This window comes from Xiphophorus hellerii, chromosome 1 (assembly GCF_003331165.1).
Source record: "Xiphophorus hellerii strain 12219 chromosome 1, Xiphophorus_hellerii-4.1, whole genome shotgun sequence".
In the NCBI taxonomy this organism is placed as follows: domain Eukaryota; kingdom Metazoa; phylum Chordata; class Actinopteri; order Cyprinodontiformes; family Poeciliidae; genus Xiphophorus; species Xiphophorus hellerii.
Genome location: NC_045672.1, coordinates 4951625 through 5012135, shown reverse-complemented (window position 1 = coordinate 5012135; position 60511 = coordinate 4951625). Strand labels below are relative to the sequence as shown.

General features: G+C 39.0%; 1 protein-coding gene across 2 annotated transcripts; it reads left to right on the top strand.

Moving 5' to 3' along the window:
• The first annotated feature begins 3307 nt into the window (after positions 1-3307).
• On the top strand, positions 3308-39391 carry slco4a1 (solute carrier organic anion transporter family, member 4A1). Of its 2 annotated transcripts, XM_032569320.1 has the most exons (13): positions 3308-3412; positions 4220-4471; positions 19902-21060; positions 22161-22251; positions 23485-23606; positions 23755-23866; positions 26148-26302; positions 27425-27695; positions 31794-31956; positions 32710-32885; positions 33569-33633; positions 33735-33883; positions 34890-39391. In XM_032569320.1, the coding sequence occupies exons 3-13, from the start codon at positions 20214-20216 to the stop codon at positions 35058-35060; spliced, it is 2322 nt and encodes a 773-aa protein (XP_032425211.1). In that variant the 5' UTR covers positions 3308-3412; positions 4220-4471; positions 19902-20213; the 3' UTR covers positions 35061-39391. The 2 variants fall into 2 exon arrangements, with proteins under 2 accessions (XP_032425211.1, XP_032425221.1); XM_032569330.1 differs by lacking the exons at positions 3308-3412; positions 4220-4471 and adding an exon at positions 17173-17940.
• The last annotated feature ends 21120 nt before the right edge of the window (positions 39392-60511 follow it).

Sequence of the window (60511 nt, the reverse complement as noted above, 5' to 3'; positions counted from 1 at the left end):
AATTATTTGAAACCTGTCGTGGAAAAAAATACTATTTCCAAGCACTGTTCAGGTGAAATCACTCAATCCGGTTTATTCATATATTGTGCACAGTACAGAGAGCTTGTAGGACAATCAGTAATGAAGCAGGTCTGGATGAAAAGCTCTGCCAGGCAGAGACAACACATGAGTTTTAAACAAAGGATAAAGAATTAACAACAAAGGGGTGAGACAGCCTGGTTCTGATGCAGCTGTAGAAAACAACTTCCAACCTTCTACATGTAACCCAAATAGTTATTTTGGTGAGAGTTCACAAGTATTCATATAACATGACTAGCAGATGTGACCTGAATGTAATTTTTCCATCACAAACCTCAAGTCTTTGGTAGGTTAAAAACAAATTCCAGCAGTTCTTAACCTAACTAAAAGCACTCTGATCTTCATAATTTTAATGCTAAGCCTAGAACTGATCCCTCCGCAGATCTGAATGCTGTGTTTTCTTTGTGGAAACGAGTCATTCAGAGAGGTAATGATTGCTTTTCCATTCTCCTAACTGTGTCAGATTAGCTGGACATGGGAGCCTTCTTAAATCTTGCTAGAACACACCTTAGAGAGTATGGAACCAACAAAATTAACAACCTGATCTGATGAAACCAAATTAAGCATGTTGGTCTGAACTATAAGCTTCTTGTCTGCAGCAGGAACTGGGTGAGTGTGACTGATCTGAGTAAGACTGGTCCTGGAGAGTGATTCATCTTTTTATTGGGCAAATATTCTACTCTTGTTTTGCTTCTGTTAACGTTTTACACATTTTAAATGTGTTGTTGTTGTGATTACGATAGGTATAATGCTTTTTAATGAGGCTGGGTTTCTTTTGGTGCCCTACGTGAAGCCCTGGGATCTGTGGGTGGACAATCTGCTTTTGCCTAAGTCGGTGGCAGAAAGCACCAGCAGCAGCGTCAGGGCCACAGTAATATGATAAGAACCTGAAAAGAAAAACAATTGTTGAGGGAATATAGCTCCCTCTAGTGACCAACATCCGGGAACTGCTCTAGGAAGTCCACCCATCCGTTTTCTTACACACTTGTACCTGGTGGGGTCAGCAGGGGTGCTGGTTATAGATATTGTCCACTTGGTGTCGCAGTAGAGGAAAGTAAGAACCATGGCTCCGTGGCGCCCTCTGATGGAAAGCTGCCAGAACTGTGAGGAGAGAAGTAGAACCCAGACAGACCCTTGACCCCAGCTTCTAAACAAGACCAAGTGTATTGAAATAAGCTTGCATGGGATATTAATGCTTAATTTATAAATCACCTGTGTTTGATAAACAAGTAATGTTCTATTTATGTATAAAATCAGTTATAATCTGTTACAAACATCTTCAGGGAATGTTTTATGAAAGGGAGGGTGGGTACAACTTAAGGAGGACACTGAATTTGAAAATATGTAGCATCAGAACAACTTTGACAAGATTTTTGTATCACTGTAACTGGGGTCAAACAGTGGAACGAACTGAATATGGAACTAAAACAATGTCCGAGCATCAACCAGTTTAAAAATAAATACAGAGCTATGTTACTCACGTTGTACAGGGAACCCTAGCTGGATGTCAGCTTGTTATTTACAATTGTCATTACTAGTATTATTATCCGTACATTTTCTTGCCTCATGTGAGTTAATTTGTAACTATCTTGTCAATGTAATATAGTCTATTGTTGGCTCTTTAGCACAGTATATTGAACAGGCACATGAATATTTTAACATGGTTTTGATTACACATTTTGATAATCATTGAGTCAGTAGGTAATATATTCCATTAATTTGAGATAAGGGGTAGGATCAAATACGTGTTCACTTCTTCCTACCCCTTTTCAAACATAACAGTAGCTAATTCACTCATTAGCTAAACAACAGCACATGATAAAACCAAATCGGCTATCGTTTTTATCAATATGCTCCAGTACCGTAATGATATGGTACAGTTTGAATGAAACTGCTGTTTCATTCAAAGGAAAAAAGGGCCCAACATTCAGTTTGTTGGGCCCTTTTTCTCCAACATCATTAAAAACACACACAGACAGTGAACAGGGCCAGTTCAAGCCTTTTGGGGGCCATAAGCATATTTTCATTTGGGCCCCACCATACCAACACGTCAAAGATGCTTTGTCATTCCTAAGCTAATCAATCTAAGTAATGTACCTACCATTACTAGCTTTGTTGGTAATAAGCTTACATCAGACTGGTGATGTCATGACTATTGATAACATCACCAAAAAAATGTGGATATTGAAATGCAGAGTAGTGTTTAAATGTGGCATTTTATTTTAAATATTTGAAAGTAACATCAGCTGATAAACAGTAAGTTTAGTAAACAGGTTAACAAGTTTAATATTTTATATTTCCAAAAGAGTGTCAGCAGCCAACAGCAGGAAGAGTTTAATCTATTACATGTGTAACGACTACAACGAATAAAGAGAATGGAGCTTCAGCTTCAAAAAAATGAGTTCATCTCTGATCTCATATTCTGAACAAGCTTCATGTTTGAATGAGGGAGTTTCCCATGGGAAAGCCATAGTTGCAGACCGCCTCGTTTCCACTGAGCGGTATGGGACGGGTCTGTGTGGTTTGGTTGGAGTCATAGGCAGAGTTAACCCCAGACTCCTAGCATAGCGTCACAGTAGCGCGATGGTAAAAGTAATGCACTAGTATGTCTTGTTCTTGTCGCAAGCAGTGATGATTTTCTGTCCCTCAACTGATGAGCTGTGTAGCTCCACCCTAACGGCACCATTGTCCCATGACCTACAGGTGAAGGAGGTCGAGGAATGTTGCAGCATGATGGTCTGTTGTATGGAAACAGACAAAAGGGTAAATCGAACCACACCGACCTGCGCCTTTCTGCTCATTGGAGTATCTACATTTTGACCTTGCACCCTTAAAGGCATTTTAAAAATGGATCAAAAAGTGTTCAATGAGACACTGGTGTTATGGAAACGGTCTAAACATGGCAGGAATCCTCTCTTATCTCCACTCTGACGAACTCAGCTCTGAAACTAATCTCGGTTTCTAAGAAAAACACATAAACAAAGAGGACTGTTTGTGAAATCTAAATTGCTTTTAACCTCTTAAAAAAATTACTCCTTGAACCTATTTTGTAGAATTATGTCCTTCATTATGAAACAAGCTGGTGAATAATTTAGCTTTATGACATTTTTTTTTATATGCTCCACATATTTTATGTGGAGCATTTTAACAATTAGCAGTAAAGATGTTGCAAGCTTGTTAACTATAAAACCAGGCAGGATGTTATCTGCTGGCTCTAAAGCACTGTGTGGGCTTTAGTGACATCGGGAGAAAAGACTGCAAAGGACCTCCAACTGAAAAATCAAGAAATCCTGAATCATTTTTAATATCATATATCATCTCCGACTCCTTGAAGGTAAGTTGAGAATTCACAACGATTCTCTTAAACATGTGGTTGGTGTTAACTGCACAACGAGCTCTCTAAGCCATAGCTTTTTCCTCTTTGTGGATACATAGATAAATGATCTCAGTCATTATTGTTACTTTCCCTTTGGGATGATGAATGAAGTATTTTCGAAGTGAATGTAGGGAACGTTCTTTCTTCTCAATACTTTTGCAAGGCGCTTAGTAAAATATTCTGACTCGTATAGTGTTCTTCAACATTATCAACAAAATGTTCCACTTTCGTATGAATGTATACACTTCAGTAATCTGTTTTTTTTTTTATTTTTGTTTTGTTTTGTTTTTTGCATTCCCAACCACTCGGACGGCCTGTTAGGATCATTGTAGATGGAAAAAATGAATACATTTCAGCCAAAAGAACTCAGACATTTTAGAACAAGGACATTTTTGAAAAGTCTTACATTTCCTAGAAAAAAGATTGTCTCAAAATTGCCGTCTTCAATTTTTCAAACTCAGAAAATTTCCAAAAGTCAGAAATGTTCTCCTTTTCAAACTCTGACATGATTTAATCTCAGAAATTGTTTGAGATTAATCTCAACGTTTCTGGGTCTTTTTCGAGCAATTTTTCGCCAAAGTCATTTTTCTTGTTTTTTTTTTTTGTTTGTTTGTGTGTTTGTTTGTTTTTTCTAGAGAATTTCTGAAATTAATCTACAAAAATTTTGATTTTTGTTGTTTTCGTGTTTTTTTTTTGTGGAAATTAAATTCACGCTTCCTTTTTAACCTTTCTACAACGGCCCTAACACACCGTCGTATATTACAGTCCGCTCGTCAAGCGACAGCAGCGCTGCTTCAGCTCGTCTCTCCTCTTCGCGCTCTGTGATTGGTCCAGAGCTGATAGCGCCACAGGACTGAACATCAGCCTCTTTACAAAGCGCTTACTCCGCTCCTCTCAGAGCGACGGGCGCTGAGCGGCGGCGTTGATGCAAACGGAGCAACATCTGTTGCGTTTCGTCTCCCTTCTGGACAGACCGTTCACTGAGAAGACGCGTGGCTGATGAAGGTCGATAACAAGGTATTGCTGCTGCTTTATTTCCGCCGTGTGAAAGGATGCGCTGTTTGGTGCATCAACTGCCTCAGCTGCTCTGATCCCAATGCGTTCAGTCTGAAATGTGCTTTTAAGAAAAAATATTGGTGATAATATGAGCATAAGTCTTACTTGGTCATGTAAGTAAATAAGTATTACAGATCATCCGTCAGCGTGATCCGGAATATGTAAAGCAGAACTCAGCGCTGGTCGGACAATAACCAGGCTTTTCTGTGTATTTGCCTTTATTGTGGCTGAAATCCGTTTCAAAATGTCATATTGTCTCCAATCCATGTTGCCTGTTTTAAAATCGCACATTTCTTCAAAACCGCTCCCTGCATGTGTGTCTGTGGAGGGTTCCCCTCCAAACGAGAACGTCTACCATGCAATCACGTGTTTTCTGTCCAGTTACATATTTTCATTTATTTATTTGTTTGAGGCCGTGCACCTGCAGTAGACATGCAATGCGTGTGATATTTGGAACCTGGAATAGAAAGAGATTATTTCCGAGCGTCCTACGTGTCATTTCGTCTGCGCCGTCTGCGCTTTGTTTCATTTGCGGTCTGCAGAACCTGAGCGCCAGACCTGACTGACTGAGCTTGCATCAGGCAGCCCATGCAGCAGAGTAATAGAAGGGATTTCCCCTTATGTGGCGATGCCGAGACAGCATTTCTGCTCTAATGGTTAAGGAGCCTGAAGCAGACGTGAAAAAAAGGGAACATTAAGTCGTCTAGTAAAACAGACATAAGCTGCGCATTTGATGAACTAGTTATTCAGAGATATGGAGATCTACTCTGTCTCAAACCTTTGCCAACTTCCCTGTTCGAGAATCATTATAAAAGTGCTTTGAAATTAGACTGGATGTGCTTTTTTTTTTTTTAAGAACCAGAATTTGTCTTAGATCTTACCTCGATAAACTTTTTGTTTATCGAGGTGAAACAGAGGCATCATAAGAGTATTTGAGGCCCTGAGCAGAATTTAACTGGGGGCCCAACTCCATGCAAAGCCCAACCTAGATGCTTCCTGCAAGGTCTCCCGGCTCACGTCAGCAGCAGAATTATTATAGCGGCTTCAGGTTTTGACATTTTAATGTAACTTAATGCCTGTAAATGTAATTTATTGTCTAAGTTAAATGGCCATCATAATTTTCTACAACTTTTCTTTTTTATTTGTATTTAGACTTGTAAGGTTATGATAGCTTCTGTAAACGGTGTTTATAGGAATGTTAGAAATCAAGAAAAAATGTGAAGAAGTGAAAATGGAAAGAAAGGAGCAAAAGCCGAAAGTTGATTCAATATTCAGAATGTTCATAGAATGTTGAAGTAAAAATCCAGATTAAAGAAATAATCTTCCGGAGCATAATGTTGACGCATGCTCACGTCATCACTCCCTTTTCTTAAATTAACTCTGTGGCCGGAATCATTTCTATGAATAAGCTCTGGAGTGACAGCAGCAGTAAATGGAAGCAGCTGAAAGTCACATGACCAGTCCACGTTTTACTTGGGAGGCTAAAAGACAACCTGAGTACATACAGAAAGCATTTTTAAGTTATAGTTGTATTTATTTAGGGCAAAAATAAATCCGGTCAATGGTTCCAACAGCAAAGCATACCCAGACTGTCATTCTACTACTGCCATTTTTGAATTGCTTGTATGATTTCCTTCCTCTAAGCTGTTGTGTTAGTTTTAGATGAGAAGTAATAGGATGCACAACTTCCCTCTTTTGCCCTGTCATTTCACAGAACGTATTGATGAAATGCTGTGGGACCATCAACATGTTTCTTGGCATGTTTGAGACGGGCCTTAGAGTTCCTTTTGGTCTGCAGTCGCCGTTTTCTTCGAACTCTGCCACAGATGACCGTTGCTGTTCATATTGTGGAATCATGAACCATTTGTAACTTTTCCAGGCTGATAGATGCCATTGATTTTGATTCTCATCAGCTCTAGAATTTCTCTAGACTGCAGCATAATGTGTTGCTTTTGATATCTTTTAGTCTTTTTCAAATGGTCAGGTGCACTGTGGCATAGTTGGTAGCACTGCGCCACTTAGAGCAGGAAGGCCCTGGGTTCAAATATCGGCCTGGGATTTGCATGGTCTCTCTGGGTACTCTGGTTTACTCCTACAGTCTAAAATCATGACTCGTACATGACAATTGGTCTCTTTAAATGACCCTTATGTGTGTGTGCGTTGTTTCCCCTGTGTGTCCGTTTGATAGAGTGGACAGGGTGTACTCTGCCTCTTGGCCAATAACCGATTGAGATAGTTGGCAGCCCCCCACCACTCCGCCACCCTGCAAGGACAAGTAGGTGTAGATGATGGATGGATGGTCAGGAAGGTTCTATTTTTGATTTCAGAGGTCTGGCAGTAATCAGGCCTGAGTAAGGTTAGTGAAATTGAAGCATAGAAATCACTGTGAACTCATGAATTAACAAAAGAGCTACTTACCGTTTCACATAGAACCAAGTTGGTTTAGATTGCGTTCTCCATCACTTTAGAGCTGCTTATTTTATTTCTTGTACTCAGATGCTTTTTTTTTTTGGAGCCCTGTGCTTTTTTATTTTCCTCCATTTTACCAACTCAGCTTTAAAAATTGCTGTGCAACCTTCCCATATGTAACACAGCTCTATTGCACGGTGGGGTTCTTTGCAATCTTTGAGGACGTGGTCAAGGTTTAGTTGAGGTAGTCACAACCCAAACAAAGAGACACCAAGGTGGAACCAGTGAGCAGACGGACAGAAAAGTGTCCCCCAGGTTCACTCTGACTGAAAACATGACTGTGGAAATAAGTCATGTTTGGACAGAGTGTCTGTTGTCACTTTGGACCGACAGGTTCTTAGAACAGTCTGTCAATGTTTTTCAAATGCTTCATTTGCATACTCTTATCTGATTTGGTGGTACTATCTTCTGAGAGAAAAATAACACGTTCTTTATGAGGTGACAGTAAAAAGTTTCATTTTGCAGGTTTATTCGTAAACTTATCATCTAACTGTCACTCCAGTCATACACAAGATCCACTCATTTGATCCGACCACTGCGGCAGTCAGCTGTAATCTTTCTGGAATATAATTCAACATTCAGCTGTTTGCTTAGAAACACGAAACAGCCGTCTGATCAGAATATGGAAAGTTGGTTGCAGGCATAAAGTGTTACAAACCTGTTGAGCAGGATATGAAATATTTGCTCAACTCATCTTTACATTGGTTAGCTGGATGTTTTCTGGTCTCACAACCAGGAATTAAAAGTCATGTTTGTTACCACCTTAAATACCTACATAGCTGTTGCTGTATGGACCTTCAGTGTGTCAATCAATACACTGAACTCGCGCTGTTACAGATTTGTTGCTTTGCAGAAAACAGAGAAGTGATGCTGAGTCGTTATCATGAACCCTAAATATGAAAGCGTGAGCTTGATGACAACCTGCCTCCATGTTTGAAACTCTTACTTTGATGTTAGACACTTGTTCATCAAAGCCTAGAAGAAGCCTTCCCCTACTTTTAATTTTATTGTCTGGGAGCATTTTTAGCATCTGGTAGAAAAAAAATAAACGGTGACAGAGTGAAAGTCAAGATACAAAGGATTTGTAGGATACTGTTTACAATAGCTGCATTTCGATTGACCATATTATTTCAAAATAATTTCACTTAATGGAAACATGCCAATTAAAAAACCCCAAAAAACTCTTCTTTTTTTTTAAATGTTGGTGCTAGGATGAGGTGGTTTTTTGGCCATATAAAAATTAGCATATTTTACAAAACTGCATCACACATAAAATCAACAACTGGATGTTACTGCTGGCACAAACCACAAAGAAGAAGACAACAGGAAGTAGTTGGAGGATCATGGAGTGGAATGTTTTAATGGCTTATCATGTGAACAAACTTATTCACATATGAGTTTCATTGCATTTCTTATTTATTGGAAACACCGCAATTGCAACATAGTGGTTTTTCTTTTTTTTTGACATTAGAGAAATATTGAGTTTTTTTTAGGTTTTGTCTTGGAAACACAGCTGTAGTTAAATTTAACTTCTGCTCTGATCTCATAACATTTTACTGTCACTGTGAGCAATCAGTGTGACTGAGCATAACATCTAATCCCACAGATCCTGTGTGGGCTTACACTCAGTTAGGTTTAGGTTGAACTGAGCATCAACCTATCGCCCTGCAATCATACAAAATCTAACCAAGTATTCTTGGTCTAGTTTCTAGTGCAAATATCTCAGTACACTTTAAAGAAGACAAAACTACCTTACAAGTAACCTTTCAGCAAGATATAGAGCTTGTTACATCAATAGTTATTTTTTCATCAGTAATATTGATTTAAAAAGTATTAGTTCCATTGGCAGATATTTTCACTTATAACAAGACATGCTCCCTGTGTCATTAATCCAATAATCTGCCAATCTGGAATATTATGGAATTATTGGTTTAAAACAAGCTCCTTGTTGAAGAGTTACTTGTAAGTTAGTTTTGTCTTATTTGAAGTGTACTAAGATATTTAGGGCACTAAATATCTTATCATTATCCAATTTGCAGATATAAGCAAATTGGATAATGTGTTGGCAAACTTAACACTTTAATTTCTCTTGCTCTGGGCAATATGCTCTTTTTACTTTCTGAAATGATGAAGAGCTGAACATTTGTTCTTGAAAGGGAGTAGCTGGGTGACATTTTTGCGAAAATCGTTAAACTAATGGAAGATCCTGTATGGGTCTTACCACCAGTGATGTCAGAGTGATTAATATCTGCGTGTGGACTGCTGGAGGTCTGACTCAGTGCTTCCTGCTGTACTCATACCTACTTATTTAGGATTGCACAATTATGTTAGACAGTTATTTTAACCAGAATGACGTGGTACAATAACAGGGTGTGTTTTCATGTGGAACCTTACATTTATTTTAACGATACCGCTGTGAACTCACATGGAGTTCTGCTTCTGGACTGATGAGCAGAGGTGATTCGGTTTAATGTGATGAGAGTCTCTGACCCAGTTCACATAAACACATGTTTCTGCAGATGCTCTGTGTGTAGTGAACCTGGACACAAACAAAACAACTTTCAAGCCTCAGCATGTGAGGTTTGAACATTACTGAAGATTCATTTGTTTCAAAAAATAGGTCATTTGTGGTAGGCTTCGTGAAATAACACAGATCTAGTTCCCGGAAGGTGGACAGTAACCAGATTTGTTTCTCTATGCAATAACCTTTAAGGTCAGGTAGCGACCTTAAAGGTTTAATGTATAGGAGGACTAGAAGTGCAATAGTAGAAGTAGTTTGCAGGTTTGCAGTCATGATTATACATTGTTTTTGGATTAAATCTCAGCGCATTGGTATTTAAAAGTTTTGTAGAGAGAAAATCATCTGTTAAAATGAAAGTAATTATTTTTAATAAAGGTGAAGTATTATGTAATTATGAGGCACATAGTATCATTTTATACCACAATTAAGCAACTGTTACTTTCAGTTGTTGTAAAAAATTCTGTATGTATCAAATATGACATAAACAAAATTTGACTTTGTAATTTAATGCCTTGAAAATAGGACTCTGTCTCTTTAAAAGCTCCTCTGAAACTTCTCCTTTAAGAAGTCAGCACAACATCGCTCCTCTATTAACCCTTTAACAGCGTTTTTACCAGCGTTGCACTGAGAAGTAGCTTGTATCAAGAGTGCAGTGCAGTTCCACCAGGTGTTTGCTAGTTGCTCCTTGCTAGTCTGAAGGAGCTGAGTGACGTTCATTTGAACAAGTCATCATACGAACTGCTCTTCAGTCTAATGCATCTAAAAATGGTTGCAAACGGCATCATGGAGAAGCATTGTTGTTATGATGTGCTATTGGGGAATGTCAGAACAATTCGGAGCTTTTTTAAAGAGACAGAGGCCAATTTCAAGATATCAGATGCAAAGTCAAATTTGTTTTAAGTCATGTTTGACATATACAGCATTTTGAAACAACTTATGGTAACATAGTTACTTGACTGTGTTATAAAATGGGCCAATGTGGTTGGAAGTACATAATACAATCCCTTTAGAATTCTCATCATCCATCCATTATCTTACACCCTTATCCCATTGGGTGTTGCTGGTACCTATCTCCAGTGGTCAACCTGACAGGCAACCTGACCCTGGATGGGTTGCCAGTCTATTGCAGAATTCTCATCATAGCTAAGCCATTTTCTTTTGTAATCATTATTATTATTTTTTTAAATTGCTGGTTTTTAATTTCAGATAAATGAACAGTTTCAAAGACCCATCTTTGACAGGTCACCTTTTTTTATTGTTCATCATCTAAATACTTTTCTGCTTAGTACTGTCGTTCTGTTGGGATGATAATCACATCTGTCGGATTTTTGAAGATCTTTCCTTACTTGAGATTCAGGTGTTTTGCAATTGTACACTTGTTATGATACAAGACCTTAATGTGAAAGAACTTAAAAAAGCAAAAAAAAGTACTTCCTTATTCTCTCTCAAAGCATCTTTACTTTTCTCAATTTCAACTAATAATATCGCCTTACATTTGCTCCTTTTGAAATAGTAGCCCTCTCTTCTACTTCTCCAACAGAGGGCAGTACTGTGCTGGAATGTCTAGAAGATGTAGGTCAGGGCGTTGATGCTTGCTCTGTGTCTGTGTGAGTCTGTAGCTACAGGCAGATTCATTTTTGTTTATCCTCAGTGTAGACGGCACCGCAGTAAAAATGGCTTCAAACAATTGGCTGTCCAGCCTTTCCTATGTCCATCTTAAGGATCTTCAAAGAAGACACTGAACCCGTACATATCCTGATGTTCCTCTGATGTGAGACGGTGAGCTTGGCAGAGAGGAAGAAGACTTCTACCTGTGAATATCTACATCAGGCATTCTAATTTCCCGAAACGACTTGCGCTGTTGTTTCCTAGAGCTCCAGAAGCCTCTGATCAGACGCGTTGTTACTAGGGACGGGGATTTATCACATTTCACATCGTCAAGCATTTATCCTAATAAAGTTCTTATCATGAGAAGAATTTAAATTTGTCGTTGTCATTCCAATTAATGACGTTTAAAACCCCTAGAACTGTCCGTATCGTTGGGATTGTTATTCTATGCTATTTTGACCTACTGTTTGTTCAATGAGAGCATTAATATATATCAAATATAATTAAATGCAGTGACTGTGGGCAGTTTAGTGATACAAATCACTTTTGTATGTAACTACTGGTGCCCTAAAATATTACAAATGAAATGTTTTTCAAGGGCAGAATGTGTGTGAGGGCTATGACCACTGTGCCATGCAGTTACCCAAAAAAAGGAGCATTGGATAGTTTTGATGGCCACTTTTATCATTATCACAATAAAACAATAAAAGTTTAAGCCCATATTCGCCCACTCCTAGTTGTTGCTAGTGTGCTGGTTTAGGTCTTCATCTTTGTACCTTTCCAATGCCGACACACTGAACAGACTAATTTTAACAGTAGAATGATCAAATTCTACTGCTGAAAAGTTCAAATGATTTCCATCTTACTCCAACACACGTTTTGCTGCAGTTCCAAAAGAGTTTGAACTTCTACAACATTTGTTTGGTTCTTGTCTTGTTTCGTTTCTGTTGTTTGTAGGCTCTGCAGCACAAAACGGTGACACAGAAAAGGGAACGTAGCGAATGTCAGAGGGAACAGTTGGAACGTTTTCATTTAGAGACAAGTGCTAAACGAGCCGGGCTGTCTGTTGCCTGTGGGGACGGTTGGCATTTACTCTCTGAGCTGCAGCCAAGCGGAAGAACATTACCGGGTCAGTGCCTTCTGAAATCCCACTGCCGCTGCGAACGCCACGGACTGACTGGAACGTGACTGTCTACTTTATAGTGGGAGTACTGTAGTTTTTGTAGTTTTTTTCCCCCCAAAAAAGGTAAAAAAATATATAACAAAAAAAACTACAATATGAGTCAAACTCTGAACTTCATATTTCGTTACACTGCAACCACAAACATTTATGTATGTTATAGTTATTTCATGCACAGATTAGTTCATGCAAGGCTCGGTGAGCAGTTTTCAGCTTTAATGAACAAACTTGATGGAGGCTTACTCCTTTAGTGTCGTCATAAATGCTAATTTATGACGAATTTAAGGAAAATTATACATAGGCTTTAAGGCTTGGTGTGAAAACAAAGCATGTTTGTGGAAAAGCACCTCTTGCCTGCTGCTAATTACGGTTGATAATTTATGATGCTCCGGGCCTTTTTTGTTTTCCAAAGCCACTGAGAACCATTTTAGAGTGTCTAACTTTATGAAACCTTGAAAATATTAGCAGATTTTCAAAGAAAGAAGTTGGCCTCTGTCAAAAAACTGAAAATAGACGTTCAGTTTCCAGACGGAAATCCTGCTGAAGAGAAGGAAGCATAAGAGAGGACATCAGACTCTGGAGAGATTGTTTAAGGAGGAACGTCACAGATTACTCTTTGTATGAACTATCTACGAATACACGATGTTAGAAAAACATGTAATTAAACATATGTGTGCAATAACTCAATCACTGTGTGGTGAATAAGAAGACAGCTAAATAAAGTTGTTATATTCTTTCTCCTCTCAAATTCTCTTTACCTTGGCCTGAGAACGAGTTCAGGGTCAACAGGGACAAATACATAACACATTTTGCCTCATTGGAGAATGGATGCTTTTCTAATTTTAGGATAAAAGAGCTGGTTCCTGGAATGAAGTAATCAAACACAGCAACTTGTTCCCAGAGTCAAACCTGCACTCCAGTTTTACCAGATTGATATTCCAGGACAATAAATATTCTGTTTTAGTGACATCTCACTGCAGCAGTGTCGATTAAAGTGATCTCTGAATCAGATGGACAGCTAAATCCTTACCTTGTCTTAATATATTTATGCATGGGAGTCTTTTTGGGCTCATACTTCAAAAGCCTTTGTGTACCACAGAGGAACAACTCCCAATTCCAAAGCAAATAACTTTCCTGTGAGTAGATAAAGGAGCTGGTGGGAAGGGCAAAACCCTGTGCTTATTAATATTACAACTCTCCACTCTGATCTCAGCAAGATGGAGATTTGGACCCCCAAAAAAAGCCTGAGACAACATTTCCATTGCTGGCCTCAGAACAACAAACAGTGAGGCAGGAAGGGGCTGCCTCATATTAGAGCATTGTTTTGGGCAATGGCCTGGTTCCCCTTTCAGGAAACTCCCACTTCTAATCATCCCATCATCAGCTGATATTAATCCACTCCCTGATGCCTTCCCATCCAATCACAGCTTGAGTTTAAAGTAAATTCAGTTTTTGAATTTACTTTTGGGGATCTTCTTCATATACAGGTAAAAGCCAGTAAATTAGAATATTTTGAAAAACTTGATTTATTTCAGTAATTGCATTCAAAAGGTGTAACTTGTACATCATATTTATTCATTGCACACAGACTGATGCATTCAAATGTTTATTTCATTTAATTTTGATGATTTGAAGTGGCAACAAATGAAAATCCAAAATTCCGTGTGTCACAAAATTAGAATATTGTGTAAGAGTTAAATTTTGAAGACACCTGGTGCCACAAACTAATCAGCTGATTAACTCAAAACACCTGCAAAGGGCTTTAAATGGTCTCTCAGTCCAGTTCTGAAGCCTACACAAACATGGGGAAGACTTCAGATTTGACAGCTGTCCAAAAGGCGACCATCGACACATTGCACAAGGAGGGAAAGACACAAAAGGTTATTGCTGAAGAGGCTGGCTGTTCTCAGAGCTCTGTGGTCAGAAAAAGTGTACAAGCGATAGGGATCACCGCGCCCTAGTCAAGATTGTGAAAAAAAACCCATTCAAAAATGTGGGGGAGATTCACAAGGAGTGGACAGCTGCTGGAGTCAGTGCTTCAAGATCCACCACCAAGAGACGCTTGAAAGACATGGGTTTCAACTGCCGCATACCTCGTGTCAAGCCACTGTTGACCAAGAAACAGCGCGAAAAGCGTCTCACCTGGGCTAAGGAAAAAAAGAGCTGGACTGCTGCTGAGTGGTCCAAAGTCATGTTTTCTGACGAAAGCAAATTTTGCATTTCCTTTGGAAATCGAGGTCCCAGAGTCTGGAGGAAGACAGGAGAGGCACAGGATCCACGTTGCCTGAAGTCTAGTGTAAAGTTTCCACCATCAGTGATGGTTTGGGGTGCCATGTCATCTGCTGGTGTCTGTCCACTCTGTTTCCTGAGATCCAGGGTCAACGCAGCCGTCTACCAGCAAGTTTTAGAGCACTTCATGCTTCCTGCTGCTGACCTGCTCTATGGAGATGGAGATTTCAGGTTCCAACAGGACTTGGCGCCTGCACACAGCGCAAAATCTACCCGTGCCTGGTTTACGGACCATGGTATTTCTGTTCTAAATTGACCAGCCAACTCCCCTGACCTTAGCCCCATAGAAAATCTGTGGGGTATTGTGAAAAGGAAGATGCAGAATGCCAGACCCAAAAACGCAGAAGAGTTGAAGGCCACTATCAGAGCAACCTGGGCTCTCATAACACCTGAGCAGTGCCAGAAACTCATCGACTCCATGCCACGCCGCATTAATGCAGTAATTGAGGCAAAAGGAGCTCCAACCAAGTATTGAGTATTGTACATGCTCATATTTTTCATTTTCATACTTTTCAGTTGGCCAACATTTCTAAAAAATCCCTTTTTTGTATTAGCCTTAAGTAATATTCTAATTTTGTGACACACGGAATTTTGGATTTTCATTTGTTGCCACTTCAAATCATCAAAATCAAATGAAATAAACATTTGAATGCATCAGTCTGTGTGCAATGAATAAATATAATGTACAAGTTACACCTTTTGAATGCAATTACTGTAATAAATCAAGTTTTTCAAAATATTCTAATTTACTGGCTTTTACCTGTATGCTGTCACAGAGTGGAGAACAAGACTTAATTTTATCTGTCAATGTGATTTTAATTGGATTGCAGAGATTGCTGACCGTTCTAAATCTTCTAAACCACCTGCTGATTACAGGAGATTGGCTGAACGCATAGTAGAAGTGCAGGCAACTCGTCCCATTCATTTGGCTCTGCTGTTGTTGGGAAGGCCTCTGCCAGTCATTTATAGAATGATTTTCCATTTTTTGTACTCAAAATCCTACACTCTAAAGGGCATTTCACTGAAATATTTATATATATTAATCCCAATAGTGCATATCTTACTCTGATCGTGGGCATTTCCAAAGGATGTACTTGTCAGTTGGCTCCAGTGACTTTTCTGATTTGTCTTACTGGCAGGGGCAGTGGCAATAAAAGACTGGTCAATCATTGCCACCCCTACCAAGTGATTGGTTGTTCCAATAGGGAAGTAACTCACTGGCAGAGTACACTTCTGGTACAAGCAGTTCCTCTTCAAAGCAGGTGGTGTCAGGGGTGAAAATTTTAAATACTCCTATAGGCCTTCAAGAAAATATTATGTCCGTAGTCAAATATTTTTAATATATGGATATTTTGCTGCAAAACAGACGATCCGTTCTTGGCCACCACTGAGTGAGCAGCAGTCCCAACCTGTACACCCCCTATGAAAATCTTCTGGCTCCGCCACAGCTGATTGGCCAGATTTTCATTACAAATCAGGTGACAAATCTGGGACAAGGCCTGTCAGAAGAAGAAAAAGAGGAAGACAAAGAAAAATAAGTAGGTAAGAATACAAAAAGGAAAGGAAAAATCAACAATCTTTTTTTTTTACCCTCTTATTCTCCTTTGTCATCTTCTTTTTCTTCTTCTATGCTTTCACTCCACACCAGGCCTTTGTGCACTACAGGGCCCAGCCAGGGTTCAAGTCCCGGTTCAGTGTTTTTGGATTAGCCCTTATGTCTTGGCCGCTCCTATTTGAAGTCAACCATGGAGTCGTTCATTGGCGGTGGGGTTGTGTAAAATGGCTTACTATCCTATGTTGTCTTGCCTTTGTGTCTTCAGTGTCCTGATGATGAACAGTGACACAAGCTCGATGTTGTCCATTATTGTGTTAGATTGGTGTACAGATTTGCACGTTTTTGATACGGTAATCCTCGCTGACTTTCAAGTCGGAAGACGACCTGGGTCAGGGTACAATGGGCTGACTGCAACCAGACCGGCCAGGTCTGTCAGGTCACCCCTATTCTTCACCTAGTGCCTTGCTTGCTGTCTGGATGTGAGCAGAAAATCCAGTCAATCAGATCAATCAGAAGAGTTGCTGCTCCCAAGTAACAAATGCATTCACAAAACAGAAACAGCAAGCACAGTTTTCTGGCTAGAGCCAACAGATGGGTGGAGGGGTGTGTTTTACCACTTGTCATGCTGTGTTCATGGACTCACAATCAGAGCTATCCACTTTACTGAATAATAAATGCCCCGTTGCAATTGCCTAACAAGCTCCTTTCCTCAATTAAATTTGAAGCCAATGCTTCCTTTATCCACATAGGTGTTGATATCTGGGTGATATATAATATCAATACCAAGTTGATATCAGGATCAGATTGATACTAACATTGTAAGACTGATACTTTAGTCTTGCATACTCTCTTGAAATGTTTTTTTATTTCTTTGATTTGCTCTCAAATGAAAACTTTTGCACTTTTTCAAATTTAAAACACAATGCTGAATTATTATATATATTTTTTGTATTCCCATTGTTTCTGTTTATCATGTTAACATGTCAATGAAGTATTTTGTAGGCAACTGAAAACTTTATCCAAATCCTGTCCTGGGTTTTAACAAGATACTTCAAAAGTTAAACAATGAAAAGCCTTAGACATCAGAAGATTGATGATATTTAACCTTAAATAAGTATCAGTATTTATATTGGTGACACTTGGTAACAGATACTCTAAGACCCTCGCCATGGAGTTATTCCCTAAAGTACAGGCAGACATTAGAAGTTGGTTATACTGCACCGCCTAAAATGATTTTTCATGCACCTCATTTTGAACTTTAGTTTTATGAATTTGCTCCCATGTTACTCACTTGTGACCCTACTATGTCCCTCTAAACAAGACAACACAGATTTCAGTGTGAATGTGTTTATTCATTCCTTTTTGGGTCATTAGTATCTACTTATCATGGCTCATTAGTTTCCTCATTTTGCGAGGAAAGAAAACAATAACCCTGTTTGCTGCTAACAACATGACATGGAGTTCATTTAGTACTTCCTACTTGTTTTTCTCTAACTCACGACAATAGCTGGTGTCATATTGCTGTAGCTACAAGTTCAAGCACAGGTGAGCAGTTTTGTTTTTTCCTCCAGAGGATTATGTAGACCAGAAGAACTCCTCCCACCCTGTGGGACTGCTCAGTCTGACGGACACTGAGGCCAATCTGCTGATGTGCTGCCTCAGCGTTAGACTTATAAGAGGCTTTCAGAGACAGGCTTAGCACTAGGCATGGATGCCTTTTGCAACTTTCCCTTTCTCCACCTCTCTCCTGCAATTTTTTTCTACTTATTAAACATCACAAGATCTATTTATCACAGAGAAACCTAAAGGTAGGAGACAGGATAAATATTTATGGATATTGTATTTGCACTTCAAGTTGTGAATCTTGGTAATTGTGATTAATATGACGGAAACAGTCACACTATTCCAACTTGTGTGTTTCTATTGCCTCACAGTAATTGTATGTAGTAAAAGTGAAAGAAACGACTATTATTGATAATTCTATTTTTCTAAAGCTATGAATGAACTTATCAAAACACTGCTTGAGAACATATTGTGGAATATACGTTGTTTTCTACTTAAAACCTTAAATGTGTAGGTTTATCATTGCACCAGATGTAGTGTAAGAAACACTTTTATATTTATCTTATTATTGATTTGTTATGCAAATATTGCAGTTCATTATTTCAGCTTCACAGTTTGTCAATGGAATTTGGGTAATGATGAAATTTGTTTCTATGTTTGCCCACAATGAACTTTTCAGTGGTCCAAGCGATGCATGTTTCAGGTCAATGTTCTACCTGGGGAATTTTCTGTGAGTTATTCTTTAACCTTCCAGTCAGTCATGTTGCGTATTTACATGTTTAAGTAAAAATATTTTTTAATTATTTGATTTTACTGTAGATTTGCATGTATTCATCAGGCTACATTTCACCTTTACTTAATAAATTGATGACAATTTTGACTGAGATGTATTGCTTGCTTCATGCTCTCCTTCTGCAGGGTCATCAAAAGTCTGAACAGAATAAGTGGTTATCTCGTACAAAATACTCTATTCCTGGAAGGCTTTGAATTCTGGTTTTGTCCAAGTCTAGCATTTCTGACACATGGTCTTTGAAAAATAACAACGGATCTTTTGTGGCAGACATAAATATAAAGCATATTTTACACTCAGACATTGTTTCCTGTGGTTGAACTAGTCATCCATAAATAAATTGGATTTTGTTGAGAAAAACTATGATTTTAAAAGTTACTTCCAACGTTTTCATCCAAAACTGTGCTCCACTCAACGTCTTCTACGCAATGCAAAAAATGATCAAAGAAAAGCGTAATGGGTATGTTTCAGGAGGAAACATGAGGATATTTTGACTTTAATTAGTTCTACTCTTAATTCTTGCATGCTTGTTTATAAATGTTATTGCAACCTGCTGGTGTGACATTAGTAATAGTTTTTGTTAAAAGAAGGTGTAGCAGTGGAGCTGGTAAAATCACTGAATATAGTTTTGCCCTTTTTAAAAATCCAAAGTTTAATCATGTTTTTGTAGTGCCCTTCTCAAAATTCAGTCCTACTTACCTGTGTATGGGTGGACCATCTAAAAAATAGTTTATTACCTGTTTTTGAATACATAATTTACATTGAATATGCCAAGTGACTTCTCTCTTCTAAGAGCAAAGCTTAATACTTTTGCTCAAATCTTTTTGATTCTGGTTCCACAAAGACCAAAAGACAAATCCTAAAAGGTGCAGTTGAGTTTGAGTTATGTGTTTAAGCTAGTTAATAACCAAAAGGTTCAGACTCATTGGCTAATATGAGTTTAACGCTGATCTTAAAATCTTTCAGAACTGATATTGAAATCATATTGCCCTGACAAGGAAACGACAAGAAGATAGTCTCAACTTCATGTATCCAGTTGTCCATTTTTGGTATAATCTTTGTCCAGGTGAGACTGGCCTAGTCCTGGAGCTGATCCCAGCACTCAGTAGTTAAAATGTTTCATTAGTCATTCAGGCTATAGATTATACTGGCTATACTTTAACTATAGTCAGTATAAGTCAGTCTTTGATCAGATCTTGTGATTATTGTAAATGTTTTTGCTATATGATCTTCAGTGGGCTACGATGTCTGTATCAGCCTCTTTGCACTTATTTGTCCTTGGTGAAAGATGATATTGAGTTAGTCCTCGAATTCTAGAAGAAGTTGCATGTCTGAGAAATAAACATGGTGTACGTTTATTTGTTTGTTTGCTAATTTGTTGATTTTGGCCTAACTTCCACTGTTTTCTCTTAACAGGATGCCATTCATTTGTCCGTTCACCTGGCTCTCTCTTCGTCTTCTACCACCTAACGTGGATAACGTGGACCTTTGAAGAGTCTTTGCAAGACTTTAGCCCTATAAAACATTGGCTTTGAGCACTGTGGATGCATGACCTGTGCAGCAAAGGAAATAAAGAGCAGGAGAAGAAAAAACCGAGATGAGCCCAACTGACGATTGGCAGGAGCTATATCCCCTCAACGTTTTGTCTCAGGGCCGCTAAACATAACATACATCTCTTGCCCATACCAAGACCCTCACAGGACTTCCAAAGTACCCCTCAGAGGGGTGATGCCAGTGTTGCTTAATGCCGACGCCTCTTTTAGTTCCAGGCAGGAGCTCCTGGACCTTCAGGACTGTCCCCTCAATGGGGGCCGCTCTTTGGACACCCCTAGTCCCGTGGACTCCCAGACAGGAAGCCCTCTAGGGTCTGGTCCTAGAAGCCCTGGCGGGTCAGGAGCTGATGACCTCGCTGGAGCCCTTATTTTCACAAGGGCTTCAATGCTGCCGGGGCAGTTATATGGAGAGAGCAGTCAGCCTGATACAGAGGCTCCTTTGGGGTTGACACTAAAGTCCAATGACTCTGATCAACTCTGCGGTTGGGGGGCTCTGAAGCCTAACATCATCCAAGTGTTCAACACCCCTCGTTGGGTGCTGTTCTTTCTTTGTGTGGCCTCTTTTCTCCAGGGAATGATAGTCAACGGCTTGATCAACACGGTGGTGACCTCCATCGAGCGACGTTTTGACCTGCCCAGCTACCAGGCCGGTCTCATTGCCAGCTCCTATGACATTGCTGCCTGTGTCTGTCTGGCCTTTGTCAGTTACTTTGGTGGTACTGGACACAAGCCCCGCTGGCTGGGATGGGGCGTACTCATTATGGCCCTGGGTTCCTTGGTGTTCACCTTGCCTCATTTCACTGCTCCTCCTTACTTGGTCAGTTTGCAGGAGCAAATAGGAATGTGTTCTGCCAACAGTACCAGCCCGTGCCAGAACAAGGAGAGAGGAGGACTGTCCAGTTATCGTTTTGTGTTCATGCTGGGACAGTTTTTGCACGGTATCGGCGCCACACCTCTGTACACGTTAGGGGTCACGTACCTGGATGAGAATGTCAGCTCCAACTATGGACCTGTTTACATGGGTGAGTGTCGTATACAACCCTGTGCTGTTGGTGTGCAACAAACACACAGCGTATGTTTATTAAAACTGATCATAAAAAACAAATACAGATTTGTGTAAATTGACAAACCAAAATAAATATGCTTTCATGATACTAGAACAGCTATGTCATAAAAAGGAAAGTTTTTTATGTCCATGTGTAAAAAAAAGTCCTTTTTATTCTACTACTTAAATGATACAAATTCAAATTTCTGAAACATTTGCATGTTTTTTACATTTATCTGTAGAGGAGACCTTTTCTACTTCACTGCATATTACTGATACTGATTTTGTGGTTATTAACAGTTGAGTACACATAATTTAAACATAATATAATGGAACTTTAATCCTTTTTGGCCTCTAAACCTTATTTATGGGCTCTACCACAAGGTTATTGAACTGGACTTAATATAACGAAAGCACTGATCCTTTTTTGAGTTTTTGAAATTTGTAAAGTAATTCTTTCGTTATGACTCAAACTTCTACAATTTCAGCAGTGTAATAAATTCATTCCAAAACACAGAATGCTCACTTTTATTTTAAAAGCAATTCCAGCGTTAGAACTCAGAGTCACTTGTATGTGTGCTTTTATAGCATCTCATTAGGTTCTCTGCAGCATTTGTACCTAAAATGATGCGCATCCATTTTTGTGTTTTCATTCATTCATTCATTCATTCATTCATTCATTCATTCATTCATTCATTCATTCATTCTGACAGAAGTGGTCTTACAGAAGGTGATCACTGATCTCAATGAATGAGCTTATTAGGTTCAAAGAATTTACACACAAACAAACTTACACAATATTTCCTCCCAGTATGCCAAGGGCCAAGTTGTCATAGTTTCCTAGATCAGTCTGCCATGAAATATACAGAACCTGTTCCCATCAAACACACACAATGCAGAACGCCTTATTCATCAAAATTGTTTTCTTTAATAAAAAAAACTACCCCTCCTTTGATTCAGAGCTCATAAAAAGAACAATGGGGGCCTTTTAACCTGCGGAACAGGGGGTGAGTAGGAAACAGGAAGTAGTTGTACTGGCACACCCTGACTATGTGACTTTGGTGTTTGTCTCGCCAGGGATCTTCTACACAGCAGCTATTGTGGGGCCTGCTGCAGGCTACCTGCTGGGAGGTTACTTCCTCACCATCTACACAGAGATTCATCTGGCGTGAGTCTACTCTGAGTGACTAACAATATAAGAGGATTAAAATGTTGAGGGGAGGGGAAAAAAAATATTTTACTGAGTATTTAATACTGGACTGTGTCTTCAGCTGATTGTATCTTATTACAACATGTAACATGACCTAACAAAGATTGAAAAAGAAATGGTCTATCATACAGTTTACTAGAAAATATTATAAAGAGCATAAACTACACATTTACACATTTTCAGTTGCATTTGGGCTTAATGCTCTCTACAGTTACACCTCTTTTAATTGCATGCCTTAACCTTCTGAAAATGACGATGTCTGAACTTGACTTACATTAACCAACCAAAGTGGACAACAAAGTCTTCAAATTGAATTTGAGTTGGTAAAACCAAGCTTGGTACAGCAGTTTGTTCAGTGACGGTAAAGAGTTCAGAACGAATGCCTGCAGGCAATAGCTTGGAGACCTAATAGACAAACACCCTATGCTTGTCTTTTAGGTCTTAAAAGCACTCACCGACAAACCCAGTCTCTACAGTGGTGAAAGTTTGCTTGTCAAAAAAAACTGTAGTTCAAAATGCTTAAACTCTGGCAGAGTTTAATAAATGTCTGTTATTCTATACACATTTGTGTTACCTGGTTACTTAATTCAAGTAAGTTGTGGTTGTGTAAAACCAGTGAAGGGAAGCAGCTAAAAATCCGTTTTCTATAAAAAAAAAATATAATAATCATTCCTCAACTTACCAGCAACTCTGCTTCAACTCTGTTGGCACAACAATGTAGCTGTCAAATTATCGTTGTGAGAACGCAGTCAGTCACGGAAATCAAACTCTAAGGATGATCCACATTTTTATTAAACTCACTTTAAGTAAATATTATGCTATATTTACATAAAGTGAAATGGCCAACTGTGATTGATTTATTTTACAAACTGTCAGTATCCATGGTTTTCTGGCTTCAAAATAGGATGGCATTTGCTCTTTAAATTAAATATAAATTCAATAAAAAATTATTTAAATAACATGTACTTAATATACATATTACAAAAAACAATAAAGAAATATGCTAATCCACTTATCTGAACTTACATAAATAAAGCTGACCAGAAATCAAAATGCTCCTGTAGATATTTGAAAAAAAAAAAACCTATAATTTTGTGTAAAACAATACTTATGTAAGAAAAACTAGAAGTTTGGCATGTAGCAGTTCATATGGTCAAAGTCAAATGGTAAGTAACATTTTATTTGCTACAGAACAGAAATGACTCCAGAAAACCCACACTGGGTTGGGGCTTGGTGGATCGGCTTCCTGGCAGGAGGAGCAGCTGCTTTACTGGTAGCTTTCCCCATCCTTGGATACCCACAACAACTGCCAGGTACTACTCATACCCACTGCTGCATCACACCTACTTTGGCTTAAGCATCCTAAACGGAAGCTCTACTTCTCACACCGTATTATGACACAGTTTGGGAAGACAAAAATATCAATCATAGCCTAATATGACTCGTTCTGGTTCCACGCAGGCTCCCAGGAGCATGTGGCGGGGCGCGTGTCTGAGGCCCACCAGCTGAAAGATGGAAGCCACAATACAGCCTCTGACCCTCAGTTTGGAAAATCAGTCAAAGACATGCCAAGGTAGGAGGTCTAATTAAAACAAGGGTCTGATTTGGATACAGCAGACTTTTTTGGAGTCATCTTCAAATCATGTGTGGGAACCTGCCAGCTTTTTAGCTTTTTTTTATCCTGCATTAGTTTTAAGTGAAATGAAAATGTATTGGTTTCAGGAAAGATGGCCACATGACACAATGAAGACACTCAACATAAATAATGACTGCTATAGGTAGATGTTATCTCACTTCCTAGTGTGCTAATATGACTTCTGAGCAATAAAAATGTTACATCTATTGTTCGAAAGGGACTCAAAAGTCTGAAGTTTACCTAAATAAGAGTAATATTTTTTGCTAGGCATTGTTTTTGGTGTTTGGTATTAATGTCCTGTTATTCTACCCGGTTTCAGAAATGTTTTGGCTGACAGGCAGACTTGCATAACATTTGACTCTATGATAAATGCTGGTATACAGAGGAATTCATGGTCAATTCAATAAAAAAAAGTGTGCAGGTAGTATGTAATAGGTATTTTCCTTTCGAACCTAAATAAAAGAAAGAACCACAGACAACGTATATGAATTTTACGTGGAGCTTTTGCAAAAGGGAAGGCTCTGCCAATTCTTCCTCCGAACAATCCACAGAGCGTTCTGATCTGCTCTGACAAAAACTCCTGTTTTTATTGTCAAAGAAGAACAGGCAAGGGGGCAGTCAGGAAAACAACAGAGGTCGTAAAGCTTCTAACCCAAACATCTAACAACCCTGTTCCAGATGTGATATCTGATCAAAGGTCTGAGCCCGGTTCAAATCTCGGTCAGTACTGACAAGAAAACAAAATACGACTGTTCACAGGTGGTTACTAAATTAGGAGGTGTTCTTGCAAAAGGGTTTAAGGTCTGAGAAACTTAGTGTTAACTATTTCTCGTAAAGTTGAACAGACAGTAGTGACCTCCAGGTCATTTAAAGAAGAGAACACTTTAAACAGAAAATCACAAAGATCTATAGACTTAATGTGAACTAAAGTAAGAATAAAATGATAATACCAAAAAATCTCTAACAGTATGAGTGCAAAACAAACCCAAATCCTGAAATCCCAACCAGACTTGACAATCAGCACAAAGTGTTTGTATTAATATGATGTTTGGTTTTGTCCAAACATGTCCACTTCCCAAACCTCATGTCCTGCTGCCATGTTCATTGTAGAGAGACAAACAAGCTTGTTTGGTCTTTTTTCTAAATGTCATGAACTTTAACCTCTCACATGCTAACTGGGGCCTGCAGTTTAAGGTGGAGCCATAGTTTTTTTTTTCTCAGCATTGCATTGCCTGAACTGGTGAATTGTAGATGACCCATCCATTCCTGTGGAGTCGACGGGCTTTCATATTCAAATCTAAAGATACTTTATTGATCCCACAGGGAAATTAAATAGATATGATAAAAATAAAATAAGTAAACTTTCTTAAAGTAATATTTTCCACTTGTGACTACTCTTTCTTTGGAAATGGCATTTTGGCCTACATATTATCTTCTAAGCCCATTGTTGCTTGGCGTTGTATGTTGTATGTTATATGTGAGCGTGTATGTCTTAATTTCTTTTGATCATGCTGTTACTTTCCCTCTGTTGCCAGGTTACGCTTTTTCTTCCCATGGCTTTTTTTTTCTTCTCATTTACGATATGCTTACTACATAGCAATTTTGAAATATGTTATGCATTTATGTACACTTGAGGTTCGAAATACTCCCAGCGCCTCCTAAAAACAAGATCTCTTTTGTTTAGTCCTGATGCATGAACCCCTGAGATAAAAGAGGTTGATGGTGACAGGTTCCTTTTTACTATAAGTGGAAACTGTTTGGATTATTACAGTTTGAAAGATGTACTTCACATTCAAATATTTTCTCAAGGAAATGACAAATCTGTGTGAAAGTTTATCGGTCCTGCATATAAGCCCCAAACATTTATGTAAGAATGAGTAGATTCTTTTCAAAATGTTGCAACTGGCAGAAACTTCTGCATAGCAGTCATTGGAGCAGAGCATCGCAGGTGAGTGACACCTCTGACCCTTTAGGTTACAACAGTGCTTACTATAAGCCCGTAGAATGACGTCGTCTCTTACTGAGTCTCTTTCAGGATTTGCGAGGATTACCCAAAACATTACGTAACGTGATTATTTATCTTTAGGTCCAGCGCAGTGGTTATCTGTCTACACATTGGGGAGATTACTGCGGACTGTATTAATTAAAAAATAAAGCTTAGGCTTATTTACCCACGGTGAGAACACACACACTGACGATCTTCTCCAACTTATTTCAGGTCTGTGCTGCTTCTCTTGAAGAACCCTACTTTCCTCTTCCTGTGTTTGGCGGGAGCCACTGAGGCCACGCTCATCGCAGGCATGTCCACCTTTGGTCCAAAGTTCTTGGAGTCCCAGTTCAGTCTCAGCGCGTCTGAAGCTGCCACCTTGTTCGGTAGGTGACCGGGCAACAAGGGTGGCAGACAGGACTGAAGATCTATTGCACCTTTTTCTATAGGGTCATGCAGAGAAAAAAAATATATGCTGAACATTTAATATATAGACAATTTAGAGCAACATTTTAAGAGACAACATGGTAATGTAATGCACAATGCAACTATTTCGAAGTGGTAGACTTTGGCCATGTATTACTGTTGTTGGAATTAATGCAATAAAGCAAAACAGCAATATCCTGGTTGCATAAGTGAACCTTCTGAAACTACCATTTGATCCTCAGGGAACAGGGGAACCTTTATGAGGTACAATCAAAATGTCGGACTCTGACAGGCATTGACCATAGAAAACTGAAAGCAATAGGTGCTTCAACATAGTATCAGTTTGAAGGTGTGCATACACAGGCAATCAGGTTATTGCATTTTTTTTTCCCTTCTAACACATTTGCTTGTTTATAAGCTGGATTTTATGGGATAAATGCCAGTTAATATGTGAAACAGATGTGGAAAGAGTTTTAAGTTATGTGCCACTATCTTAAAGCTCTCTCTCTCAGCCAGTGAGAAGTAGGAATCAGATTTCATATTGTATTTCTGTGCACTGTTCTTACCAAAAAGTGGACTTGAATGTATTCTTTCAGTTTTGTTTCTTTGTTGTACTACATCCTTTGTCTCTGTTCCCAGTCCTGGTGCCACTGTACACTCTAAGGAGGCTCTGTTCATTCTCTTCTTCTCTTTCTTTGTCTACATCTTCTCATCTTAGCTATCACTTTCCCCCTATCCAACTGTAACTAGGGCAAAAGCTGACTATCGTTACTGTAATACTCACCAGATATATTTTCAGCAATAATCAAAAATCCATTTAGCTTAAAATAGAAAACATGAAAAGGGAATTATTTTCATTCACCTGGTTGAGGTTGTATCATATCTTTCATAAAACCTTTAAAGGACCAGTCAAAATTTTCACCGCTCACTACTGACAATTAATATTTCTTATAACTTTAAAATCCGTTGATGCCACAGCTTACTGTGTTTTTTTTTTAATTCAAAAGTGAATGTAACTCGAAGCCGAACATTTTTTTTTTCTTACTTATTTCTGTCAATGCTTTTTTTCTGTGCCCCTTAAGGATACATGGTGGTACCAGCAGGGGGCGGTGGCACTTTTTTAGGCGGCTACATCGTGAAGAGGCTGAACTTGCGTTGTCGAGGCATCATACGCTTCTGCATGCTGTGCGCTCTGGTCAGTCTGCTCGCCATCTTCATCTTCCTCGTCCACTGCCCCAATGTGCCCATGGCTGGGGTCACGGCCCCTTATCAGCTGGGGCTGATGGGGAAGGACCAGCTGGACCACTACAAACATCTGTATGACAAACCCAAGAAACCGCGACTCAGAAACAGGTAAGCATTATTCTCTTAACACCTGGTAGGTAAAAAGCAACAGGACTGAAACTTTGATTTGTTCCAGTTGTCCATATTGGGCTGGAATCGGTTCTATATGTCCTTCAGCTTGGCTCTAGCTGAAAGTTTAGCATCCTTACACTTGTCCTCTGTTACCACTTTTTTATGTTATTACAAGATGGTTTTCATAAGCTACCATCCCTATTATTCTGAATAACCCTCCATCCTGAATTCATTTCATGTTTTGACATTAATAAATCCCTTAAATGATAATGACATATAGTATGCTTTGATGCAATGAAGTTCTTTTATAGGGTTAGGGTCACCTTCTTTTCTGAAATTTTGAGAAGTCCTCAAGAAGAAAATATTAAATCTGTCACAATCCTAATTTGCAGACCAATTAATCAAAAACTGTGAACTTTGCATAAGAGAACTAATAACATGTTAAAGCTACATAAATATGTTCATCAGTTGATCTAACTGCAGCCCTCCAGATACCTTATATAAAAGTTTGATCTGACTTCATTGTGTTTCAGTTTAAGAGGAATAATGCATTAAGCTTCGAGAACAGAGCCCACCATGTATGAAAGAACAAGCTGATAAGAAGCAACCAAGGACTTATAGCTTCATTCATTTCAAAGGAAAGCAAGGAAGGTCATAGGCAGTAAAGCAGCAAAAACATCTGTGTTGTGGTGCAACAACACAGATATATATATATATATATATATAAAAAAGGACCCACCGCGGGTGGTTCTTATCCTCTGAGCTCGGGTCCTCTACCAGAGGCCTGGTAGCTTGAGGGTTCTGCGCAGTATCTTGGCTGTGCCAAGGATTGCACATTTCTGGACTGAGATGTCTGATGTTGTTCCTGGGATCTGTTGTAGCCATTGGTCCAGTTTGGGGGTGACTGCCCCGAGGGCCCCGATGACCACAGGCACCACTGTGGTCTTCACCTTCCAGGCCCTCTCCAGTTCCTCCCTGAGGCCCTGGTATTTCTCTAGTTTCTCGTGCTCCTTTTTCCTGATGTTGTAGTCGCTTGGTATTGCTACATCTATCACAACGGCTTTCCTCTGTTGTTTATCCACTACGACAATGTCTGGTTGGTTCGCCATTACCATTTTGTCTGTCTGGATCTGGAAGTCCCACAGGATCTTAGCTCTGGCGTTCTCCGCCACCTTTGGGGGTGTTTCCCACTTTGATCTCGGGGTTTCCAGTCCATATTCTGCACAGATGTTTCTGTACACTATGCCTGTAACTTGGTTATGTCGTTCCATGTACGCTTTCCCTGCCAGTATCTTGCACCCTGCTGTTATGTGCTGGACTGTCTCAGGGGCCTCCTTGCACAACCTACACCTTGGGTCTTGTCTGGTGTGGTATGAGTCCAGCTTTTTCCAGCCATTGGTAGGATTTACTGATATCAGCCACTTGGGTTATTTGCTGGTGGTACATCCCATGTAGGGGCTTGTCCTGCCATGATGGTATCTCTGGCACCTCAACCTCCGTTCCCTGTTGTCTGAGATATTCACTGAGCACATTGTCTGTTGGGGCTTTGTCCCTGATGTATTTATGGATCTTAGTTGTTTCGTCCTGGACTGTGGTTCTCACACTCACTAGTCCTCTGCCTCCTTCCTTGCGGCTCGTGTACAGTCTCAGGGTGCTGGATTTGGGATGGAATCCTCCATGCATTGTTAGTAGTTTTCTAGCCTTAATATCAGTGGCTTTTATCTCCTCCTTTGGCCAGCTAATTATTCCAGCAGGGTATCTGATTACTGGCAGGGCATAGCTGTTTATTGCGCGGATTTTGTTCTTGCCATTGAGCTGGCTTCTCAGGACTTGCCTTATTCGTTGGAGGTATTTATCGAGGTTGCCATTTGCTTGTGGTATACCTAGGTACTTGTAACTGTCCTCTATGTCTGCTATTGTTCCTTCTGGGAGTGAGACCCCTTCTGTGCGGATGACCTTCCCCCTCTTTGTGATCAGCCGACCACACTTCTCTAGTCCGAATGACATCCCAATGTCCGTGCTGTAGATCCTGGTGGTGTGGATCAGTGAGTCGATGTCTCGCTCACTCTTGGCATACAGCTTGATGTCATCCATGTAGAGAAGGTGGCTGATGTTGGTTTTTGAGTCGGTATCCGTAGCCAGTCTTGTTGATAATTTGGCTGAGGGGGTTCAGCCAAATTAACCCCCCCCCTATGCAGAACAGTATAGGGACAGAGCATCTCCTTGGTATATGCCACATTTGATGGACACTTGTGCAAGTGGTTTGTGCACAGCTTCATCGAGTTTGCAATGAAGGCTCTCAGAGTCCTGTTGATGTTATACAATTCAATACATTCAATGATCCAAGTATGCGGCATTGAGTCATAGGCTTTCTTGTAATCAATCCAAGCCATGCACAGGTTGGTGTGTCGGGTTTTGCAGTCTCGGGCAACTGTGCGGTCTACGAGGAGTTGGTGTTTGGCTCCTCTGCTATTTACACCGATACCTTTCTGTGCCGTGCTCATGTATTTATCCATGTGTTTGCTTATCTTGGCCGCTATGATGCCTGACATGAGAGGCAGGTTATTGGTCGGTAGTTGGGTGGGACTGGACCCTTTGATGGATCCTTCTGGATTAGGATTGTCCGCCCTTCAGTTAACCATTCAGGGTGAGTCCCACTTTGTAGCAGCTGGTTCATTTGGTCTCCCAGTCGCTCATACTCGGACTCTTTCTTGGACATCTGTCACAGTGATGGTTACCAAGGCTTGCTCAGGGAGGAGGTTATTATGGTCCTCTCGTAGAGAGATCGCATTGCTGTTGTGGGACGCCTCCCTTTCCCATATGCCTTTCCAGTATTGTTCAGTCTCCAGCCTTGGTGGGTCTACTCTGTTGTTATTACCCTGCCATTGAAGTTGGTAGGGATTGTTCTCAATGCTGCATTCACATTCTCAATGATCTCTGATCATTACACTCAGCCGTTGTAATTGGCGCCGAGGAGGTCTGGTTGTCATGATTTTCTCTCTCAGGTCAGCAGCCGTCTCGTTCAGCTCTGATTCGCTCAATGGGGCCGTGTATCCCCTGACTGGGTGGGGACTTGTAGTTAAGTCCCCACAGTTCTGACATCCAGGTTCCTCCTTTTTGCCGTAGCATTTGTGTTGTATCTCGTCAATCTCAAGTTGTGATAGCAGTTGCCGTTTGCGGATGTTGGAACACTGAGCTACTAGTTGTTTAGCGCTTAGTGTTGACTGGGGATGTCGAAGTAACCATTCCTTCACCAGTCTTTGCATGTAACCTCTCTGATTAGGGTTACTTGAGTAGTAGCATTCCAACAGATCCACATTTTCATCTCTCGCCCATTTCCGTCTTGTTCCAGTAGCCCATTTGTCATCAAGGTGCTCTGGTTCCCCAACACCTGACGCAGACCTTGTTTGGCCGGGCGACGTCTGAGCCGGCATGTTATGCATTTTTGTGTCTCTCATGGTATGAGGTAGGCAGTAGCTTGAAGGGTCTTGCCTAAGGACCCAGACTGGATATATATATATATATATATATATATATATATATATATATATATATTGGCACAGCTCATGGAATAGACTAATTAATTTGATTTACACTACTACTTTTTTGCTATAGTTGTTTGTATTGTTTTCAATCTTTAATAAAATACCAGAATTTGCACATGCCTTATGTTTTGTCTGTCTTTTTTACTTGAGTAGCCTTTTAACCAAATACGTTTTTGCCCTTACTTGAGTAATTTCATTGACAAGTTGCTTTTTTACTTGCGTTTTACTTGTGTTTAAGCAAAAAGATGGTGAAGTAGTGCTACTCTTACTTGAGCAGAAGTACTTTAAGTGTGTACATGAAATCTCAGTACTGATACATTACGTTAGTCTAATGTCAGAGTGTGTTCAGAAAATCCAGTACACATCATTTTAAAATGCTATGCCACATTCATCCTCCTCCTATCCACTAGCTGATGGCTAAAAATAGATCACATAACAAAATGGTACTAGCCAAATTTAAACAGACTAAATTCTTTCTTTGGCCCCCTGCTCCCACCTGTTTCTCACCGTCTGTCTCTTCCTGTCTTTCTTCCTTTGACTCTCTCTGCAGGTCTGCTCTGGACATGAACCTCACAGTGAGTTGTAATGCAGCTTGTAACTGTGCCAGAGAAGTGTACAACCCAGTGTGTGGGGCGGACGGGGTGATGTATTACTCCCCGTGCCACGCCGGCTGCACCGCCATCAACCACACAGAACCGTCCACAGGCAGACAGGTACAGCACGCACTGCTTGTTTTATTTCTGTAAGACTGGAAGAACATGACCCCGGCGATAACTGAGGCAGTTCAGAATTACCTGCAGACACCTGAATGTCCATTGTGTTTAGACATTCAGGTGTGACAGAGTTGATAAGAAGACTAGAAAGTTTTCACTTGCCAAATGTGTGCAAGAGAGCTTTTCAGCACTTATATTTGGGGAAAGGTCAATGTTCATCTTTTAAATTATATGCTTTGCTCTGACTTTCTAACTTCAGAGAAATTGTACTCCACAGTGACATATTTCTGACAAAATTACCCATAACCCATTTTTGAACAAGGAACACGAAGAATAAGGATTCTGCTTATTTATTAAAGACATGTAGCAATCCTTGCAAGAGGAAGAGAGCTCTTTGAAACAGAACACGAAACTCTGTCACAGAATCTACATTTGGGGAAATTCAAATGTAAATGTTTTAGTTAAATGTTAGATCAACACATTTAACTTCACATTGTCATAGAACTTCTCAGTTTTCATATTTAGTTAGCAAAATGTTCCTCCACAATTACATGTTTCTAACAAAATTGCCCAAATTTGCATTAGTACACACAGAAGAAACCATCTTGCGCTTTTTTTTTTTTTTTTTACAAAAGACATGTAGCGAAACCTTGTTGAAAAATAAATATGTTCTCAAAATCCAAAGGAAAAAAGAAAAAAAAAAGAGGTCAGCGATAAACACTATAACCAAGCATACTTGTATCTGTGTTTCAGGTGTACTCTGGGTGTGCCTGTGTGATGGGGAACGTATCGTGGGGTGAGGAGGGCTTCGCTCTGACAGGGAAGTGCAGCAGCTCCTGCCACCACATGCCAGTCTTCCTCTCCTTGCTCTTCATCATCATTTGCTTCACCTTTCTCTGTAGCATCCCAGCTCTCACTGCCACTCTCAGGTATGTGTCATGGCAACAGAAGGATGTCTTTGTTAAGCAGATGCTAAATTCGGTAGAAATGGTTTACTTGATATATAGCGCGTCCAATAAATGCAAAGGTAGATCTCCTGAATGAAAATGAGAAAAAAAAGCAAATATAATCTGACACAATTTTGACCACTAGGTGGCAGCAAAGAGCTTCCGGTGTAAATCCTGGTTTGTGTAGTAAATGCATCAACCGACATTAGAGGGCTCTGTGTGGTTAAGCTGAACTGCTGAAATCAATTCTCATTGTTGCAGATTGAAATATGTTGAAAATCCTGTCATTTTGTCACCTGCCCTTGCTTGTCAAAACTCCCCTGGGCAACTTGTAATAGTCCACTCTCTAAACACATGGTGAAACATTTTCAGGAGCTTGATTCCTGTGAAACCCCTCCCGCTGCAGTGCACCGTGAAGGGTCTGTGCAAAAGCGTAACATCCGAAAATTATGTGACCGTCGTGTGAGCAGCAGTTCGGCCATGCTGAGCCCTTAAGGAAGCGAGTTAACTTAACTAAACTTAAGGCAATAGTCTACAAGTGTTTAAGGCTAGAAGTCACAACCTTGGATTTGAGTTTCCAAAAAGCAGACTTTTACTCAGGCAGCCATGGACTAAACTTTGAGTTGAAGTCTGTCTTTATATCTGTCCAACCCTGTTCTGTACAGGTGTGTACCAGATAGTCAGAGATCCTTTGCTCTCGGCATCCAGTGGATAGTGGTGCGCACACTTGGTAAGTCCAATTCTTTCTCTGAGTATGCCTTAAGTCTCAAAATTGTCTTACAAACAAAATTTTAATTCTTCCTTCCCCCTGTACCCCTGCTTTCCATACAGGCAGTATTCCAGGACCGATTGCATTTGGTTCAGTGATTGATATTTCCTGCTTATTGTGGCAAGACCAGTGTGGCAATCAAGGCTCCTGCTACATCTATCACAACTCAGCCATGAGTCAGTACACACTTGTCGCTGGAATCATCTTCAAGGTAATATTCATAGTCAGACACCATTTCACTTTGAAGATGTTAAAAATGAAAGAAAGTGGCACAGAACAAAGAATACTTCCTCACTGTGGTTCTGGAGGGATGCCTCCCGTTGTATAGTCCATTTAAATTTCCAGCACAATCTCTCTGTGCTGATTATCAGCCATCATAGTTCAGGTGAACGTCTACATGAGAGGACAGCAGCTGCAGACTCTCTGTGTCAAATTGTGTTCCCACTTGAGGAGATGAGGACAGTTCAGTTTTGACATGAGTGAACGTCTTTTCTCAAAAATAATCTTGCTTGTATTGATTACAGTGAAATATAGATTATTTCGGCAAATTTATAATTAAAAAAAGAATAATAATTTCAAGGATGATAACGATAGACATTACAGTGGACCCGTGCCTTTCCATGCGTCAGTATTCACAGATTCACCTATTTGATTTTTCAGTGGAAAGTAACTCAAAATTATTTGGTGGAAAATCCGCCCATCAGCACATTTCTTTACATAAACATTTGGAAGAAAATGCAGCTTGGGAATCTGAAATTCTGAGACATAAACCTACTCAATAAACCGTTGGCTAGCATTCGCAAACCAGCCAATCTTGAAGCACCATTTATTTTCCTTGCCACTCATTGGATGTAAACCCAAGAGCAAAGATAAGGAAGACTGAGGATGTTAGCTTCTGCTGTAGCGCAAGATGGTTTCTTCTGTGTGTATTAATGCAAATTAAGGAATGTTTGGTGTGTCAACTATTAAAACAGGCAGTTATAAGTATTTTTATAAGGTATGTCAAGTATTTGCTGATTTATAGGCGGTTGTGGTTTGTAACGCCTGCTGACAAAGAAGGTCCACTTCAATTTGTCATGATTTGGGAGAAAAAGAAAGTGGTGCTCTTAGATAGCACCCAGCAGATACACCTCCTAAATGCTACAGGTGCATTTTTTGTCATGTGTGTGATGTTGTTTGGCTGAAAGGCAGTAATTAACACTTGTATTCGGTTTCAGCTTTTGGGTACCATCTTTTTCCTCGTAGCCAGCGTTCTCTACCAGCCACCTCCAGAGTCTCCTCAGACCAGCTGCGAGAGCACAGACCAGGGAACGGAGCACGCAAGCGACCTGCCAGTCAAAGATCTGCCAGAAGATGGCGTCATTATCAACCTGCATGCCAGGTTATGACATCTTAGACCCTCCATTCCAAATACAGAGTCTCTGTTTGTGTATTTAAAAAAAAATACCCAGGATGCCTTCATGCACAAATGCACATACACCCAGACAGGGTGTGTAGCACTTCTAACATGCTGCTCTTTTAGAATGAAATCGTGCTTTGACTGCATGTGTTTCTGACATGTATGTTTGATTGACTCAACGAAAGCCTCACAAAGTTATTTCTCCTAACTTTTCATCTCTAAAAATAACTCAGATCTGATCAGTTAAGTGACTTCAAGTCGGTGGTGTGTGTATCATCTTGACTGTGTCCAGCTTAACACCATCTTTCAAAGATCGATTAGATTCCTCACAGAAACATTTTGCAGTTTTGAAAGAGTAAGAGTAGAAAAAAAAGGAATCTCCTATTTGTCCGTTGTTTTACAGTGACTGACTGGAAGATACGATCGGTTTTCTAAGAACAGATAAAGCCATGTTTTAAGATGCTGTAAGAAACCTCAAGGCCAGTGAAAATGTAGCCAAATATTCTCCTTCTCACAGGAAGTAAAGCAGAGTACTGAACGGCCCTTACATCAGAGAAAGTATGGAGGCTCTATCATGCTTTCAACACTTTAATGCAAAATTCATATTCTTACCATTTTCCTAGTTAGCTTACACAAAATGTCCCTTTTTGAAGGCTGTGAGGCAGTTTTTCCTAAAACAAACAAACAAAAAACACGTTAGCCTGTAGTGTGTGATCTTCGAAATGTCTCTAGAAACTGTTCACATTTGGATATTGACAACTGATTCCAGTCTTCCTGGCAGATTCTGCCACACTCTGATTGAGTTGGTTTGTAACATGAGATTCTGTTGATGATCTGTTATGTTTAACTCTGAACTTTTAATGGACTCTCACTACTCAGGGGCATTCTTGGACATGCCTTGTCTCCAGCTTTGTCTTGAGTGTACACTCTGTTGAGGGCTCGACACAAAGGAGATGACATCACTCCCTCTCCGTTCATCTCCTATGGAGCTTAGGGCACCATTGACTAGCCTTTCTCCTGGCAAGTTAATGGCAAGATTTGCTCATGGGACATTTTGAGCTCATACATGCATGTAAACCTGCACACATGGGTTTTTGACATGACACAAGAAAGATAATAATGTTCAACTTTTCATGCGGTCGTCGCTACTGTGTCCTGTGTGTTGGGTTTCGCCACAAGTGGTGAAAACTTTTGTCTTTCGCTGTTGTTTGTAACCCCTCGTGTGTCGAGCCATTACAGTGTCTCTTGTCCCTTTTTATATTCGTAGTCTGAAGTAGTTTAGCTTCAAGAATCTTAAATGATTATGACAATTCTGCCCTCTGCTATGAAGTCTGTGTCCCAAAGGAACCCAGAGCAAACGTCTACCGTTACCTTGCTTCATTCTTGGGATGATAATTGCAAGGGACATTTGTTGGATAGGATTCATCAGAAGAAATTGATGTGTTGTTGGTGCAAAGCAAGGAGAGAACAGAATCAGGGAGAACCAGAACATTTCAAGGATGTGAAACTTCAACTAGATTGTGGATGGTCTCTCTTAGCGAGACCATCCACAATCTCTAAAATGTATTAAAAACACAGTTTGCTCCCCGTTATGCATGGTAGAGTGTGCGTGTTTTCTAAAGGTATTGAGCATGCATAAAACATTTGAATCAAAGGAGCTTGTGGGTGGTGGAGTGTAAAGACAGCTGTGGGAGCGCTGCCATGGTGGTCTCATTCAGACTCCAACCTCATCACAATGGTAGTGTCACCACATTGTCTTGTAGCACTTAGCTTAATGCTAACAGCACAGTTCTACAAAGTCTCTGCTATTGTGAAGTGATACGGCTTTAACAGTGGCATGAATGACTTCACTTAAGGACATTTTTCAAATTTGCCTTGATCAAGCCACACTCTAATGGGTCATGTTGTTCTTGGAGAGCACAGCCGGGTCTTCCTCCAGTGTGAAGGTTTCTGGAAATCTCCAAACAGGCTGCCATGTGCCTTTTTTTTCTTTGTGGCTTCAGTCAAACGTTTGTACCAGTCAGTCTCTGACAAGAAATTCGGCTGGTGTACTTGTGAGCGTTTTTCTTTTTCAGTCTTTGCACTTACGCCTTTGGAAATATTGCTTGTGTTATTATGGAGAGAAGAGAATTTGGTAGTTTGGTATGTGACGGCTTGCTTTTTAGTCCTGATAGGGTTTCAGAAACCTTCCCTCCAAGTCAGGCTTCAAGTTTCTTTGCTTTAGTTAATCTGCGAAATCTGCTCAAGAGGTCTTTCTTTCAATAGCAAATATATGATGATGTGCACATCGATTATCATCACAGGTGAATAGCACAAACTAACAAACGCATTTTCACCTTGAGAAGCACATGAATACTTTTGAAAGCAACTGTACAAGAGATTTTAGATTCAAAGGTAGCGATATTTTGGCTTCTGCTGATGTGGAATTATGACGCCTGTCACACATCAATGACATAAAAGTGAACATGACTGTTCAGCCTGCAGATGCTTTGAAAACAATCGGGTTCGTATCCGATTTAGTTCCACATAGGAAAGAGGCACAAGTAGATTTTTTTCAAAAAGTTGGACGAAAGTCGAAACTGGGCAAAACAAGCGGATTCGATGACATTTGCCTGTCGTGTGAACGTAACCTATGTTGTTCTATTTATCAGCTGACAGTGGTCTTTAGTGCAATCTTATTTTAAAAAGATTGTACAACTGTGTGCTGAGAAATACCAACAGCAAAAAGGTGGATTTGAGCAAGAAATTCAACCAAATGCAAATCAAACTTCACTAGAAAGTCATGACTTAGTCTCAAACATCAAATTGATATTTTGTAACAATAGCTTATCACGATGAGGTAATAAACGTTACAATATATGTGATTTAGCAATGAACAGCATGCCTCAAAACATATGTGAATGGCTTTGCGAAGGCTGGATGGAAATATCCCTACGTTTTATTCTTCAAGCTACAAACATTTGGAATCACCCGCAGCCTGACTACCTTTGCATAATTCTTTGAATTTAAGCTCTCTGTATGTGTTTATGTTAGATATGGGATGTTAATCCCACGCCTCTGGATGAAAGGTGGGAACTTTCTGTGATTGATTTAATTTGACAATGTCCCACTAGATGGCACTCTTTACCCTATAATGTTTCTTTGATGGATCTGAATACAATGATGGATGAATGTCTGGGCTGAAGAGAATAAACCCAAAATCTAACAGGCATATTAACATGCTGGTCGATGTTATATAAAATAAAATGAAAACATGCATATATTTTTTAAAAACTGTTATCTACAACTGATTTACTCTCAGTAAACTGTATTTATTTAGACGTAGGAGCTAAAAGGTTATGGGGAAAAAATTACAGATTTTTTCAACTATCCTTAGCTTGTTGGTTCTGTAGCAATATAAAGATTTTTATGGGCAACAAATGAAAAAAAATAAAATATTTTTTGAACCCAAATTAGTAAAAAAAAATTCCGATTCCTATGACTTTCTATATAATTGTGTTTAGCCAAACATAAGACAATATCTGATAATAAAACATCTTCACAAAAACTCTAAACCCCAGCTTGGACATTCAGCACGGTAAAGTTGCAAGCGATTCTTTAAAAGTTATCCGCAGCAAACTGCTGACCTCATGTGAAACATTTGCACTTCAGTACCTGACCCCAAATGGAATGACGGGATTTTGCTTCAGTGTTTGGCTGTTCAGTTATTTAGTCTGACACAGCCTTGCTCATTTCAAAACTCAAAAGGATTGCTCTTCAGCAGTAGGTTAAGTGAAACCAAAGTCAATCAAATATAATACCCAAACGTAGGCAGATAGACACATGGAAATCCAGTTTGAGTAATCCCAAGATATCCATCTTTTAGTTCATGAGGGAAATTGTTTTGTTTGACTGAATGATGTGTTAGACCTGAAAGAGATGAGGCACATTGGTAACACACAGTAAATTCTACAGTGCATTTTACGTTTGGACCTAATTATTTCAGTACTGTAACTCTGCAATCGTGCCAAAGCAGCTTTGCAAATTAACTGTTGTTCTTTATTTTGTATCGACATATTTATGCAAATAATTTATGTATGATATCTTGCACTTAAATTTTTAAATCAGCGGTGTAATGTTAAAAGTACTGATACTCTATGCTGTCATTCTCCTGTTTGTGACGTAAGATCCCACCCGCCGTGCTGATCTGTATTCTTACTGTGTTCCATCCTCATGTTATGAGTGACCTTGACAACCTTCAGCTGATGGCGAACAATTATTTCCCCCTATATCTGTAAATCATTTTTACCTGTGCTTTTCTCTGTCTCCTAGCTCAGAATATTAAATGTATAAAACCCTTTTGTTAAACTGCATATTCATTTGTTTTTGTGGAGTATGTTTTTTTTTAATGGAAGCTGTGAACTTTTTTTTTTTTTTTTTATTGAATGACTCAAAAATGTGAAATGTTTTTATAATTACACAATTTGAACAGCACAACTTTGCGTCTGACATGTTTTTTTCTGTCAGTTTGTTTATTTGTTCATATTATTTATTGTGCTGCAATCACTGACCTTCTGAAGACTGGTGTGACCTTTTGGTGGCTAACGCAATACCGCTCTAAAGCAACTGCCCTTTTTAGTAGCGCAAACAAGGAATATATTTTAAAACGCATTAATACACGCAATGGAAAAACGTCTCACTACTACCGCAACACGTATCATTGAGGGTCTTGTTTGTCTTCGCTCTTGAGCCAATCAGGGCCGGAAAAATGAATCGCACTCCTGGCCTCGCTTTGCAAACACCAGCTAATAGTGCGTGAAGCAGAGTTGTGCTTATTTCAGCTTCCTAAGCTGCATTTTCTTTCGATATTTTTCTCATGCTCTGCAGAGAAGTCTGGTAGAGTTGCCGCTAAGAATTGGGAGGTACGTTCCACAGAATATCTGTAAATACTCCAAATATTACTACTAATAATAATACAAAATATGCAGGAGATCAATACTAAATATGCGAGAGTTGTTAGGGTCAATGTAAGTCAGGAAAAAAAAGTATTTTCAAGACTTTTACTTTACTAAAAAAAAGTCATGAAATGGTTTGAAGACAACAAGATGGATGTTCGGGATTGGTCCAGTCAAAGCCCAGAACACAGTCTCATAGGGAATTTGTGGCTGGGCTACACAATCCTCATCTAACCTGACAGAGTCTGAATATTTTAGCAGAAGGAATGACATAAGATGCAGTCCGGATGCACAGCCTGATTGAGAACGATCAACACAGACTTCCTGTTGTGACAGCAGCCAAATGCTGACTGGCAGTGATGTTAATATTTACTCAAGCACTTATTTTATGATTCACTGGTTTATTTCATTGTCATTATTTAGTAGAAATCAGTTTTCAATTTGACAATAGTTTTTTTTTGTACTTATTTCTTTTTTTTTATCCAAATGTTATTTATCTGGATAGATTTGGGAAAGCAATGAAGAGACTAGAACATCCAGAGATAAAGGTAAATACTCTTTATGTTCCATTGATGAATTTTGGTCCAGCTGGATAATAATAAACATCTGCTTTTATTTGCTGAAAAATACTGACAGAAGGACAAAATAAGTAAGAAAAAGCTCTAAAGAGTCCCTGTGACATCAGTTATGTACTTGGATCATTTGCTTGGAATCTTTTATTTCACCTACAGGAAACAGTCACAGTCCTGCTGTTATTTTGACCACCAGGTGGCAGTAAGTCACAGCTTATTTAGAAAGTGTTCAACGTTATTAAATACAGACTCGCGTCAGTCCTTATATTTCTGTGTCATAACATACAAATAATGTTTTTAATGTAAATACTCCTTTGCTAACATTGATCTGAAGTGACTCACACAGAAACACTTTCAACAAATCAACTCATTTAGCCTCGCGACCGGACTCTGAGCAACGTTTTCCTTCCTAAGAATGAAAAAGACGGAAGAACGATGTGTTGAAGGTTTTCTCTAAGACATCAGGGAACAAATTGGCCATCAGCTGCGTCTCTTGTTTCAACCGCTTCTCTCTGCTGCGCGCCTGCGATGTGGAAACTCGCTGCTCACCGATGACGCGCCGCTCATGACAACATCGAGCTGCAGCAGAAAACGTCGCCTTAAGATTGATTTATGCCTCCATGTATGACGGGTCCAGAGATTCTCAATCCTGACCAAGACGCATGTTTTTTTTTGTTTGTTTTTTTTTTAGTTTTCGGTTCCACGGCTCCGTCAGTTCGTGTATTGACAGAATCTGTCCACGTTCACGCACGCCGTGTCCTGTGCCTCATCTGAACGTCCGCTGTTTGTCAGAGCAGGAGATGGATTCGGTTTCTTTTGTTTTTGTTTTCCTTGTTTCAAATACACACGTGCAGGTTTCCTCCACTGGCTCGATAGAAATAAAAGAAGTTTTGTACAAGTGAACAGGGAAGACCATCCTAAGAGTAAAAAAACAAAAAAAACCCAGGATATTTCCCATGTTTTTCTTTTTCATTTGGTTCTAATTTACATTGACCCTTATTATCTCATGTTTCAACACATACATTTGAAACCAAAAGTTTATATAACCTGAATACAAAGGCACATAAAACTTTATTTTTTCTCAATAGCTGCATTTCCTTTGACCTTTGAATTAGACATTTTAAAAAAATGTTGCTGCTCATTGGAAGCAACAAGACAAAAATACATATACTTTTTAATAATCAGACCAAACTTAGAATTAATGAAATTATTTCTATTTGCTAAATGCCACAATAATAAGAGAACGAAGAATGTGCCAATAGCCAATAGCATTGAAAAAGGAGACTGGTTCTGTGTGCCGGAGATAAACGGGTTTTGATCCGAAATCTGCAAATAAAAATCAAGAACAAGTGTGAAGATGCTGATTGAAACTGATGAGACAGAGTCGTTATCCACAGTGAAATATGCCTGTACTTACATAGGAAGGCTACTCTGCAAGAGGAAGCCATTCCTCCACAAGAAGCATAAAGAAGCCAGATTGCAGTTTGGAAATGCAGGTTTTTCATCTGTGTGACGAAACTAAAGTGGAACTGTTTGGTCATGAGGATCATTGTTACATTTGGAGAAAAACAACAGGGAAGCTTGTTACCCTGAAAACACCGTCCCAACTGTGAATCCTGCACTCAATGCGACCGTCTCACCTCCTACCATCGAGTTGCATTGCTAATCTTGTTGTGCTATTTCAGTGCAAAGGCAATAAAGGTTTTCTATTTATAAAGACGTCTTGGGCAGATCTGAAATGGTGTCTGCAAACGATCCCAACTGTGAATTATGGTTTCTGTCAAAAGCTGTCAAGAAGTATTTGCCTATTGTTTTTTAGCTCAAAGAGTAGTTTTCAAATGATTATTCATTTACTCAAGGGTAAACAGCTACCCTAATCAAACAGGCCTTATATGAAATAATAATTATCCGCTCAGTTTAGAGTTAATTAAAAAGTTATATAGCTACCGGTGGTAGACTGACCTGTTCTGCAGCAGCCGTGAAGACTCTAGAAAATTCATTTACAGAGTCTTGTGCTTTTCGAACTTGTTTGGAATCCTGATGGTACTAATGTATCATGTCTGGTTGGAGTCAGAAAGTAAACAAGTCCCTCTTTGTCACTGCAGTGTTGATAAAGCCCTCTAGGAAGCTTTAGTTTCCAGGCATCAGGCGGCAACGCTAACGTGATAAAGGCTTTTCCAATTAGCTGAAGTTCATGAAGAGTATCTGCTGGAGCATTTCACTTTCCAATAAAAACGTGGTTCTGGGAAAGTCTAGTAAGTGCTTCACCTTAATCAACAGCCAAACAAGTTATCTAAATGAATCCCTGACATACACTGTATTGGATCAAGTTTTAGCTAATTAAAAACACCAAATCATTTTAAACCAATACTAAAAACCTAATTTATTTCATTCCGGTTGTACTGACTAGCAACACAACCTGGGATCTTGCAATCACACCAAAATTTTATAATATTAAAATTGGATGGCGTGATTTGGTTTATACTTAATTTTAAAATTGGTTTACTCGTGTGCAGGCGTGTGTGTTGTGTGTACATTTTGACACAGACAAAATGTACACGCACACACACCCACACACACACACCCCAACTTACTCAGGAGTAAGTTGTAAAGACTTACTCTTGAGAAACAACCAACATTGTGTGGACATTTGAAGTTGTGAGGCCATTTTCCATGTCCACACAACGTAAAAACATAATTTATATAACTATGCAAGTCAGTTTTAGAGGAATGGTATAAATTAAGTTTTGCATAAAATTATAGACTAGTAATGGTCAGGGAAAAATCTCTGTGTTAGGCAATTATGCAATGACTAAAATGAATGGAGGCCAACACAAAGTCCTCAGTTTGTATACAAGTACAAAGATTTCTGTCTGTGTGTCTTTTTTTAAATTCCTTTTACTTCACATTTCATTCTAATGAGCCAAAGGTACTTTTCTACCGGGGTGAACAATCAAGGTCTGTCCTATTCTATTCTATTCTATTCTATTCTATTCTATTCTATTCTATTCTATTCTATTCTATTCTATTCTATTCTATTCTATTCTATTCTATTCGCTGCAATCTGCTTCTTCTCAGCATTTGGTTCCAAAATCAAATAACGTTTTACATACCAACACAAACACACATATCAAGGTCAGCCAGTGTGAGTCTGTTGGCTCTGTCTTTTGTGTCATGTTGGACTTGTCCTTGCTCTAAATGTGGTTTCTTGCTGAAAAATAAACAAGTGCAGACATGACAAAGAGAGACAGGGGGAAAAAAGTAAATAAAACTCCCTTGGTGAGAATATGTGCCTGAATCCTGGACGTATCGTGTTCAGAATGTTGAAAATGAAACGCTCGCTCTTAAAATGTGTTTTTAATGCACAGCTTCAGACCCTAAAAGATCTTGGGATTAAAAAAAATAACTCAAGGATTACATGATTTATTCATTTCTAAATGGATTAGATTGCACATTCCTTACATGTAAATACAGTTATTTACAGTGGTACGTATTCTTCTGCGTACATTGTATTATTTTCAGTAAATAAGTAAAAAAGGGTGTATTATTTAAGGTGTTGACTCTCTCCTTGCAGCATCAGGTCTTCTGTTGCCCTCAGCATGACGGTTTAATGGGCTCGATATGAACTTTCTCACTTTTCTCTTATGGAATTTGTGCGATCAGGTGACCATTAGTTGTCCTCCTCCAGCCAATCGACCGGCGAAATGTGTTCATGTGAAATTTTGAGTTCCAGGGTTCATGTATATTTCTTTTCTAAAGATCTCCCCAGCAACTATACTTAGTACATATAACTGGAGAGAAGTCTGAGTTGCACGTTCAGTAAAGTGTTGAAAACCAGCAGTACAGCATCAATATTTCTGTTTTACTTCTTCTGTGAGAAAATATCTCAAACAGCACCGTTATTAGAGAAATGGAGACTTTCTACACTGGATGTCACTTACATGAATATGTATCAAAAGTGCCAGAGGTTTTGCAAGATGCTTTTGTAAGACCTCATTTCAGTGTGGACAAACTGGCGTAGACTCTAATTTGTAGTTAACGAAGCACTTTACAGAATTTTGCAGTGTTTACCAAATCTCTGGGCAAATGAACTGCTGATAAAATGGAGAATTATTATACAATTTAATACAGAATGTCAGAAATTTAGAAAAGAATTATGCATTTTACTAGGTATATGTATAATCACAATCAACACGTCTATTACAGTCAATGCCCATATTTTCTCTAATTACATAGAATTAGAGTTCAGTAAGGTAAACAAAGTCAAAGAAGAGAAAAAAGGAATATTGTTTAGAAAAAGGATTTGACTAAATTATGAATAACAGGTGAGTATGAATGTATGAATAGTTCCTCTGCTGCTAATGAAATTATTGGTTGGTATCGTTATTTGCTGCTTTATCTGCTTTTTAGTGCTGACAAGTGGATCCAAACTGAATCCCAAAAAAAAACTTATTTCCAATCATATTTTTATTTTTAGGTCATTAACAGCAAAAGCCTTGACTTTTTTTTTTTCTGTTAATATTGAGGCTGTGTAAGGAACTTTACCAAGACGAACAGTTGGCATACAATATCAACATACAGGAGATATCTTTACATGTGTTCTTTTGACAGAGTTTTCTGCAATCCAACAAGACATCAAGCATGAACATTTTGTAAAATGCAGACCTTCCAATTGCAGCTACTGACTTGATTTATTTTATTTTTTGCATCTACCTAGTTTTATCTTGATCATCTTTGATTTTCTCTAGTTTAGAAACTTTAATACTTAGACACTTCAAACATGTACTATAATTTTCTACTAGAATTCTTCTAGAACTTTTGAAACATATTTTGTGATCCGCGAAACCTTTGTTTGATTTGTGAACACACAAATATGGCCCTTTTATTGATATTATTTTGTTAAGTGCTTCAGGTTGACGTTTGGTGGGAATTTGTCACTGAACAATTAAACTTAACTGAATTGAAATTTTCTCCAGCATTCTAAATAATAATAATAATAAAAAAGACTTTTCCTGGAATTACCTGAATAGACAATTTCCACAATTAAAATTTTTGGTTTTTGTTTTACTTTTTCTTTAATGCTGACGTTTTTCACTGGTCAGCCCCTCTTGTTTTGGTAGCAGTAAATGAGTATATTTTCAGCTCCAGTGTCTACATGATCACACACAATTTCACTGTGTCTCTTTAAGTCTAACTTTTGGCAGCCCTGAAATGTTACGTCAGCCTGAGCCTTCTGTAAGCCGTTAGATACCGGCTTGCCCTCTACACAGCCTCAGCACATTTCAGCTGTTTTATTGTCCCCGTTGAGATGAACCGTCACAGTTTTGATTCAGTAAGTCTTTATTTCACATAGCAGGTGTCAGGATTGGTCAGCGCTGACAAGCAGGGCTAACTGGAGGACTGTCATTAGGAAAATGTTCATTTAGGGTGGTCCTAATGCCATTACAAACGAGTTTTTCTCTGAGATCAGGTGATCAGGTACAGTTTGATCATGTCGCTTCCAAAGCCAAATACTGAATCGCAGAATAAGAACTGTGTTAACCATGTTTGACTTACATTTCGGTAAACCAAATTTCCACTATGGCTTAAATAATATGATTTGTATAGATATATACTATCAGAAGTAGAAGTAAATAGTTTAACATGTTTTATACGTGGGGCAGCCGTGTTGGACTTCTAGATTTTGTCTTGCTGAGGAATGTCTGTCTTGGAAAGTCTGACATGGATTTTCTCTCAGTGTAACCATGTCTGTCGGGTGAAAGTAGTAGCCATCGTGCGTGGCTCCTGTTGTTTGCAAAAAACGTACCGCCTGAGCTCAGTCAGTGACTGACAGTAAAACTCAAAGTCGTACTCTCTGAATATGATGAACAGGAAGACAGTTAGTCCCATAGGCAAATATCAGATGCCAATTGAAACTGAGGGCTTTATCTATTTGAGAATCTCGCACCAGTTTTCAAAGCTGAGCACCTGCAACTCGGCTGTATCAGTAGTATAGCTCACACAGGCCGTCCTCAGAAGGTTGTGCAGAGTACATGCTGTAACCCGGTGCACTTGGCGGGTCCTTGCGAATCCTGGTGACATTCGAAGCTGTTAGAAATGAGTCACCTGTCCTAAAGGATCTACCAAAGCACCTGTCCGGCCACTAGCATGGAGTAATCTTCCTATTGATCTCAATGCTGCAAACTCAATGTGTTTTAGTGCAAAAAACTCATTTAGTGCACTAAAACACAAATTTTAAGTTTTAGTGCAAAAATGATTTTTCCTCGATGATCAAGGCCCATGGTCGCCATATTTAAATTTTCAGTGGCTAAATGTTTTATTTTTCTTTGTTTTTTCAAAAAAGAATTTGTCAGGAACATTAGTGACAAGTTAGGTTTCTGAGTCTGCATTTGAAAGATTTTTTTTTCCCTAAGCTATCTGCTCCACTATTTAAAGAACTGACCCAGTTGAATTCCAGCTTCACACTGAAGGAACACAAAGCTGGACTCATAGTTGATGAGGAAAAAGCAGGAGTTTCATAGAAACTAAGTCTTATGCAAATCCTTTAAATCCAACTGCGGCAGCACTTTGTCGGGTTTCTGTTTTTCAAAACTGCCATTATTGACTTTACATAAAACTGCTAGATTTGACAGATGTGATTGTTCTTGAGTTAAAAATGATCAAAATAGTTACCACTACAAATGCTATGCTAAATTGATTTTCCACAGCCCATCGTTTACATTTGTACCCTTTCCTAATCTGAACACCTGAATATGCTTCATGGAGAACAAATGAACAACTGTTTCATCTTTGTGTCATCATTTCTTCCAGGTCCTTATTCTTACCTCCAGTCCCTTTACGGGGTCTGCTTTTCAACAATTCTTTGTGCCCATTTCCAGTACCAGAACTTGTTCCAAGAACTACTGGTTTTCATGGGTCATTATTACCCCACACACTCTGTTCAAACTACTTTCATCAGATTAGAAACAAATTACCAGGGTGGAAATGAACCCCAGAAAAAGGTCCTGTGTGGGAAGGTAGCACTTTTTACCTACAATTGAACAATTGGATGGAAACATGGCTGTAGTCAAAATCCACTTAGACTTCACAGACTGCCATTTTTGTCCAGGTTAACTTATTCTGCAACATATTAGATATGCAAGTTTTTCACTTTCATCAGATAACCATGGTTATGAACTACAGTAAGTGAACTAGAAACTGTAATTGTTTCACATCAGGATAAATTAGAATTTCAATTTATCATGGCATAATAGTATTATTCAGAAGGCTGACGATCTAACATGGTATGCAACTGTTAAGATGAAATGAAAAGGAAAAGTTACAGCTGCAAAAGACATTTAATGAGAAACATTTGCAGAGATGGATTAGTAAGCAAAGGAGTTTATTCAACAACATGGCATGAATGTAAAACAATGACTGCAGTCACTCCAAATCAATGCATGATGTTTGAATTCTTAGAACAAAGGACTTCAATGAGAAAAAAAAAACAAGCTGCTGATGCTGATTCAGTTAGAGTGAAATCCAAACACTGATACAGGCACATTGTCTTTACATGGGAAATTCAGTCCTATCTCTGGTTAAAGCATCCAGATCCTCCAAAATGAAAATGAGTGAAACATTCCTCCATTAAGACAGTTCAGGCATGGAAACCCTAAGAACTCAAACCTCTTTGCAAATGGTCAATAAACGAGACCTCCACTCATCAGCCATGTTGCCAGATTCATCTGTTCAGATGCTTTTTGTTTAAAAAAAAAAAAATTATTAGCCAATCATGCCTCAGCAACCAAATGACACTGTCTATTGATGGAACTTGACTTAATGCTCAACTAAAAACCCACCTGTTTAGGATTGTATTTGAAACGTAATCAATTACAAATTTAACCTGACTTAATGCTGTGTTTTGATTATTGATTCTATGTTGCATTGTGTTTCTGTGTTTGATATGATGTAAAGCACTTTGAAATGCCTTGCTGCTGAAATGTGCTATACAAATAAAATTTGATTGATTGATTGATTTACAAATGGCACCCCATAGAATATGTCATAATAACCCCTATTCTCTCTTTCTTGCAATTTGGTTGGTAGATAATTTTTATTTTTCTTTCATTCCACTGACATTTACTGATAATAAATCTCAAACTGAAGGTTTTAATAAATAAAAATCAGTTTGTTATTATTTGATGGTAAAATCCCAGAGAACCGTTCAAACAATAACTTTGCCGTTACCACAAAGAAACATCCGCCAGAAGGCTATTGATGCCAGATGATGCTGGAGAGATAAACAGCCAGAAAAACAACAAACAGCTGTTTGTCAGCTTGGTGGTTCAGAGGCTGAGTTCCTTTGGCAGCAAGTATGAAGACAACCTTGCAGTGAACCAAATAAAAGAGAGGTAGTCATGAATTCAGTCTGTGTAAAGTGAAATGTGGGAGAGGGGGGAAGGGCTCAGATTAGAAGTAAAGAAGCACCTCTGACATGTTCAGAGGGAGAAGACGGTTGACCCCCAAGTTTGAGCAACCAAGCAATGAATTTGCCCATACTTAAAAGCATGGGCAAATTTATCGGTGCACTGATAAATCTGCCAGCTGAAAAATCGGCCCCAATTTCCTTAATTCTGGGCGATCAGTGATTGACAATATTTAAATGTAAAAGCTGATCTTTTCTTCCTCGGCAAAGGTCTAAAGCCACTGTCCACGTTTGCTCTGCTATGAGAGAAGTTTGATTGTTAGCCCTGCTCTCCAGGTCATCTCTGTATATTGCAGTTCATAATAGTCACTCAACTGTTACCAACTCTGCGACGATCTCGGTATATTTAGCAACATTTCAGACAAAAGAAATTGGTATTTGGCCAAAACCGGAATCGGCAAGTCAGGCTTTTTGAAGATCAGTAATCGGCGATCGGCCTAAAAACTGCAACTGGTGCGACCTTACGCCTAAAGCACGCCGGGGTCAAAGGCTGGGAAAAGGAGTGTGAACTACTGTGTTTAATGACACAAAAACTAAAATATTCTAAATAAAATATTGTTAGTTTACTTAAAGTAAAAAAAAAAAAAAAGAAACTCCAGGTGTATTTGACGTTTCTATTTTGAATTGTATATTTTATGAAAATAAATAAATCTCCAAAAACACAGTGTGGTTCGATTCTGCACTTTTTTAATACATATTCATTTTACTTTATACAAATGATTCTATTTTTTGTGGATTTCTCTGTATTTATATAAAAGTATATTCAAGGAGACACCACCAGAGATAAGCTTGATGGATGGATGGATGGATGGATGGATGGATGGATGGATGGATGGATGGATGGATGGATGGATGGATGGATTGATGGGTGGGTGGGTGGATGGATGGATGGATGGGTGGGTGGATGGACGGACGGACGGACGGACGGACGGACGAACGGACGGACGGACGGACAGACGGACGGATGGAAGCATGTTCTTTTAAAAATGTTCATTTTCCAAAATGGTTCATTTGAATGGCTCTCTGAAGTGAATTGCTCCTGACGATTCAGTTCCCTTCAAAGAGTTTTACGTCACAGATTATTGTTAAAAATACTGTTCCAATACAGTAAGTATTGAAAAGATTGGCTGTCATTTTTAGATTGGTGGGAGGACAGGGGCTTTTGTCTGCAGCTGCTGAATGTGGTGAACAAAGTATCTTGCAATTTAACTTAATCAAGCAATCAGTAAAGTTACTTTCTAAAGGGATAACCAGCAGTCAAAATTTCAGACTAGTACCTTGACATTTCAAATTTCAAAGTAACAGTGACGTTAAAGTAATTAATCAGGTTGCCTGCCTCTGCAATCATTGGGTGTTAGTGTGTCAGGTGAAGGGGGAAAATAAATAAGTGAAACATTAAGCTCAAGTCTTAGATATCTGACATCTTTGAAAACATTGAAGCATCAAAACAGAGGACATTTGTTTATGGACAAATACATTTTCATAGCAGCGTACAATAAGATCCAGGTTTGTAGGTTCATAGATTTCAGTGGAGTTATCTGCTTTATGCATTTTACAGATACAATAAACAGTACTTTATTGATCTCTCGTCATAGGAGAGTAAAACAGAAGCACAAGACAGAGTAGCACACATAGAGTCAGACAGAAAACGAGAACATGATTCTGCTTTCTTCTTCAAACACCTGAATGTCCACAGTCCATTCAGGCTTATGTCATTTCTCACAGCTGCTTTGAGAACATTTATTCTTTGTACTGTTAATTTGTTTACGCTTCAAGTTGGTGGGGTCTCATATTTAAAATCACTCCATTATTTCATCGTTTATGAGGCAGTTTTTAAACATGACAGCAGGAGAGTTAAGAAAGCAGCATGAGCTCACTGGCAACTGCTGTTATCTTTTTAATCATCAGCTAACATAATTAAGTTAATTAGCCTCCTTGGGAATAAAATGTTGATAGTTTTTTTCATTGCTGTTTGTAATGCAGAATCATCTTCTGGAATAGATAAGTAAAGGAAAAGCCTCAACACATTTTGCTACTTCACTCTCTCTTCCCATTGGTTACTTCTCTCTGACCATTTGTCTTTAAAATAAATTGAGATTTATCAACTTCACAGCCCTCGCTTGGCTTTACTGAAGCTGACCTTTCATACTTAGAAATGTAGCATTTCCTTCTTTTCTCCATCTGTCTTTATTGAACTCTTTTTTTTTTTTTAATCTTTTGGTTTGTGAGTAAATTCGTACGAAAGAACTGACACGTGTTCATGTAACCACCTTTTCTTTTTAATACGTGCATTTGGCATTAGTTATATTAAAATGGTGCCGTTCCTGTGGAACCCGTTCCACAAAATCCTGCTACGTGATGATCAATTCACGCAGCATTAAGCGGGGTTTGTCTTTCCAAGCTGTGAGACGCATCCATGGATCACCCAGCACGGCGCCGCAGCCGCACAAACCTCAGCTGCCTTTTTGAAAACGGATCACACACACACCCCCCCCCCACACACAGCTGTCTGCACGAACCGCCGAGTGATTAACCGATGTGCGTGTCATTCGTTGTCGCCTGCGATGCGTTCCCTCATCAGCAGCTACACCGCCATAATCACAGAGCTCTTTCCGAGCAGCAGCTTCCAGTGGCGGCTGCACCGCGTCGGCGTCCAGCTCTGACATTCCGGAGAGCCTAATGGAACCAGCCCATTGTGAATCCATCTGCGCCATTTATTAATTAATTAATTTATTTTTAATGGTGGCAAATCAAAAATGATTGCAATGAAAAGGGTTTCAATCCCAAGCTAACGCGGAGTGAAAAGATAATTACATTTGAACTACTTATTTGTCTATTTTCTCACGGCTCATTAAACACGACGGTTTTACATCTCACTGTTTTGTCTGGCCTGCACATTTCAGGGATTTTGAGAGCAACTCCATTCTATGATGCAATACGATGATAAATATTTAAAAAAAATAACACGTCATGACAGATGTGTTTGGAGCAATTTCAAAATGCAGAGAAGCAACTGGAATTGTCACGTGCGTGAGACATTATTTGATGAAAAATACAAAAGTTACTTAACAGGCGCGATGGGAGACAAAGCGCTACAGGAGGAACCAGTGGTGAGTTCAGGGAGGAACATGTACCAAATTACAGGGAGCTGACTACAGCTGGGGAAGGAGAGGAAGAGGGATGGATGGAATATCGATAGAGTTTTGTGGAAAGTGATATTCCACCAATGAAAAAAACTCAATTTTTTCCATTAAATAAGAAACACAGTTAAAATTCCTCGTGAATAAGTTTGTTCGCACACAATAGCTAAATCATAAAAAAAAAACATGCCAAGCCATCATCCTCCAACCACTTACTGTTTGTCTTCTTCGTCTTTTCTGCCAGTAGTGACGTCCACTTGTTGATCACGTGACTCCCGTGACGCAAAAACAGTGTTTCCATTGCAGTTTTGCGAAATGCATCTGATAACAAACTGAATGAGAAGATGGAACCAGAAGCAAACCCACACAGTAACACATTAAAATAATAAATCTAACAAAAATAAATCAAGAAATAACTAAACTAACTGAAGGAATAAGCTAACATGGGAGGACCAAATGAGTGCTAATTGCAAAAGAACAGATCTAAAACTCAAATGAGAAATAATAGGGGGGGAAAACTACAATTAGGGAAAATAATGAGACTAAGACGTAAACACAAGGAAATAACAGAATCAAAAGTCCAAGAGGTCATTGCTGGTGAGTCTATTCTTTGACACGCTTTAGCCCTAAAAGTCTTCAGGTTAATGCAGCAGAGGCAGTTTAGTTCTTTATACTTTTTATATTATATTAAGACATCTATTGTTTACATTCAAGATAAGCTGTTTGTTCCCAAAGTGGTTCACCAGCTCTCTGTACTCAGCTTCTAGTCCATCTCTGAATCGTACGACTGCAGAATCCTCTGAGTATTTCTGCAGGTGACAGGAGTAGAACTAGTAGTCTAGAAGTGACTGCGTATGCAGAAAACCCGACCCAGAATTCCCTCCGTCCACAAATGAGAGGCACAAAGCTGCTAACGCTGCTAGTAAATGGCTTCATTGTCAGATCTTTCAGAATGGAGCACATACAAAAATTAAAACCAAATGATACAGATAGGAATAAATTTAACCTTAACTGAAACCAAAGCTATATTAGATGACAACAGTGACAGGCCTTCAGGAGGGACAGTTATACTCTCTAAATTATTCATGTCAACCTGTAGCATCCAGGCTTGATTGAAAGGTGTGCTGTGCAATGTGATGTTGCAGTGACACTTTCCTATGAGTGCTGATAAGACACTTCTTTACCAAAGGCACTAATAAGGGTGGAAGATATCAATTTGTTTTGATACAGAACATTCATTCATCAATGTAATTGTCCTCCCAAGGTATTGAGGGAAGTGTTTCCTGTGTCCTGCGAGTGGCAGGGAGGATCCTGGGAAATTCTGTCTTCTCTATTTCAAATGTCACAACATAACCAGCTCTCATTTCATTCTTCTGTATTTTTAGGGGGTTAAGTGGCCCTAAAATACTTTTTGTCTGTGGAATTAGTTAGTTTATGGTGGAAACAAAGCACAAGTCACATGAACAATAATTTTGACCCATTAAAACTTCAGAGAAAAGTCAGATTTCTTGACATTTCAGACTTTGTGTGCTCCCCTTTCATCCCTTCCCCACTGACTTTAACAGTAGTAATGTTTCCTTTGACTGTAAAATTGTATTGTTATGAATTGTGAAAAGAAATTTGCTTAACGCCAATTTAGAAAAAACTCGTGGTTTACACATGGATGAGGTGGATTTTATGGCTGTATCAGCATAATGTATTTTGCAAAACTGCAATGGGATCTTTTTTTTTTTCTGCGATATTACTACTGGTGAGAACCATAGAGAAGGCGAGAGGAAGATAACTGTCTTTAAATGACTTACCCCATTTTATTTCTTATTTAATGGAAACACTGCAATTGCAAAATAGTTTTTTTCGGCATTCGGGGAATATTATCAAAGATTTATAGTGGAAACTCAGCTAACAACTATAGAAAGACTGAGAATTCACTTAGGCAGTGCAAGATGCACCTGAATGAATATCTTTAGGAGCGATGAGGGATCTGTTTAAAACAGATGGCAACAAAATCAAGATGATATGCAAACAACAGAGACTCAAGATTATTAGATGGTTAGAAGAGAGTGTCTTTTTTTTGTAAACAAAAAAAAATAGCCTGTTAGGATGTTTTCTTCAGGGCACAAAATTTACCCAAAGCCATTAATAGTAAGGTATTGGAAATCTTTTTCCTCAGTGCTTTATTAGTGGATACAGTGGGACGCTAACCACTAAAACTGTTGACGTATTTCTGCGGCAGTAAAATGATCTGCAGGGCACGTTTGTTTTTTTCTGCAGTTTTGCCTGAGAAGCAGAAGCCACAGCAAGTTTTATGCAGTTTTTATGTGCATGAAAATTAATTTCAAAGTGTCTCAATGTTTCAGTCACATTAGAATTGTGTTAAAATCAGAAAACTTGTTGCAGTTGCGCTTTGGAGACGCAGGTTGACGTCACACCTTGTATTCCGGTAGACTCGGTTCGATTGGCTGCCAAAACTGCAACATTTGTTACACATAAAACAAACCAAACCCTTTGAAAAACCTTTGAAACAATCCGAAAACCTCTGAAAAAGACACGAGTGCAACTTCCTTCTTTGCTAAATGTAAACGAAAATAGAGTTCGTTCAGCGGTACCAAGACTGAGGTTCGCAGGCGGACCTGATTTTGCTTTTTTGGTTTGTATCAGAGTTGGATTGCTCATTCACCCCTCCCCAAGCAAACCAGATTTTTTTTAGACAAACAAACCAGATTTTGATTAAAGCAGAATAAACAGAGCTGATCTTGCTTCTATTGGTTTTGTATTTTTGAAGTTTTATGATAGCTATCTTTCTATTATATTTATATTATAATGTTGAACTATTTCTTCCTTAGACAACTCAAGCTAACATTTCCCAAACCCCTCCCTCCCCCCTCCCCCCAACAAATTACGAAAGAAACAAAGGATAAACAAGCAAGAACAATACATGAAGTGCAACTCAGAGCAGATGTCTGCATTTTGCGGAAAATCCACCCTTGATTTTCCTCTTCTGCCAACCATGTAATTCATTAGATCTGGATTGGAATCATCCCGTCCAACTACCATTTATTTCAACATAAAACTCTCATTTCAAACCAGACCATCTGGGTGCTTAAACTCTATCTTGTGTTACAAAAGACTTCCTGATAAGTAAATTTAAACAAGCCTGATGTAACAGTGGCCCCAATAAACACTGTGGAAGGTATATTTGGGTGTATTGTAGCAGTGGCTCTCAGTAGGTCCAGGTTTACAGTCCATCAAGCAAATTATCAGGAGTGCAGAAGATAAAAATCAGTACATTCTGAATGCCTACTGGACACCACAGCTTGTGACCTTTAAAATATCCTGTCTACATCATTCAGTTCCCACTGGATCATCCATCCTTAGTCACCGCTGCAGCTCAACAAGCTTCTTCCCAAAAACAAGCTTTTATGAGGAGAAAGTCAAACGCTTTAGCTGCATACCTCAGCAGAGTCAAGTTTTATCTGCTGATTGGCTTTTGTGTCTTAACAATGGAAACTTTTCATCTGACAGATCTGACTGACGGATGAAAAAATGGCTCGATCTTGTGCAGACACAAAAAGATTTTCAAATAAAAATCCAAACGTCTGTTTTACTAAATAAATTAATATGAAAAAGTCTGAACTGATATAAATAAGGCAGTGATGGGAAGTTTGGCATAGCTCCCACTTTTTATTATCTTTTGTTGCCTCATATTTAAGCTCATGATAATAAAGCCGTTTTGTGTTTTTACGGGAAGCGTCATGCTTCCTTAATTTCATGTATTTGTTCTGTTTTAAAAGGAGCCATTTAATTTGAACTAAGCCTTTAGTTTTTTATTCAATGCGAGAACAAATGAGGGAAAAAATATAAATAAATCTACCTAACATAACCATATCAGAAGCAGATCCAAATTCAGTAACCGTGCTACATCACAACATCTGCTATTCTCAGTATAAACTGCAGTCGTTTTTCGTTTACACCTGGTATTATTTACTTTTGTGGGTTTTTGCATAAGAAATGTCAACCTCACCACTGTCTACTGACAGACTGGGTAGACAGATTCTCACATCGTTGTATGAGCCCATGTCCTCACATCTGATTGGCTACAAGGTTGACATGCTACCCATCAAAACAAAGTTCTGCCTTGAGCAAGGCGGATCCACTGAGAGTGAGAGCTGAGCAGAAAATAAAGCGAAAACAAATGCAGAGGTCAGCACTCACACCGTCTTTAATTCACCGCACTAAAGTAAGGAAGGTCTAACCATTTGGGAAACAACATAGAAAACGAACATAAACTACATATTTTTACAATTTTTCCCTCCTCATGTTTTGTTCTGTTCTTTTGCTTAATGGTTCTAAATGGAAAAATAACCCCCGCTGTTTATCTCCCATCAGTAACTTCTTATACTCTTACTACAACATTCCATTAGAGGGACATTAGTCATTTGCATTACCATTACTGTTGCTATGGACACACCATTGCATTAGCTATTCTTCATATACTGAGAGTACTGTGAGTGAAAGAACATTCGTGGGACTGAAGTGCTGTGCAGTTCCAGAAGGTCAACTTAAAGAAGACAAACTATGAAGCACAGGCCTTTTTTTTCGTTCTTTGTTTCTTTCTTTCTTGAATCTATATATTGGGCTGTCTGAAGTCCTGTTCTTTATAGGATAGTAACAATCCTCTAAAGAAACTAACAAAAAACTGAGCACTGACAGTCAGGGAGGACATTTGGGATTTCAGTGGTTCCAGTTTGCAAGGACAAGATCTGGTTTAATTATTAGCAGGTAAGATTGAAGTTTATGTGCATATAAAAAGGTATTGGTGAAACAACTGTCCTCGCTTCTTCATTCAGCAACGTACTTTGATTTAAAAAAAAAAAAAGAAAAGGGGGCCGCCAGTATGTTTGGAGACAGAGTTCAACTGCACTGCATTTTACCTGCAGTGAAGGACAGAAAGAAGACATGGAGGACATTGCTCTCATATGGATGGAATTAGTGCAGGAATAGGAAAGATTTGCACAATCCAAGCACTGGCACACACAGACACACACCCACGCACACGCACACACACCTGCGCATTCACAATTTGCTGATGCAACCTTTCAAGTGACTTTTTGGTGAATTAAAAAGAAATGACTATTATTATTATTATTATTATTATTTTTTATTTCTTGGCTACATCAGGTAAAATGACTTTAAGTAGTACCTCTGGAGGTTTAGCAAGACTTTCAAAGCACCTTTGAAGGTCACGGTGGGGGGCTTTAAGGGGAGGAGGGGCAGTGTTAACACTTGAGTGTGGTAAAATGAAACAAAATAGCATCTGAGACACTCAAGGAGCATAACATCAAAGGAACACAATATTGGTTTCTGTCAAAATAATTGAATATGAGAGGAGGAGGTCATTACCACAGTGGGTTGGGTGGAGGATGTGTGGAGATGGAGGAACAGCTCTGAACCTAAGTTAGCAAAGTCTGACAGAAGTTCATCAGTAAAATGTATTTTACAAACTCAATGTTGATGTTTTTGCAGTTTTGTGATTGCATATTTCATACATGTTTCAAGCATATTCTGTCTATATATGGGCACAAATTTGAGTCATATGGATTTTGGAGCTTGTAAATCAGACCTCATTGTTGCAAATAAAGCTTTGTAATCTTGTAAAATAAAATGGCTGACATTTTTATGTTTGTGTCTTCATAAATGAGGGTACATGTGTGTCGGAAGATTTGTATGTATAAAAACTTCATCAAACAAGTTACAACATATTTTTAGTTTGTTTCCTGATACAAAGCAAGAAGCTCTTACATAACTGTGCTTTCAAGCAATGTTAAAAGGCAGAATAAGTATTTAACAAATCTACCATTCTTACAGAGTAAGAGTGATTGGCTGTTATCCTTAGTGGGGTTGCCAGCATATCTCCAACGATCAACAGGCGAGATACAGCCTGGGACAGGGCAAAACGGAGGCAGACAGGACAAACAGTCATGCGCACACAGAGCAGAGGGAAAACTGTAATTTTAGCGCACTGCCAGAAAGAAAGCGAAAAATGTGTATTTTACATTGCCAAGATAAGCTCAGGAGTTTCCAGGTTTCTGGGTTTCCAAGCTCAAAGAGCATCCCTCCCCTGCAACGCCCCACTCAGCTCCTTCAGACTAGCCAGCAGCAATTAGCAATCACCTGGTGCAACTGTGCATCTGCTGAGCTCATTAAAGGAGCTACTTCTCAGTGCAACGCTGGTGAAAACGTTGTTAAAGGGTTAATAGAGAAGAGTTGTTGTGATGACTTTCTGAAGGCGGAGTGTCAGAAAGAGCAGAGAAAGAGACAGAGGCCCAATTTCAAGGCATGAAATTACAAAGTCAAATTTCTTTTAAGTACTATTTTATATATTTGGCATTTTTATGACAGCTGAAGGTCACGTAGGTACTTGGTTGATGTCATACTGCCCCTTTGCTTCCATGTGATTGGTTGTTCCACTTTGTACATAGTAAAAAGAAGAGAAGGTGTACCTAATGAAGAGGCTGGTGAGTCCATATGAGTAAATTAAACTGGGAGATAGTAAAAGCTAAGAGAGACCAAAATGAAACACACTGACCTTGGCATCTACCAACAGGTTTATTAAACCTCACAAACTTTGCTTTGGTTATTTTAGCTTTGCAGAGTTTTCTCTGAATTTGCTTAATTCTGCAATACTACATTCGTTTTCTAACTTCTTTACAGCCTAATTTTGGCTTTTTTAATGTTTTCTTTTTTTTTTTTTACTTCTACCCATTAACCACTTGCTGCTAATCTGGAGTTCCAAGTACTTTTACTCCTCGGTAGAGCGAAGGCAGCTGTGTCTGAGAGGTTTATTCTGGTCTTCTGGTCATACTTCATCAGAGCCGAGACCAGTGGGGAGGCCAAGGGTGAGGGAGACTTAGGCTCCTGATTTTTGCAAAAGTAATCGAGTACGTCTAAAAAAAATCATTGAAATGAGAAAAAAAAAATATATATATGAGAGCGACAAGGATGGGGGCTTGGAACACGCAGAAATGTAAAAATAATAAGCTTCTCTTTGAGAGCCCATAGTTTATTGAGTGCAGTGAAGTGTGTCGTCTCAGCTTTAAGTCATTACTGGAAAATGGTAATGAGTAAAAGTAGACAGGTCCACGACAACATGCGGATGAGCAAAACAATAATGTTGAATATTAAATAATAATAATAATAATAATAATAATAATAATAAATTATTATAATGTACATTATTATTATTATACATAGTAATGTATAATAATAACATTATTATTATTATTATTATTATTCATCTAATGTTTCAGGTGCCTTACATTTTTATATTCTGCCTTTCATCAAGTTGCATGAAAAAATGTTGTAGGTGTGCAGAGTTTTGAAAATTAATTAGTTTTCAAGCTCTGGATCTAAACCTTCCTTCAGATGTTTGCAGAATAAACGTCACAGATTAACATTCCCCACGTTTAACAGAGATTAAACATTGTCGCAAAGGTTTCAGTCATTTCACAGTGCCAGTATTTGTTTCCTCATATAATTATAATTTCATTCTTTCCTTCATATTGACTTATAATTGTTGATATGCGTGCACACATCGGGTGAACACCTTTCATGGTTGTGCAGATCATTAACTGTCTTAATTGATTTTTGCTGAGATTTAAAGAGGTGGCTGGTGGAGAGGACCTTTTATGATGCGACACCAGGAAGTGGAGGAATCCCGGAGGCTGCTAGAAGCAAGAAACTTTTCTCTGGAGTAGCTAAACATACTAATAATTTGAAACATTTTAGTGTAATAAGGTTTTAGCTTCAACATTTATGTAGTAGTTATAATTTGTTGGCTTGAATTAGTTCCCTAGGTTTATTCTTTTTTTGCATTAGTCTTCACTCACATTAGTGCAGGGAGAAAATACAAACTCTATGCAGAAAGACCCCAGTTGGGATTCAAACTCAGGATGTTCTTGCTGAAAGGCAACAGTCGCTGCATTTCCATTTCCATTAACCATCAGGGTGGGCAGACTGAAATTATACAATCAAATTTGCTTAATGGAAAAAAGCCAACTTTAACAAAAATCTCACATTTTTCGATAAAGGTTTTTAGGATGAGGTTTTTTATTGGCCTTATGAAAATAGATGTATTTCGCAAAACTGCAATGGAAACAGTTTTTTCACATCACACAAGTCACATGATCAACAGGTGGATGTTACCACTGGCAAAAACCACAAAGAAGACAACAGGAAGTGGTAGGAGGATGGCGGCTTGTGTTTGTTTTTTTTCAGTGTGCAGCTGGCTCCACTAACGCTCACACAGTTCATTGAAAGTTGTGTCATTCGAA

Bases quoted from the DNA above. Each gene is read 5' to 3' on its own strand.
- slco4a1 (XM_032569320.1), top strand. From the start codon at position 20,214: ATGCCAGTGTTGCTTAATGCCGACGCCTCTTTTAGTTCCAGGCAGGAG. The intron at 31,957-32,709 runs GTACAGCACGCA...TCTGTGTTTCAG, and splicing joins AACCGTCCACAGGCAGACAG to GTGTACTCTGGGTGTGCCTG. The intron at 33,884-34,889 runs GTAATATTCATA...ATTCGGTTTCAG, and splicing joins TCGCTGGAATCATCTTCAAG to CTTTTGGGTACCATCTTTTT.